Here is a 72,089-nt window from a genome sequence, read left to right as displayed (position 1 = left end):
AAGTTGTATTTATACGTTCTGCAAGATGGTGGTCCACCGCTGTTAGGACGGGAATGGATCAGGAAGATACGTTTAGACTGGCACTCCATCCAGGCACTGACGGTGACCAGTAAGAAAAAAAATGATGATGACGTCATACCTGAACGATTAAAAGACATCTTGGCCAACGCCAAGGAAGTGTTTCAACAGGAACTAGGAACCTTGAAAGGCGTCACCACCTCAATAAAAGTGGAAGATGCGGCAATTCCCAAGTTTTTTAAGGCAAGGCCGGTGCCATACGCAATTTGTCCAGCAGTCGTGGCAGAGCTGGAGAATTTGGAAAAGGCAGGCAAATTACCCAAGATAGATTGGAGTGAGTGGGCAACACCCATCGTCCCGGTCATGAAGAAAACGTTGAATAATGATAAATCTGAAGAACAGAGAAAAATTTGCATCTGTGGGGACTTCAAGGTGACTGTAAACCCGGTCCTTCACACGGTACAGTAGCCTCTTCCGAGGATAGAAGATATTTTCGCCTCCCTATCCGGAGGGAAACGTTTCACCAAAATTGACTTGGCACAGGCATATCTACAGATGGAGGTTGAAGAGGCCTCTAAAAAGTATCTCACGATAAATACACACAAAGGCCTGTACCAGTACAATCGACTGGTTTTCGGAGTAGCATCAGCTCCAGCTATCTGGCAAAGCGCTATGGAGCAAGTCCTCCAAGGGATTCCGGGGACTCAATGCTACCTAGACGACATCCTTGTAACAGGAGAAAATGACAACGAGCACCTTGCCAATTTGGAGCAGGTGCTCACTAGGCTGAGAGAACGGGGCCTACGAGCAAATCGCCCCAAGTGCGAATTTTTCCAGAAACAAATATCATATTGTGGCCACATAATTAACGAGGAAGGGTTGCATAAGTCACCTGAAAAAATTGAAGCGGTCATTGATGTAATAAAAAGTCTCACACATCAAGGAACTTTAAAGTAAGCTTTAAGCAACTTATAATTAAACTATATACAAGAGCGGTCTTCACCATGCCTCTAGGAGAAGCCCTCCTATCATGCTAAGCAGTTCAGTATTTATACTAGTCCAAACACAGGAAGTGACGTATGCACAGGAAGTGATGTATACACAGAGTTCACAGTTCACAGTTCACAGGAAGTGATGTGCACATAACTTCCTCCAGAAGTTATTTATTATTATCACATTCTTCCCTCCTGCGAGATTAGAAGGCTGTGGTCTTCCTTTTATTCCGCAGCCGCCGAACGAGGAAGAGTCGCACCCGTTTGGGTTCCCATCGTAGAGGGTCACTGGTCCGCTTACATGCTGTTGGCCATTGGTCAGAGTCTGTGTGGCTTGGATTACCCTGTGAAGGGTCGGGGAGATCATGGCTTCGTGTATGAGTCCCAATAGGTGCAGAGTCGGTCTGTCTCTGTTCAGAGGGAGGTGCAGAGCTGGTCTGTGGCGGATCAGTACTTTGGTGTGCGGTACTGGGAGGGTCGCAACTTTGAGTACGGGGTTCTACCGGCACCAAGCTAGTTGGTGTCAGATCAGGATCCTGGAGAGGGGTACCCGGTAGGTTCCAAGAGGCTCCTGGTAAAATACCATCACTCGATGTCCCACTAGGTTTTGGTGGGCAGGGAGCCAGATCCCGTAATGATACGGTAGATTCTCGGCCGTCGGGATATCCTATGTATGCATAGGTGGGGTTGGCATCGGTTAGTTCAACCTCGTCTATGAGAGGGTCATTTTTAGATGTCCGAACGTATCTTCGGAGTAGTACAGGTCCAGGAGTAGTTAGCCATGACGGGAGGGATGTCCCATAAGATGAGCGACGCTGGAATCCAAAGAGCCGCTCATGAGGTGTAGTATTTGTGGCTGTAGAAAGAAGGGACCATATAGAGTGCAATGCATCCGGAAGCACTGCTTCCCATTGCTGGTTTGGTAGGCCCCGAGATCTTAAAGCAAGATGTATGGAATTCCAGATGATACCGTTATACCTCTCTACCTGCCCATTTCTGATGGGATGATATGGCGTCGTTTTGCTTGTAGCAATTCCCCATTCTGAGAGGTAGTCCTTGAGTTCCCTTGACATAAAGGATGGACCCCGATCCGAGTGAATGTAAGCCGCCATGCCACAGAGAGAAAATACTTGCTCAAGGCAGCAGATTACTGTGGACGCCAGCATATTGGAGCAGGGGAAGGTAAATGGAAAACGTGAATATTCATCAATCATGGTGAGCAAATACGTGCTCCGAGTAGAAGAGGGCACTGGGCCCTTAAAATCGATGCTAAGTCATTGCATCAGTTGGGTTGCGTGTATGAGCATACCATCTGAGGGGCGGAAGAACTGAGGTTTTAATTCTGCACAAAGCCGGCATTCTGAGCACATTTTCTTTACATCTCCAGTAGAAAAAGGGAGATTCCGTGATCGTACAAAATGTAGCATGCGCATAACGCCAGGATGACACAATCCATTATGGACATCTATGAGAGTAGAGGACGACATAGTGGAGCAGAATGCTCGTGTGAGGGTATCCGGGGCCACATTTTCCTTGCCAGGTCGATAGTGAATGGTGTAACCAAAAGAGGCCAGTTCCATCCTCCAAAGCTGTATTTTATTATTCTTAATTTTGGTTCGTTTTCGATTATCGAGCATGAAGGCGACTGATCGCTGGTCCGTGATTAATGTAAAGTGCTGGCGAGATAGGAAATGGTTCCATTTCCGTACTGCCTCTATGATGGCTGTGGCTTCCTTCTCAACCGGAGGATAATGTAGCTCGGCATCTTGTAAGGTCCTGGACATAAATGCTACAGGACGACCTTCCTGATTTAGAGTAGCCGAGATCGCCACCTCCGAGGCATCACATTCAACTATGAAAGGGAGATTCTCATCGATGGAGTGAAGAGCCGCTTTCTCCAACTGTTTTTTGAGAAGGTTAAAGGCTGCAACAGCCGCTGTTTCCAATGGAAATGATCTAGCATGCAGCAAGGGTTGGGTTTTGTCTGAAAAATGAGGAATCCATTTAGCGTAGTATGCAAACAGACTGAGAGCCCGATGTAAAGAAGCCGGAGTCTTAGGTGACGGGAGCTCTTGGAGCGGGTGAAGTCTTTCTGGGTCTGGCTTAATGATACCGTTGCCTACGCAGTAGCCAAGGATGTTGATGGTCGGTTGCGACTCAACAGATTTAGATTCATTCAAAGTTAAGTTACGGTGATGGAGAGCATCCCGAAATTTTTGGAGGTTGGCGTCGTGTTCCTGTTGATCGTGACCTGCAATAGTAATGTTATCAAGATAGGGAAAAGTGTCCCTTAAGTTTTCCTGCTTAACCAGGCCATCCATTTCCCGTTGGAAGACAGCCACTCCATTAGTATCCCCGAATGGGAGGCGACGAAATTGGTACAGCCGTCCATTAGCCTCAAAGGCCGTGTACTGCTTATCTGAGACCTTCAAGGGTGCCTGATGATAGGCACTTTTCAAATCGTAAGTTGAGAACACTTTGTATTCGGCCAGTTTATTAACCATATCATCAATGCGTGGCAATGGGTAGGCGTCCAAGTCAGTATATTGATTGATGGTTTGCGAATAATCAATGCATAATCGTTGTTTGTGAGGTTTTAGAGGGTTCTTGACAATGACGATTTGAGCCCGCCAGGGCGACGAACATGGTTCGATGATATCCTCTGCTAAAAGTCGAGAGATTTCAGCCTCAATAAAAGATTGGTCTTCCTGACTAAAGCGCCGCGATTTCGTTATTATTGGTTTGCATCGAGGAGGAATACTGGCAAATAATGAGGGTTCATCAAGTGAAGCTGCTGATAATGCACAAAACGGTAATTTAGACAGTATATTAGAAATAGTAAGTCCAGGTTTGGATCCGCCGAACTCAATGGTGATTTCTTATGCTGTTTTTGAAAATCCAGCCCTAAGATGAGATCACTACATAAGTCCTTGAGCACCGAAAGTCGGGTGGAGGGATACATGCGACCATTAAGTGTCATATCAATAATACAAAAGCCGGAGATTCTGGTATTAAGTGATGACTGAGCCATCGCAATTGCCTGGTCCGATGGGAAGATATGTAGTTTCAATTTCGCAAGAATCTGTTCTCTAATGAAACTATCAGTACTTCCTGAGTCAATTAAGGCATCTAAGGTATGCCCATTAATTGAAACTTTTGTAGCTGCATGAAGCAGGTTCTGTGGGCAAGCAGCTGTAATTGGTGTGGTTGCACAGAGAGTGGCTGAAACTCTAGGTGTGCTTCTTCGGGAGAGAGCTCGAGAGGAAGCTTGATAGGTCCTAGCCGGAGCATCTTGATAGGCCCTAATTGGGGCAGTTCGGTAGGCCTTAGCTGGATAGGCCCTCGTAGAGGCTCTTGATTGGCAAACTTTTGCAAAGTGTCCCTTTTTATCGCAATGACTGCAGATCGCATTGCGAGCAGGGCAGAATTTCCTAGGGTGAAAAGAATCTCCACAAAAGAAGCATTCCTTCCTAGATTGCCAAGAGGCTGCTAAAGTGGGGTCATCCTCCTCTTCTTCATCAGAATTATCATCAGGATTAGATTCCTCCATGATAGAGTTCACCTGAGGCCACTTGAATCGTCTGGTTGAAGTTACAGCAGCAGATCGAGATCTGGGCAGCTGATAGAGGTCTGCATTTTTCTTTGCCAAATCCAGAGAACAAGCCAGGTCAAAAGCCTTTTGTAGCTCAAGTGTTTTACTTTCTAGCAGACGCTGGCGTATAAATGGAGAGGCAATCCCGCAGATGAAAGCATCACGAATCATTTCTACACGGTACAGCTCAGCTGAGGCTGCCTGAAAGTTACAATCTACGCTGAGCCTGCGAAGTTCTTGAAGGAATTCGTTAATCGATTCCCCTGGCCCTTGTCGGGCTGTGGCCAGTAGATGTCGAGCATAGACCTCATTTGCGGTCTTGGCATATAGTTTTTTTAAGTGCCCGGATCACCTCATCGTAATTATCCCATTCATCAACATATTCAAACACTGTTGGGGTCACATAGTTGATAAGTATCCTCAGTTTAGTAGAAGCATTCGCTTTACATTCATCAAGAAAATTCTCAAAAGTACGGTACCAATGCTTCCATACCCTGCCAGCTGCTGGTGCATTTGGGTCCAAGTCCAGACGAGTAGGTTTAAGGATGTTTTCCATGATGGGTGGTTCCCTGGATCCTTAACTCCGAGTTTGTCCGAAGGTTTAGTATTTGTGAGTGTAAATATTAAGTTGCTTAAATTGATGTAAGAAAAAGTCTCACACATCAAGGAACTTTAAAGTAAGCTTTAAGCAACTTATAATTAAATTATATACAAGAGCGGTCTTCACCATGCCTCTAGGAGAAGCCCTCCTATCATACTGAGCAGTTCAGTATATATACTAGTCCAAACACAGGAAGTGACGTATGCACAGGAAGTGATGTATACACAGAGTTCACAGTTCACAGTTCACAGGAAGTGATGTGCACATAACTTCCTCCGGAAGTTATTTATTATTATCACAGTCACAAAAGCCCCAGCACCTGAAAATGTATCACAATTAAGGTCGTTCCTGGGATTGATAAATTACTATCATAAATTTTTACCGAACTTGTCAACTCTTCTGCACCCTCTTAATGAACTGCTACAAACGGGAGTAATTTGGAAATGGAGCGAAGACTGTAAACGTGCCTTCCATAAATGCAAAAGCTTGATCACGTCCAAGGAAGTTTTGGCTCATTACAACCCATCACTGCCAATCAGACTGGCGTGCGATGCATCCCCTTATGGCGCAGGAGCGGTATTATCGCATAGATTCCCTGATGGCTCGGAGCGGCCCATAGCTTTTGCGTCACGCTCATTGAACTCAGCTGAGCGTAACTATGCCCAGATCGACAGGGAAGCACTCAGCCTGGTATGGGGAGTGAAGAAATTCAACCATTACCTACACGGACAAAAATTTACCTTGTTGACTGACCATCAACCCCTTGTCTCCATATTCAACCCTAAAAAGTGTGTTCCCATTATGACAACGCAAAGGCAACAGAGGTGGTCCCTTTTCCTAGGGGCACACCAATATGACATAGAATACAAAGGATCAAAACAGCATGGGAATGCTGACAGTTTATCGCGCCTACCATTGCCAACGGTAGAAGAGGCACCTACAGTGGACCCAGTGGAGATGTTCCACTCAACCATAGTGGAATGTCTACCAGTAACAAATTCTGCCATTGAAAAGGAAACGAGAAATGACCCGACTCTCTCATGACTCTACGATTTAACGGTGAAGGGATGGCCAGCACATGGCGAAGCACTGTTGCCAGCATTCTCGCAAAGAAGAGAACAGCTGTCAGTGTGCCGAGGAACCTTGATGTGTGGATCCAGAGTGGTGATTCCACCCAAACTCCAGGATAAAGTGCTAAAGGAGCTTCACGAGGGGCATCTGGGTGGAGTGAAAATGAAGAACCTAGCCAGAGCATTTGTGTGGTGGCCAGGTATCGATGGAGACATCGAAGAAATGACCAAGAGCTGCCTAGGATGCCAGAAGGTCCAAAACGCACCACCACAAGCCCCTCTACATCCATGGGAGTGGCCCTCATCTCCATGGCAAAGGGTACACATCGACTTCGCTGGTCCATTTATGGACTCAATGTTCTTAATCGTGGTTGATGCACACTCCAAGTGGCCGGAGGTAATAAAGGTGTCCTCCACCACCACGGAAAAAACCATCACAGTATTAAGGACCATATTTGCCAGGAATGGGCTGCCTGAACAGATCTGTTCTGATAATGGACCGCAATTTGAGTCCGAAGAATTCAGGAAGTTCTTAAAAAACAATGGGGTTAAGCACTACACGTCTGCCCCATACCATCCCGCCACCAATGGATTGGCTGAGAGTTTTGTCCAGACCTTCAAGAAGGCCATAAAGGCCATGGGTAATGAAGACATAAATCTACAGCATAAGGTAGATAACTTCTTGTTTGCAGACAGGAATGCAACACATGTGGTTACAAAACAAACTCCCGCCATGATGTTCTTCAATAGAAGCCTAAGATGCCGGCTGGATTTGATCAAGCCAAACATCAGAAGGGACGTGGAGAACCGACAATTTCAAGGCATGAATGAAAGGCAAACTAGAATCTTCCAGATAGGTCAACAAGTTTTGGCCCAGGACTACCGTACCAAGAAATGGCAGCCTGGAACTATCTGCACACGACTAGGACCGCTGATGTATACCGTGGACATTGGAGAAAACATAATAAGGCACCATGCTGACCAAATCATAGAGTCATCCAAAAAGGGACAACCTACACCACAACTCTATGCGCCTAATGATGAAGCAGAGATACCCATAGTATCTACCTCCGATCTGGTGATACTGGAACCAGATGAACCCGAAACTGGCATTCAAGCCGAATCGACCTTGCCAAAAGAACCTACTACACCACCGAAAACTACTACACCACCGAGGCATTATCCGGACCGAGTCAGGAAGCCTCCAGAGAGACTCACTTATAATTGATTAACAGCAGCAAATGTGTAGATTATTGTTCTTGTAAACATGTTAATTAATGAGTACTTAAAATGTTATGTACTGGTTGTGTAAAAGGGGAGGAATTGTGGTGTATGTGCCTTTGAGCCCCCTGTGTACTGTAATGCCGGTAATGGCCACTCGGGCTATATAAGCCTGTGTAGTGTCTTGTATCTGTTAGTTCACCTCCAGACTTTGTTCAGTAAACACCTGTGAAACCAACTCCTGCATTCCGTGTCTCCATTAACACATGGATACAACACCCAGGACAAGTACAGAACGGATTAGATACAGAGTAAAGCTCCCTCTACACTGTCCCATCAAACACTCCCAGGGCAGGTACAGCACAGGTTAGCCACAGAGTAAAGCTCCCGCTACACAATCCAATCCAATGTAGTGGTAGGGGATAGTATCGTTAGGGGGATAGATAGAGTTCATGCAGCCGAGAGCGAGAGTCCCGAAGGCTGTGTTGCCTGCCCGGTGCCAGGGTTAAGGACATCTCCTCTGGACTGGAGAGAAACTTGGAGTGGGAGGGGGAGGATCCAGTTGTCGTGGTCCATGTTGGTACCAACGACATAGATAGGACAAGGAAGGAGGTTCTGCTGAGGGAGTTTGAGCAGCTAGGGGCCAAATTAAAAAGCAGAACCACAAGGGTAATATACTCTGGATTATTACCTGAGCCACGAGCAAATTTGGCTAGGACAAATAAAATTAGAGAGTTAAATGCGTGGCTCAAAGACTGGTGTGGGAGAAATGGGTTTTGCTTCCTGGGACACTGGCACCAGTACTGGGGCAGGAGGGAGCTGTTCCATTGGGACGGGCTTCACTTGGCCAGTGCTGGGACTAGAGTCCTGGCGGATCATATAACTAGGGCTGTAGAGAGGGCTTTAAACTAACTAGTCGGGGGGAGGTTCCTGGAGAGCAAATAATAAAAATGACAACAGAGAAGGTCATAGACTTAGGTAGCAGTGGGGAAATTAAGAACCAGAGCGTGTCAGGAAGGGGCAGAAGGTATGGAGTAAAAGGTAAAGTAATAAAAAGGGCAAAAGCAGGAACTAAGTGTCACAAAACATCTTTGAAAGTTCTCTATCTGAATGCACGTAGCATTCGTAACAAAATAGACGAGTTAATGGCACAAATAACTACATATGGGTATGATCTTGTGGCCATTACAGAAACATGGCTGCAGGGTGAAAATGCCTGGGAATTAAACATACCAGGTTATTTAACGATCAGGAAGGACAGGCAGGAAGGAAGGGGAGGTGGGGTGGCTATGTTAATAAAGGAAGGAATCACTGTAATACAGAGAAATGATATTGGGTCAAAAGATCAGGATAATGAAACAGTTTGGGTGGAGGTAAGGAATAATAAGGGGAAAGAACCACTAGTGGGCGTAGTCTATAGGCCTCCGAACAGTGGCAACTCTGTTGGACAGAGTATGAATCAGGAAATAGTTGAGGCTTGTAATAAGGGAACATTTATAATTATGGGGGATTTTAATTATCATATTAATTGGACAAATCAAATTGGGCAGGGCTGCCTTGAGGATGAGTTCATTGAGTGTATTAGGGATGGGTTTCTTGAGCAGTATGTAACTGAACCGACCAGGGGGCAAGCAACCTTAGATCTGGTCCTGTGTAATGAGACAGGATTAATTAAAAATGTCCTAGTAAAGGATCCCCTTGGAATGAGTGACCATAACATGGTTGAATTCCATATTCAATTAGAGGGTGAGAAGGTTGGATCTCAAACAAGTGTGCTAAGCTTGAATAAAGGAGACTATGAAGGTATGAGAGCGGAATTGAGTGGAGTGGATTGGGAACATAGATTAAAGGGTAAGACGATACATGATCAGTGGTGTACATTTAAGGAGTTATTTTACAACTTCCAAAAAATATATATTCCACTGAGAAGAAAAGGGTGTAAAAGAAAAGACAGCCATCCGTGGCTAAGTAAAGAAGTTAAGGATAGTATTCGACTAAAAACAAGGGCAGATAAGGTAGCCAAATCTAGTGGGAGGATAGAGGATTGGGAAAACTTTAAAAGACAGCAAAAAGTAACAAAAAGATTGATTAAGAAAGGGAAGATAGATTATGAAAGTAAATTAGCAAAAAATATAAAAACATATAGTAAGAGTTTTTATAGTTATATAAAAAGAAAAAGGGTGGCTAAAGCAAATGTTGGTCCCTTAGAGGATGAGACCGGGAAATTAATGGTGGGAAATATGGAGATGGCAAAAACACTGAATGAATATTTTACATCAGTCTTTACAGTAGAAGACACTAAGAATATCCCAACACTGGACAAACAGGGGGCTAAAGGGGGGGGATGAGCTAAACACGATCAAAATCACTAAGGAAGTGGTACTCGGTAAAATAATGGGACTCAAGGCGGATAAATCACCTGGACCTGATGGCTTACATCCTAGGGTCTTGAGGGAAGTGGCGGTCGGGATTGTGGATGCATTGGTAATAATTTTCCAAAACTCCCTGGACTCGGCAAAGGTCCCGGCAGACTGGAAAACTGCTAATGTAACACCCTTATTTAAAAAGGGCAGTAGACAGAAGGCTGGAAACTATGGACCGGTTAGCCGAACATCTGTGGAAGGTAAAAAGTTGGAGTCCATTATTAAGGAGACAGTAACAGGACATTTGGATAATCATAATTTAATAGGACAAAGTCAGCATGGTTTTATGAAGGGGAAGTCATGTTTGACAAATTTGCTGGAGTTCTTTGAGGAAGTAACATATAGGGTGGATAAAGGGGAACCAGTGGACGTAGTGTATTTAGACTTCCAAAAGGCATTTGACAAGGTGCCACACAAAAGATCATTGCGTAAGATAAAAAATCACGGGATTGGGGGTAATATTCTGGCATGGATAGAGGATTGGCTATCTAACAGAAGGCAGAGAGTTGGGATAAATGGTTCATTCTCACACTGGCAATCAGTAACTAGTGGTGTTCCGCAGTGGTCAGTGCTGGGTCCCCAACTCTTTACAATCTATATTAACGATTTGGAGGAGGGGACCAAGTGTAACATATCAAAGTTTGCAGATGATACTAAGATGGGAGGGAAAGTAGTGAGTGAGGAGGACATAAAAAACCTGCAAGGGGACATCGACAGGCTAAGTAAGTGGGCAGAGATTTGGCAGATGGAATACAAGACTGGAAAGTGTGAGGTTATGCACTTTGGCAGGAAAAATCGTACAGCAAGTTATTATTTTAATGGCAAGAAACTGGAAAGTACTGAAGTACAAAAGGATCTGGGGGTCCTGGTGCACGAAACACAAAAGGTTGGTATGCAGGTGCAGCAAGTGATTAAGAAGGCCAATGGAATGTTGGCTTTCATTGCTAGGGGGATAGAATATAAAAATACGGAGGTATTGCTTCAGTTGTACAAGGTATTGGTGAGACCGCACCTGGAATACTGCGTACAGTTTTGGTGTCCATACTTAAGAAAGGACATACTTGCTCTCGAGTCAGTACAAAGAAGGTTCACTCGGTTAATCCCGGAGATGAGGGGATGGACATATGAGGAGAGGTTGCGTTGATTGGGACTCTACTCATTGGAGTTCAGAAGAATGAGAGGCGACCTTATTGAAACATATAAGATTGTGAAGGGGTTGGATCGGGTGGATGCGGGGAAGATGTTCCCGATGATGGGTGAAACTAGAACAAGGGGGCATAGTCTTAGAATAAGGGGCTGCTCTTTCAAAACTGAGATGAGGAGGAACTACTTCACTCAGAGGGTGGTAGGTCCATGGAATATGCTGCCCCAGAAAGCTGTAGAAGCTACATCATTACATAAATTTAAAACAGAAATAGACAGTTTCCTAGAAGTAAAGGGAATTAAGGGTTACGGGGAGCGGGCAGGAATTTGGACATGAGTCTAGGTTCGGATCGGTCATGGCCCTGTGGGTAGCGGAGCAGGCCCAGGGGCCATGTAGCCTGATCCTGCTCCTATTTCGTGTGTCTAATTCTGTTAGATTCAGGAGGTGGTTCTGTGATAGTGGATTGGCGGTTAGGATCAGATCAGCCAAGATCTTATTGAATGGTGGAGCAGGCTCGAGGGGCCGATTGGCCTACTCCTGCTCCTATTTCTTATGTTCTTATGTTCTTAATCACACACTCCCAGGACAGGTACAGCATGGGTTAGATACAGAGTAAAGATCCCTCTACACTGTCCCATCAAACACTAACAGGACAGGTACAGCACTGGTTAGATACAGAGTAAATCTCCCTCTACACTGTCCCATCAAACACTCCCAGGACAGTTACACCATGGGTTAGATAGAGAGTAAAGATCTATCTACACTGTCCCATCAAACACACTCAGGACAGGTACAGCACGGATTAGACACAGAGTAAAGCTCCCTCTACACTGTCCCATCAAACAATCCCACGGCAGGTACAGCACGGGTTAGATACAGAGTTAATCTCCCTCTACACTGTCCCATCAAACAATCCCAGGACAGGTACAGCACGGGTTAGATACAGAGTAAAGCTCTCTATACACTGTCCCATCAAACACACGCCGGACAGGTACAGCATGGATTAGATACAGCGTAAAGCTACCTCTACAGTGTCCCATCAAGCACTCCCAGGACAGCTACAGCACGGATTAGATACAGAGTAAAGATACCTTTAAACTGTTACATTAAACACTCCCATGGCATGTACAGCATGGGTTAGATGCAGAGTAAAGCTCCGTCTACACTGTCCCATCAAACACTCCCAGGGCAGGTACAGCACGGGTTAGATACAGGTTAAAGCTCCCTCTACACTCTCCCATCAAACACTCCCAGGGCAGATACAGCACGGGTTAGATACAGAGTAAACCTCCCTCTACACTGTCCCATCTGCACTCCCAGGACAGGTATAGCATGCTTTAGTTACAGTGTAAAGCTCTCTCTACACTGTCCCATCAAACACTCCCAGGACAGGTACAGCACAGATTAGATACAGAGTAAAGCTCCCTCTACACTGTCCCATGAAAGACTCCCAGGGCAGGTACAGCACGGCTTAGATACAGAGTAAAGCTCCCTCTGCACTGTCCCGTCAAACACTCCCAGGACAGGTACAGCATGGGTAAGACACAGAGTAAACCTCCCTCTACACTGTCCCATCAGCACTCCCAGGACAGGTATATCATGGTTTAGTTACAGTGTAAAGCTCTCTCTACACTGTCCCATCAAACACTCACGGGACAGGTACAGAACAGATTAGATACAGAGTAAAGCTCCCTCTACATTGTCCCATCAAACACTCCTAGGGCATGTACAGCACGGGTTAGATACAGAGTAAAGCTCTCTCTACACTGTCCAATCAAACACTCCCAGGGCAGCTACAGCACGGGTTAGATACCGAGTAAAGCTCCTTCTACACTGTCCCATCACACACTTACAGGACAGGTACATCATGGGTTTGATACAGAGTAATGCTCCCTCTACACTGCCCCATCAAACACTCCCAGGACAGGTACCGCACGGGTTAGATACAGAGTAAAGCTCCCTCTACACGGTCCCATCAAACACTCCCAGGGCAGGTACAGCACAGATTAGATACAGAGTGAACCTCCCTCTACACTGTCCCATCAAACACTCCCAGGACAGGTGCAGCATGGGTTAGACACAAAGTAAACCTCTCGCTACACTTTCCCATCAAACACTCCCAGGGCAGGTACAGCACGGGTTAGATACAGAGTAAACCTCCCTCTACACTGTCCCATCAGCACTCCCAGGACAGGTATAGCATGGTTTAGTTACAGTGTAAAGCTCTCTCTACACTGTCCCATCAAACACTCCCAGGACAGGTGCAGCACAGATTAGATACAGAGTAAAGCTCCCTCTACACTGTCCCATCAAACACTCCCAGGGCAGGTACAGCACGGTTTAGATACAGAGTAAAGTTCCAGCGACACTGTCCCATCAAACACTCCCATGGCAGGTACAGCACGGGTTAGATACAGAGTAAAGCACCCTCTACACTGTCCAATCAAACACTCTCAGGGCAGGGACGGCACGGGTTAGGTACAGAGTAAAGCCCTCTCCAGACTGTCCAATCAAACACTCCAAGGACAGGGACAGCACGGATTAGATACAGAGTAATGCTCCCTCTACACTGTCCCATCAAACACTCCCAGGGCAGGCACAGCACGGGTTAGATACAGAGTAAACCTCCGTCTACACTGTCCCATAAAACACCCCCAGGACAGGTACAGCATGGGTTAGATACAGAGTAAAGCTCTCTCTGTACTGTCCCGTCAAACACTCCCAAAACAGGTATAGCACGGATTAGATACAGAGTAAAACTCCCTTTAAACCGTCCCATTAAACACTCCCAGGGCAGGTACAGCACGGTTTAGATACAGAGTAAAGCTCTCTCTACACTGACCCATCAAACACTCCCAGGGCAGGTACAGCATGGGTTAGAAACAGAGTAAAGTTCCCTCTACACTGTCCCATCAAACCCTCCCAGGGCAGGTACAGCACGGGGTAGATACAGAGTAAAGCTCCCTCTACACTGTCCCATCACACACTCCCAGGACAGGTACAGCATGGATTAGATACAGAGTAAAGCTCATTCTACACTGTCCCATCAAACACACCCAGGACAGGTACAGCATGGTTTAGATACAGAGTAAAGCTCCCTCTACATTCCCCATCAAACACTCCCATGGCAGGTACAGCACGGGTTAGGTACAGAGTATCGCTCTCTCTATACTGTCCCATCAAACACTCCCAAGGCAGCTACAGCATGGGTTAGATACAGAGTAAAGCTCTCTCTACACTGTCTCATCACACACTTACAGGACAGGTACATCATGGGTTAGATACAGAGTAATGCTCCCTCTACACTGCCCCATCAAACACTCCCAGGACAGGTAGTGCACGGGTTAGATACAGAGTAAAGCTCCCTCTACACGGTCCCATCAAACACTCCCATGGCAGGTACAGCACGGGTTAGATACAGAGTTAATCTCCCTCTACACTGTCCCATCAAACAATCCCAGGACAGGTACATCAGGGGTTAGATACAGAGTAAAGCTCTCTCTACACTGTCCCATCAAACACACGCAGGACAGGTACAGCACGGATTAGATACAGCGTAAAGCTCCCTCTACACTGTCCGATCAAACACTCACAAAGCAGGTGCAGCACGGGTTAGATACAGAGTAAACCTCCTTCTACAGTGTCCCATCAAGCACTCCCAGGACAGGTACGGCACGGATTAGATACAGAGTAAAGCTGCCTTTTAACTGTCCCATTGAACACTCCCATGGCATGTACAGCATGGGTTAGATACAGAGTAAAGCTCCGTCTACATTGTCCCATCAAACACTCCCATTGCAGGTACAGCACGGGTTAGATACAGAGTAAAGCTCGCTCTACACTGACCCATCAAACAATCTCAGGGCAGGTACAGCACGGGTTAGATACAGAGTAAAGCTCGCTCTACACTGACCCATCAAACAATCTCAGGGCAGGTACAGCACGGGTTAGATTCAGAGTAAAGCTCCCTCTACACTGCCCCATCAAACAATCCCAGGACAGTACAGCACGGGGCGGATGCAGAGTAAAGCTCTCTCTACACAGTCCCATCAAACACTCTCAGGGCAGGTACAGCACGGGTTAGATACAGAGTAAAGATCTCTCTACACTGTCCCATTAAACACGCCCAGGGCAGGTACAGCTAGGGTTAGATACAGAGTTAAGCTCTCTCTACCCTGTCCCATCAAACACTCCCAGGACAGGTACAGCACGGATTAGATACAGAGTAAAGCGCCCTCTACACTGTCCCATCAAACACTCCCAGGGCAGGTACAGCACAGAGTAGCTACAGAGTAAAGCTCTCTCTACACTGTCCCAAACACTCCCAGGACAGGTACAGCACGGATTAGATACAGATTAAAGCTCCCTCTACACTGCCCCATCAAACACTCACAGGACAGGTACAGCACGGGTTAGATATAGAGTAAAGCTCCTTCTGCACTGTCCCATCAAACAGTCCCAGGGCAGGTACAACACGGGTTAGATACAGAGTAAAGCTCCCTCTACACTATCCCATCACACACTCCCAGGACAGGTACAGCATGGGTTAGGTACAGAGTAAACCTCTCTCTACACTTTCCCATCAAACACTCCCAGGGCTTGTACAGCACGGGTTAGATACGGAGTAAACCTTCCTCTACACTGTCCCATCAGCACTCCCAGGACAGGTGTAGCATGGTTTAGTTACAGTGTAAAGCTCTCTCTACACTGTCCCATCAAACACTCCCAGGACAGGTACAGCACAGATTAGGTACAGAGTAAACCTCCCTCGACACTGTCCCATCAAACACTCACAGCGCAGGTACTGCACGGGTTAGATACAGAGTAAAGCTCCCTCTGCACTGTCCCATCAAACACTCCCAGGACAGGTACAGCACGGGTTAGATACAGAGTAAAGCTCCCTCTGCACTAACCCATTACACACTCCCAGCACAGGTACCGCATGGGTTAGATACAGAGGAAAGCTCCCTCTACGCTCTCCCATCAAACACTCCCATGGCAGGTACAGCACGGGTTAGATACAGAGTAAAGCTCCCTCTACACTGTCCCATCAAACACTCTCAGGGCAGGTACAGCACGGGTTAGATACAGAGTAAACCTCCCTCTACACTGTCCCATCAAACACTCCCAGGACAGGTACAGCATGGGTTAGATACAGAGTAAAGCTCTCTCTACACTGTCCCATCAAACACTCCCAAAACAGGTATAGCACAGATAAGATACAGAGTAAAGCTCCCTTTTATCTGTCCCATTATCACTCCCATGGCATGTACAGCATGGGTTAGATACAGAGTAAAGCTCCATCTACACTGTCCCATCAAACACTCCCAGGTACAGCGCGGGTTAGATACAGAGTAAAGATCCCTCTACACTGTCCCATCAAACACTCCCAGGACAGGTACAGCATGGGTTAGATACAGAGTAAACCTCTCTCTGCACTGTCCCATCAAACACTCCCAGGGCAGGTACAGCACGGGTTAGATACAGAGTACACCTCACTCTACACTGTCCCATCAAACAATCCCAGGGCAGGTACAGCACGGGTTAGATACAGAGTAAAGCACCCTCTGCACTGTCCCACCACACACTCCCCGGACAGGTACAGCATCGGTTAGATGCAGAGTAAAGCTCTCTCTACACTGACACATCAAACACTCCCATGGCAGGTACAGCACGGGTTAGATACAGAGTAAAGCTCCCTCTGCACTGCCCCATCAAACACTCTCAGGGCAGGGACAGCATGGGTTAGATACAGAGTAACGCTCCCTCTACACTGTCCCATCAAACACTCCCAGGGCAGCTACAGCATGGGTTAGATACAGAGTAAAGCTCTCTCTACACTGTCCCATCAAACACTCCCAGGGCAGGTGCAGCATGGGTTAGGTACAGAGTAACGCTCTCTCTACACTCTCCCATCAAACACTCCCAGGGCAGCTACAGCATGGGTTAGATACAGAGTAAAGCTCTCTCTACACTGTCTCATCTAACACTCCCAGGCAGGTACAACACGGGTTAGCTACAGAGTAAAGCTCCCACTACACTGTCCCATCACACACTTCCAGGACAGGTACATCATGGGTTAGATACAGAGTAAAGCTCCCTCTACACTGTCGCATCAAACAATCCCAGGACATGTACAGCACAGGTTAGATGCAGAGTAAAGCTCTCTCTACACTATCCCATCAAACACTCCCAGGGCATGTCCAGCACGGATTAGATACAGAGGAAATCTCCCTCTACACTGTCTCATCAAACACTCCCAGGACAAGTATAGCATGAGTCAGATACAGCGGAAATCTCTCTCCACACTGTCCCATCAAACACTCCCAGGACAGGTACAGCACGCATTAGATGCAGAGTAAAGCTCCCTCTACACTGTCCCATCACACAATCCTAGCGCAGGTACAGCACGGGTTAGATGCAGAGTAATGCTCCCTCTATACTGTCCCATCAAACAGTCCCAGGGCAGGTACAGCACGGGTTAGATACAGAGTAAAGTTCTCTCTGCACTGTCCCATCAAACACTCCCAGGGCAGGTACAGCACGGGTTAGATAAGGAGTCAAGCTCTCTCTACACTGTCCCATCAAACACTCCCAGGGCAGGTACAGCACGGGTTAGATACAGAGTACACCTCACTCTACACTGTCCCATCAAACAATCCCAGGGCAGGTACAGCACGGGTTAGATACAGAGTAAAGCACCCTCTGCACTGTCCCACCACACACTCCCCGGACAGGTACAGCATCGGTTAGATACAGAGTAAAGCTCTCTCTACACTGACACATCAAACACTCCCATGGCAGGTACAGCACGGGTTAGATACAGAGTAAAGCTCCCTCTACACTGCCCCATCAAACACTCTCAGGGCAGGTACAGCATGGGTTAGATACAGAGTAACGCTCCCTCTACACTGTCCCATCAAACACTCCCAGGGCAGGTGCAGCATGGGTTAGGTACAGAGTAACGCTCTCTCTACGCTCTCCCATCAAACACTCCCAGGGCAGCTACAGCATGGGTTAGATACAGAGTAAAGCTCTCTCTACACTGTCCCATCAAACACTCCCAGGGCAGGTGCAGCATGGGTTAGGTACAGAGTAACGCTCTCTCTACACTCTCCCATCAAACACTCCCAGGGCAGCTACAGCATGGGTTAGATACAGAGTAAAGCTCTCTCTACACTGTCTCATCTAACACTCCCAGGCAGGTACAACACGGGTTAGCTACAGAGTAAAGCTCCCGCTACACTGTCCCATCACACACTTCCAGGACAGGTACATCATGGGTTAGATACAGAGTAAAGCTCCCTCTACACTGTCGCATCAAACAATCCCAGGACATGTACAGCACAGGTTAGATGCAGAGTAAAGCTCTCTCTACACTATCCCATCAAACACTCCCAGGGCATGTCCAGCACGGATTAGATACAGAGGAAATCTCCCTCTACACTGTCTCATCAAACACTCCCAGGACAAGTATAGCATGGGTCAGATACAGCGTAAATCTCTCTCCACACTGTCCCATCAAACACTCCCAGGACAGGTACAGCACGCATTAGATGCAGAGTAAAGCTCCCTCTACACTGTCCCATCACACAATCCTAGCGCAGGTACAGCACGGGTTAGATGCAGAGTAATGCTCCCTCTATACTGTCCCATCAAACAGTCCCAGGGCAGGTACAGCACGGGTTAGATACAGAGTAAAGTTCTCTCTGCACTGTCCCATCAAACACTCCCAGGGCAGGTACAGCACGGGTTAGATAAGGAGTCAAGCTCTCTCTACACTGTCCCATCAAACACTCCCAGGGCAGGTACAGCACGGGTTAGATACAGAATAAGGATCCCTCTACACTGTCCCATCACACACTCCTAGCTCAGGTACAGCACGGGTTAGATACAGAGTAAAGCTCCCTCTACACTGTCCCATCAAACACTCCCAGGACATGTACAGCACGGGTTAGATACAGAGTAAAGCTCCCTCTACACTGTCCCATCAAACACTCCCAGGGCAGGTGCAGCACGGGTTGGATACAGAGTAAAGCTCCCTCTACACTGTCCCATCAAACACTCCCAGGCCAGCTACAGCACAGGTTATGTGGTGTATGTAACCGTTCCACCTTTAAGAGAACTATTTTAAGAGATGCACTACTTTATCTTGGCTGCTGTATACTGTAATACCGGTGGTGACCACACTGGTATATAAGTGCTGTGTAATGACATTTTGGGTAGTTCAGCCCTGACCTTCGACTAGTAAAGACCTGTTAAAATTTATTCTTGTGGTCTGTGTAGTAATTCTCACTATAACACACAGACTTAACAGTGACGACGAGTACGATCTTACCCTGCGGCAGAGATACATCCAAGGCAGTTTGACGGGCGTTGAGAGGAGGCATCCGCCCTCATCATCCTGCTGAGAAAAGACGCGGGTCTGAAGAGCAAAGGAAGAATCCTGACACGAAGCCTTCCATCAGCAACAGGCAGTGATCATCCCTTCTATCACGGTGGTGGGTAAGCCGATCAGCGACGAGCAGCAAGTCGGCCACGTTGGCTGTGAAGTAGGGGAGGGAAAAACGGAGGATATAAGGGCGGAGAACTCGACCACGGCCAGGGAAAAGAGCCGGTCAGAAGTCGGGGCCAGAGGCGCTCAGACTGGGGCAGCGTAAGGCATGGGAGCCGCGGTGAATGCAAACGCAGCCGGTGTAAAAGACCGGGCTGCAAGCGGGCTGGGAGACGCAACAGCGTCGAGAGAGAGCTCGACCGCGACCGGTGAAAAAGGCCGGGCAGCTACCAAGGCTGCGAGGCGCAGCGACCGGGACAGCGTAAGGTGCGGGAGAAAATTTAAAAAAACGCGGAGAACTCAGCCGCAGCCGGGGGAAAGGACCGGACTGCAAGAGGGGCTGGGAGGCACGATTTGAGAACTGCTGGGGAGGGCGAACGCAGCAATACGGCAATCACCATTACAGCCAGCGGGGGAGAAAATCAAACGCGGGAAGCCGCCATTTTCGTAGGCGGGGGAAGAAGACAAGCGCGGGAAACCGCCATTTTGAAAAAAAAATAAAAGAAAAATTTATTTTTGTTTCTCAAGAAGATTGCGAGGATGCCTAAGCATGGTAACATCAACGATTTCGATTCCGATGTTGAAGATTGGGCCACGTATGTAGAACACATAGAGATTTATTGTAAGGCAAATAAAATATCAGATGAAGATAAAGCACTAACCTTACTAAAATCAATGGGTGCGAAGACATACGGGCTATTGAAGCATCTTCTATCACCAGCTAAACCGGCGGATCAGGCTTTCGCTAAGATTGTTGCTGTCCTGAGAAATCATTTGAACCCCACACCGCTGATGTTAGCGGAACGATTTAAATTTTATGCGAGAACGCAACTGAAAGAGGAAAGCAACGCGGAGTATTTAATTGAACTGCGTAAGCTAGCAAAATACTGTCAGTTTGGGGAAGGACTGACAGAGGCACTGAGAGACAAATTCGTGTGTGGATTGTCGAAAGAAGGAACACAAAAGCGGCTGCTTGAAGAGAATGATCTTACACTTGATAAGGCTGTCACTATTGCAGCATCGCATGAAGCCGCAGCGAGAGGCACTGCGGAAATGCAGCTGAAGGCAGCGGTACTCAGCGTAGATCAAATGGCTTTGGGTACAACGAAATGTTATCGTTGTGGAAAGACAACACACGATCAGAACCAATGCTGGTTTAAAAACCAGGAATGTAGAAAATGTGGCAAGCTTGGTCACAGAGCTAAAGTATGCCGGTCAGGAAAGAAGACCAGCAACAAAAAGTCACCGCAGGAAAAGTGCAGAAAGGTACATAAGGTGGCTGAGAAGAGTTCGGATGAACAGAATTCGGATTCAGACTCCAACAGCAAGGAACTGGGTAGTCTGAGAATTCACAATGTGAGTAAGGAAGCTGACCTACAAACTATCTGGGTCACACTGCAGATAGCAGGAGTCCAAGTGAAGATGGAATTGGACACCGGATCGGCGTTGACGGTCATGAATAAGCAAGATTACAAAAGGTTATTCACACATATTCCCCTACGGGATACGGAGATAGTATTGCAGACATACACGGGGCAAAGAGTATACCCCATCGGAAAGATAAAAGTCAAGGTGATACACAAGGGCAAAGAACACCAAGGAATGGTCTTATATGTACTACCTGAGGGAGGTCCACCACTTCTGGGACGGGAGTGGATCAGGAAAATAAATATGGACTGGCACTCCCTAAAAGCAATAACGGTAGATTCCGGAAAAAAAGATGACAAACCTGAACGATTGTCCAGAATATTGGATGAGGCTAAAGAGGTGTTCCAACAGGGACTGGGAACACTGAGAGGAATTAAGGCAAAAATCAAGATTGCAGAACATGCAAACCCAAAATTTTTCAAAGCCAGACCGGTACCTTATGCAATACGACCTGCTGTGGAAGCTGAGCTGGAAGGGCTTGAACATTCAGGAGTACTGTCTAAGGTGGACTGGAGTGAGTGGGCCACACCCATTGTTCCCGTCATGAAGCGTTCATCGAGTAACAAGCCAGGGGAACCGGGGAAGGTCCGCATCTGTGGAGACTTCAAGATCACAGTTAATCCGGTGCTTCACACGGTGCAATATCGGCTTCCGCGGATTGAGGATATCTTTGCTTCATTGTCTGGCGGGAAACACTTCACCAAGATAGACCTGGCGCAAGTGTACTTACAGATGGAAGTTGAGGAAGAGTCGCGCCAATATCTCACAATCAACACGCACAGAGGCTTGTATCGATATAATAGACTGGTTTTTGGAGTGGCTTCGGCTCCAGCAATTTGGCAGAGGGCCATGGAGCAGGTATTACAGGGAATTCCAAGCACTCAATGTTACTTGGACGATATCCTGATTACAGGAGATGACGATGAGGAACACCTTGCAAATTTGAAACTGGTGCTCACCAGGTTGAAGGAATATGGCCTTCGAGTTAATCGCCAGAAATGTGAGTTCTTTCAGAAACGGATCTCGTACTGTGGTCATGTTATTGACCAGGAGGGGCTGCACAAGTCACCTGACAAGATCGAAGCTGTTGTGAAGGCTCCCGCTCCGGAAAATGTATCCCAGTTGAGGTCGTTCCTAGGGTTGATTAACTATTACCATAAGTTTCTGCCAAATCTATCCACGGTGCTGCACCCACTGAATGCTCTTTTGCAGAAAGAAGTACCATGGAAGTGGAGTGAGGACTGTAAGAAGGCCTTTCACAAAAGCAAGGCATTGATCACCTCAGAGGAAGTGTTGGCTCACTTCAACCCAACGCTACCTATTCATTTAGCTTGTGATGCTTCTCCTTATGGTATTGGAGCAGTACTCTCACACAAGTTGCCAAATGGCTCGGAAAGGCCAGTCGCATTTGCATCCAGATCATTGGCCTCCGCTGAGCGCAACTATGCTCAGATAGATAGGGAGGCTCTCAGCCTTGTGTGGGGAGTAAAGAAGTTTAATCATTACCTGCAGGGCAAGAAGTTTACACTGCTGACAGACCACCAGCCGTTGGTATCCATATTCAACCCTAAAAAGGGCGTTTCCATTATGACAGCGCAAAGGCTACAGAGGTGGTCCCTTTTCCTAGGGGCACACCAATATGAAATAGAATACAAAGGATCAAAACAGCATGGGAATGCTGACGGTTTATCGCGCCTACCGTTGCCAACGGTAGAAGAGGCGCATACAGTGGACCCAGTGGAGATGTTCCACTCAACCATAGTGGAATGTCTACCAGTAACAAATTCTACCATTGAAAAGGAAACAAGAAATGACCTGACTCTCTCACGAGTCTACGATTTAACGGTGAAGGGATGGCCAGCACATGGCGAACCACTGTTGCCAGCATTCTCGCAAAGAAGAGAACAGCTGTCAGTGTGCCGAGGAACCTTGATGTGTGGATCCAGAGTGGTGATTCCACCCAAACTCCAGTATAAAGTGCTAAAGGAGCTTCACGAGGGGCATCTGGGTGGAGTGAAAATGAAGAACCTAGCCAGAGCGTTTGTGTGGTGGCCGGGTATCGATGGAGACATCGAAGAAATGACCAAGAGCTGTCTAGGATGCCAGAAGGTCCAAAACGCCCCACCACAAGCCCCTCTACATCCATGGGAGTGGCCCACATCTCCATGGCAAAGGGTACATATCGACTTTGCTGGTCCATTTATGGACTCAATGTTCTTAATCGCGGTGGATGCACACTCCAAGTGGCCGGAGGTAATAAAGATGTCCTCCACCACCACGGAAAAAACCATCACAGTATTAAGGACCATATTTGCCAGGAATGGGCTGCCGGAACAGATCCGTTCTGATAATGGACCGCAATTTGTGTCCGAAGAAATCAGGAAGTTCTTAAAAAACAATGGGGTTAAGCACTACACGTCCGCCCCATACCATCCCGCCACTAATGGATTAGCTGAAAGGTTTGTCCAGACCTTCAAGAAGGCCATAAAGGCCATGGGTAATGAAGACATAAATCTACAACATAAGGTAGATAACTTCTTGTTTGCGTACAGGAATGCAACACATGCGGTCACAAACCAAACTCCCGCCATGATGTTTTTCAATAGAAGACTAAGATGCCGGCTGGATTTGATCAAGCCAAACATCAGAAGGGACGTAGAGAACTGGCAATTTCAAGGCATGAATGAAAGGCCAACTAGAACCTTCCAGATAGGTCAACAAGTTTAGGCCCGGGACTACCATACCGAGAAATGGCAGCCTGGAACTATTTGCACATGACTAGGACCGCTGATGTATACCGTGGACATTGGTGAAAGCATAATAAGGCGCCATGCTGACCACATCATAGAGTCATCCGAAAAGGGACAACCTACACCACAACTCTATACGCCTAATGATGAAGCAGAGATACACATAGTATCTACCTCCGATCCGGTGATGCTGGAACCAGATGAACCCGACACTGGCCTTCAAGCCAAATCGACCTTGCCAAAAGAACCTACTACACCACCGAAAACTACTGCACCACCGAGGCGTTATCCGGACCGAGTCAGGAAGCCTCCAGAGAGACTGAATCTGTGAAATGTTTTTACATGAAGTTGTGTATATATGTTATTATGTTATGTTTAATGGGGAATATATACTGTTAAGCTAAAAAGGGAGGATTGTGGTGTATGTAACCGTTCCACCTTTAAGAGAACTATTTTAAGAGATGCACGACTTTATCTTGGCTGCTGTATACTGTAATACCAGTGGTGACCACACCGGTATATAAGTGCTGTGTAATGATTTATTGGGTAGTTCAGCTCTGACCTTCGACTAGTAAAGACCTGTTAAAATTTACTCTTGCGGTCTGTGTAGTAATTCTCACTATAACACACAGACTTAACAGGTTAGATACAGAGTAAAGCCCCCTCTACACTGCCCCATCAAACACTCCCAGGGCAGGTACAGCACGGGTTAGATGCAGAATAAAGCTCCCTCAACACTGTCCCATCAAACCCTCCCAGGGCAGGTACAGCACGGGGTAGATACAGAGTAAAGCTCCCTCTACACTGTCCCATCAAACCCTCCCAGGGCAGGTACAGCACGGGGTAGATACAGAGTAAAGCTCCCTCTACACTGTCCCATCAAACCCTCCCAGGGCAGGTACAGCACGGGGTAGATACAGAGTAAAGCTCCCTGTACACTGTCCCATCAAACACTCCCAGGACAGGTACAGCACGGGTTAGATACAGAGTAAAGCTCCCTCTACACTGTCCCATCAAACACTCCCAGGGCAGGTACAGCACAGGGTAGCTACAGAGTAAAGCTCCCGCTATACTGTCCCATCAAACACTCCCAGGACAGGTGTAGCATGGATTAGTTATAGTGTAAAGCTCTCGCTACACTGTCCCATCAAACACTCCCAGGACAGGTACAGCACAGATTAGATACAGAGTAAAGCTCCCTCTACACTGTCGCATCAAACACTCACAGGGCAGGTGCAGCACAGGTTAGATACAGAGTAAAGCTCCCTCTGCACTGTCCCATCAAACACTCCCAGGACAGGTACAGCACGGGTTAGATAGAGAGTAAATCTCCCACTGCACTATCCCATTACACACTCCCAGCACAGGTACGGCATGGGTTAGATACAGAGTAAATCTCCCTCTACACTGTCCCATCACACACTCCCAGGACATGTACAGCACGGCTTAGATACAGAGTAAAGCTCCCTCTACACTCTCCCATCAAACACTCCCATGGCAGGTACAGCACAGGTTAGATACAGAGTAAAGCTCCCTCTACACTGTCCCATCAAACACTCTCAGGGCAGGTACAGCACGGGTTAGGTAGAGAGTAAAGCTCTCTCTACACTTTCCCATCAAACACTCCAAGGACAGGTACAGCATGGATTAGATACAGAGTAATGCTCCCTCTACACTGTCCCATCAAACACTCCCATGGCAGGTACAGCACGGGTTAGATACAGAGTAAAGCTCCCTCTACACTGTCCCATCAAACACTCTCAGGGCAGGTACAGCACGGGTTAGGTAGAGAGTAAAGCTCTCTCTACACTTTCCCATCAAACACTCCAAGGACAGGTACAGCACGGATTAGATACAGAGTAATGCTCCCTCTACACTGTCCCATCAAACACTCCCAAAACAGGTATAGCACGGATAAGATACAGAATAAAGCTCCCTTTTATCTGTCCCATTAAACACTCCCAGGGCAGGTACAGCATGGGTTAGATACAGAGTAAAGCTCCATCTACACTGTCCCATCAAGCACTCCCAGGGCAGGTACAGCATGGGTTAGATACAGAGTAAACCTCTCTCTACACTGTCCCATCAAACACTCCCAGGGCAGGTACAGCACGGGTTAGATACAGAGTACACCTCACTCTACACTGTCCCATCAAACACTCCCAGGGCAGGTACAGCACGGGTTAGATACAGAGTAATGCACCCTCTACACTGTCCCACCATACACTCCCAGGACAGGTACAGCATCGGTTAGATACAGAGTAAAGCTCTCTCTACACTGTCCCATCAAACACTCCCAGGACGGGTACAGCATGGTTTAGATACAAAGTAAAACTCCCTCTACACTCTCCCATCAAACACTCCCATGGCAGGTACAGCACGGGTTAGATACAGAGTAAAGCTCCCTCGACACTGCCCCATCAAACACTCTCAGGGCAGGTACAGCATGGGTTAGATACAGAGTAACGCTCCCTCTACACTGTCCCATCAAACACTCCCAGGGCAGGTGCAGCATGGGTTAGGTACAGAGTAACGCTCTCTCTACACTGTCCCATCAAACACTCCCAGGGCAGCAACAGCATGGGTTAGATACAGAGTAAAGCTCCCTCTACACTGTCCCATCAAACACTCTCAGGCAGGTACAGCACGGGTTAGCTACAGAGTAAAGCTCCTGCTGCACTGTCCCATCACACACTTCCAGGACAGGTACATCATGGGTTAGATACAGAATAATGCTCCCTCTACACTGTCCCATCAAACACTCCCAGGACAGGTACAGCACAGGTTAGATGCAGAGTAAAGCTCTCTCTACACTGTCCCATCAAACACTCCCAGGGCAAGTAAAGCATGGGTCAGATACAGCATAAATCTCTCTCCACACTGTCCCATCAAACACTCCCAGGACAAGTACAGCACGGATTAGATACAGAGTAAATCTCACTCTACACTGTCCCATCACACTCTCCTAGTGCAGGTACAGCACGGGTTAGATGCAGAGTAATGCTCCCTCTATACTGTCCCATCAAACAGTCCCAGGGCAGGTACAGCACGGGTTAGATACAGAGTAAAGTTCTCTCTACACTGTCCCATCAAACACTCCCAGGGCAGGTACAGCACGGGTTAGATAAGGAGTAAAGCTCTCTCTGCACTGTCCCATCAAACACTCCCAGGGCAGGTACAGCACGGGTTAGATACAGAATAAGGATCCCTCTACACTGTCCCATCACACACTCCTAGCTCAGGTACAGCACAGGTTAGATACAGAGTAAAGCTCCCTCCACACTGTCCCATCAAACACTCCCAGGACATGTACAGCACGGGTTGGATACAGAGTAAAGCTCCCTCTACACTGTCCCATCAAACACTCCCAGGCCAGCTACAGCACAGGTTAGATGCAGAGTAAAGCCCCCTCTACACTGTCCCATCAAACACTCCCAGGGCAGGTACAGCACGGGTTAGATACAGAATAAAGCTCCCTCTACACTGTTCCATCAAATCCTCCCAGGGCAGGTACAGCACGGGGTAGATACAGAGTAAAGCTCCCTCTACACTGTCCCATCAAACACTCCCGGGGCAGGTACAGCACGGGGTAGATACAGAGTAAAGCTCCCTGTACACTGTCCCATCAAACACTCCCAGGACAGGTACAGCACGAGTTAGATACAGAGTAAAGCTCCCTCTGCACTGTCCCATCAAACACTCCCAGGACAGGTACAGCACGGATTCGATACAGAGTAAAGCTCCCTCTACACTGTCCCAACAAGCTCTCCCAGGGCAGGTACAGCACGGATTAGATATAGTGTAAAGCTCCCTCGACACTGTCCCATCAAACACTCCCAGGTCAGGTACAGCACGGGTTAGATACAGAGTAAAGCTCCCTCTACACTGTCCCATCAAACACTCCCAGGTCAGGTACAGCACGGGTTAGATACAGAGCAAAGCTCCCTCTGCACTGTCCCATCAAACACTCCCAGTGCAGGTACAGCACGGGTTAGATACAGAGTAAAGCTCCCTCGACACTGTCCCATCAAACCCTCCCAGGGCAGGTACAGCACGGGGTAGATACAGAGTAAAGCTCCCTGTACACTGTCCCATCAAACACTCCCAGGACATGTACAGCACGGGTTAGATACAGAGTAAAGCTCCCTCTACACTGTCCCATCAAACACTCCCAGGGCAGGTACAGCACAGGGTAGCTACAGAGTAAAGCTCCCGCTATACTGTCCCATCAAACACTCCCAGGACAGGTGTAGCATGGATTAGTTACAGTGTAAAGCTCTCGCTACACTGTCCCATCAAACACTCCCAGGACAGGTACAGCACAGATTAGATACAGAGTAAAGCTCCCTCTACACTGTCCCATCAAACACTCCCAGGACAGGTACAGCACGGGTTAGATAGAGAGTAAATCTCCCACTGCACTATCCCATTACACACTCCCAGCACAGGTACGGCATGGGTTAGATACAGAGTAAATCTCCCTCTACACTGTCCCATCACACACTCCCAGGACATGTACAGCACGGCTTAGATACAGAGTAAAGCTCCCTCTGCACTCTCCCATCAAACACTCCCATGGCAGGTACAGCACAGGTTAGATACAGAGTAAAGCTCCCTCTACACTGTCCCATCAAACACTCTCAGGGCAGGTACAGCACGGGTTAGGTAGAGAGTAAAGCTCTCTCTACACTTTCCCATCAAACACTCCAAGGACAGGTACAGCACGGATTAGATACAGAGTAATGCTCCCTCTACACTGTCCCATCAAACACTCCCATGGCAGGTACAGCACGGGTTAGATACAGAGTAAAGCTCCCTCTACACTGTCCCATCAAACACTCTCAGGGCAGGTACAGCACGGGTTAGGTAGAGAGTAAAGCTCTCTCTACACTTTCCCATCAAACACTCCAAGGACAGGTACAGCACGGATTAGATACAGAGTAATGCTCCCTCTACACTGTCCCATCAAACACTCCCAAAACAGGTATAGCACGGATAAGATACAGAATAAAGCTCCCTTTTATCTGTCCCATTAAACACTCCCAGGGCAGGTACAGCATGGGTTAGATACAGAGTAAAGCTCCATCTACACTGTCCCATCAAGCACTCCCAGGGCAGGTACAGCATGGGTTAGATACAGAGTAAACCTCTCTCTACACTGTCCCATCAAACACTCCCAGGGCAGGTACAGCACGGGTTAGATACAGAGTACACCTCACTCTACACTGTCCCATCAAACACTCCCAGGGCAGGTACAGCACGGGTTAGATACAGAGTAATGCACCCTCTACACTGTCCCACCATACACTCCCAGGACAGGTACAGCATCGGTTAGATACAGAGTAAAGCTCTCTCTACACTGTCCCATCAAACACTCCCAGGACGGGTACAGCATGGTTTAGATACAAAGTAAAACTCCCTCTACACTCTCCCATCAAACACTCCCATGGCAGCTACAGCACGGGTTAGATACAGAGTAAAGCTCCCTCGACACTGCCCCATCAAACACTCTCAGGGCAGGTACAGCATGGGTTAGATACAGAGTAACGCTCCCTCTACACTGTCCCATCAAACACTCCCAGGGCAGGTGCAGCATGGGTTAGGTACAGAGTAACGCTCTCTCTACACTGTCCCATCAAACACTCCCAGGGCAGCAACAGCATGGGTTAGATACAGAGTAAAGCTCCCTCTACACTGTCCCATCAAACACTCTCAGGCAGGTACAGCACGGGTTAGCTACAGAGTAAAGCTCCTGCTGCACTGTCCCATCACACACTTCCAGGACAGGTACATCATGGGTTAGATACAGAATAATGCTCCCTCTACACTGTCCCATCAAACACTCCCAGGACAGGTACAGCACAGGTTAGATGCAGAGTAAAGCTCTCTCTACACTGTCCCATCAAACACTCCCAGGGCAAGTAAAGCATGGGTCAGATACAGCATAAATCTCTCTCCACACTGTCCCATCAAACACTCCCAGGACAAGTACAGCACGGATTAGATACAGAGTAAAGCTCCCTCTACACTGTCCCATCACACTCTCCTAGCGCAGGTACAGCACGGGTTAGATGCAGAGTAATGCTCCCTCTATACTGTCCCATCAAACAGTCCCAGGGCAGGTACAGCACGGGTTAGATACAGAGTAAAGTTCTCTCTACACTGTCCCATCAAACACTCCCAGGGCAGGTACAGCACGGGTTAGATAAGGAGTAAAGCTCTCTCTGCACTGTCCCATCAAACACTCCCAGGGCAGGTACAGCACGGGTTAGATACAGAATAAGGATCCCTCTACACTGTCCCATCACACACTCCTAGCTCAGGTACAGCACAGGTTAGATACAGAGTAAAGCTCCCTCCACACTGTCCCATCAAACACTCCCAGGACATGTACAGCACGGGTTGGATACAGAGTAAAGCTCCCTCTACACTGTCCCATCAAACACTCCCAGGCCAGCTACAGCACAGGTTAGATGCAGAGTAAAGCCCCCTCTACACTGTCCCATCAAACACTCCCAGGGCAGGTACAGCACGGGTTAGATACAGAATAAAGCTCCCTCTACACTGTTCCATCAAATCCTCCCAGGGCAGGTACAGCACGGGGTAGATACAGAGTAAAGCTCCCTCTACACTGTCCCATCAAACACTCCCGGGGCAGGTACAGCACGGGGTAGATACAGAGTAAAGCTCCCTGTACACTGTCCCATCAAACACTCCCAGGACAGGTACAGCACGAGTTAGATACAGAGTAAAGCTCCCTCTGCACTGTCCCATCAAACACTCCCAGGACAGGTACAGCACGGATTCGATACAGAGTAAAGCTCCCTCTACACTGTCCCAACAAGCTCTCCCAGGGCAGGTACAGCACGGATTAGATACAGTGTAAAGCTCCCTCGACACTGTCCCATCAAACACTCCCAGGTCAGGTACAGCACGGGTTAGATACAGAGTAAAGCTCCCTCTACACTGTCCCATCAAACACTCCCAGGTCAGGTACAGCACGGGTTAGATACAGAGCAAAGCTCCCTCTGCACTGTCCCATCAAACACTCCCAGTGCAGGTACAGCACGGGTTAGATACAGAGTAAAGCTCCCTCGACACTGTCCCATCAAACCCTCCCAGGGCAGGTACAGCACGGAGTAGATACAGAGTAAAGCTCCCTGTACACTGTCCCATCAAACACTCCCAGGACAGGTACAGCACGGGTTAGATACAGAGTAAAGCTCCCTCTACACTGTCCCATCAAACACTCCCAGGGCAGGTACAGCACAGGGTAGCTACAGAGTAAAGCTCCCGCTATACTGTCCCATCAAACACTCCCAGGACAGGTGTAGCATGGATTAGTTACAGTGTAAAGCTCTCGCTACACTGTCCCATCAAACACTCCCAGGACAGGTACAGCACAGATTAGATACAGAGTAAAGCTCCCTCTACACTGTCGCATCAAACACTCACAGGGCAGGTGCAGCACAGGTTAGATACAGAGTAAAGCTCCCTCTGCACTGTCCCATCAAACACTCCCAGGACAGGTACAGCACGGGTTAGATAGAGAGTAAATCTCCCACTGCACTATCCCATTACACACTCCCAGCACAGGTACGGCATGGGTTAGATACAGAGTAAATCTCCCTCTACACTGTCCCATCACACACTCCCAGGACATGTACAGCACGGCTTAGATACAGAGTAAAGCTCCCTCTGCACTCTCCCATCAAACACTCCCATGGCAGGTACAGCACAGGTTAGATACAGAGTAAAGCTCCCTCTACACTGTCCCATCAAACACTCTCAGGGCAGGTACAGCACGGGTTAGGTAGAGAGTAAAGCTCTCTCTACACTTTCCCATCAAACACTCCAAGGACAGGTACAGCACGGATTAGATACAGAGTAATGCTCCCTCTACACTGTCCCATCAAACACTCCCATGGCAGGTACAGCACGGGTTAGATACAGAGTAAAGCTCCCTCTACACTGTCCCATCAAACACTCTCAGGGCAGGTACAGCACGGGTTAGGTAGAGAGTAAAGCTCTCTCTACACTTTCCCATCAAACACTCCAAGGACAGGTACAGCACGGATTAGATACAGAGTAATGCTCCCTCTACACTGTCCCATCAAACACTCCCAAAACAGGTATAGCACAGATAAGATACAGAATAAAGCTCCCTTTTATCTGTCCCATTAAACACTCCCAGGGCAGGTACAGCATGGGTTAGATACAGAGTAAAGCTCCATCTACACTGTCCCATCAAGCACTCCCAGGGCAGGTACAGCATGGGTTAGATACAGAGTAAACCTCTCTCTACACTGTCCCATCAAACACTCCCAGGGCAGGTACAGCAAGGGTTAGATACAGAGTACACCTCACTCTACACTGTCCCATCAAACACTCCCAGGGCAGGTACAGCACGGGTTAGATACAGAGTAATGCACCCTCTACACTGTCCCACCATACACTCCCAGGACAGGTACAGCATCGGTTAGATACAGAGTAAAGCTCTCTCTACACTGTCCCATCAAACACTCCCAGGACGGGTACAGCATGGTTTAGATACAAAGTAAAACTCCCTCTACACTCTCCCATCAAACACTCCCATGGCAGGTACAGCACGGGTTAGATACAGAGTAAAGCTCCCTCGACACTGCCCCATCAAACACTCTCAGGGCAGGTACAGCATGGGTTAGATACAGAGTAACGCTCCCTCTACACTGTCCCATCAAACACTCCCAGGGCAGGTGCAGCATGGGTTAGGTACAGAGTAACGCTCTCTCTACACTGTCCCATCAAACACTCCCAGGGCAGCTACAGCATGGGTTAGATACAGAGTAAAGCTCCCTCTACACTGTCCCATCAAACACTCTCAGGCAGGTACAGCACGGGTTAGCTACAGAGTAAAGCTCCTGCTGCACTGTCCCATCACACACTTCCAGGACAGGTACATCATGGGTTAGATACAGAATAATGCTCCCTCTACACTGTCCCATCAAACACTCCCAGGACAGCTACAGCACGGGTTAGATACAGAGTAAAGCTCCCTCTACACTGTCCCATCAAACAATCCCAGGACAGGTACAGCACAGGTTAGATGCAGAGTAAAGCTCTCTCTGCACTGTCCCATCAAACACTCCCAGGGCAAGTATAGCATGGGTCAGATACAGCGTAAATCTCTCCACACTGTCCCATCAAACACTCCCAGGACAAGTACAGCACGGATTAGATACAGAGTAAAGCTCCCTCTACACTGTCCCATCACACTGTCCCAGGGCAGGTACAGCACGGGTTAGATACAGAGTAAAGTTCTCTCTACACTGTCCCATCAAACACTCCCAGGGCAGGTACAGCACGGGTTAGATAAGGAGTAAAGCTCTCTCTGCACTGTCCCATCAAACACTCCCAGGGCAGGTACAGCACGGGTTAGATACAGAATAAGGATCCCTCTACACTGTCCCATCACACACTCCTAGCTCAGGTACAGCACAGGTTAGATACAGAGCAAAGCTCCCTCTACACTGTCCCATCAAACACTCCCAGTGCAGGTACAGCATGGGTTAGATACAGAGTAAAGCTCCCTCTACACTGTCCCATCAAACACTCTCGGGCAGGTACCTGGACATGTTACTGAGACCTTCCCTGGACACCCAGGCTAGGAGAAGTACTTTGGCCGGTCTGGAGTTCTGCGGCTGGTCCATGAAAGTAACTGTAGGTATCAGACCTGAAATAATCGGGAGTAATAATCAGTTGTCAGCTGTGGCTCAGTGGGTAGCACTTTTGCTTCTGAGTCAGAAGGTTGTGGGTTCAAGTCTCAGTCCAGACACCTCAGCACACAAAGCTAGGCTGACACTGCAGTGCAATGCTGAGGGAGTGTGGCACTGTCAGAGGTGCCGTCTTTCAGATGAGACGTTACACCGAGGCAGAAAGGTCCCATGATGCTATTATCAAAGAAGAACAGGGGCGTTATCCCTGGTCAATATTTATCCCTCAATCAACATCACTAAAACTGAATGGCCCTGAAATTCGGGTCCCAACGCGTGAGTACGCACGGGGTACTCACGCGTGGACCCGATGGAAGTGCCGGTTTCTTGCATGCACGGCAAACTGGCACTTCCGATCCTCTGAACGAAGGGGTTCAGAGTTTGCGCGCGGGAGTCTGTGCGTGCGCTTTGAACTTAGGTTTTTTTTTTTTTTTTTTTTTAAACAGGTTTTTCCATGAGGGTAAGTATTTAGATTTTAGAAATGTAAAAACCAGATGTAAGGACTGCATTTTAAAAGGTAAGTGGTCAATTAATTAAAATTAAAACATTTTTTCCACAGGGTATTATTTTTAAATACTTTAAAGCAAGGTAAGTTTATTTTTAGCCCCGTTTTTTTATAAAATTACTTTTTTCAAAAATTTTAATTGTTTAATAGTTATTTAATGTAATTTTATAGTTTATTTAAAAAGTGTGGGGTTTTTTTCAATTTATTTGAAGGTTAACTACTGTTTTGGGCCCTCAGCATTCATACGTTTTGACAGGTCTTTCTGTCAATCTTATGAATGGGCTTTTCCCTCCTCCGATTGGCTGCCCATGGCTCACGTGATCCCAGGGGACGCATCGCACTAACTACGCCCCTGGGGCACGCAAGCACAGCGCGCCGGCCTCTGGGCCAGGCCCCGGAGAGGAATTCCACGCAGGCCCAGAGCTCAACTGCCGGCGCGCTAGGTCAGTGTAGGTCGGGGGCTTGCACCCGCGGGAAGCCCCCGACATGAATTTCTGGGCCAATATCTGGTCGTTATCACAGTGCTGTCTGTGGGACCTTGCTCCGAGCAAATTGGCTGCCGCGTTTCCTACATTACAACAGTGACTCCACTTCAGAAGTACCTGATTGGCTGTAAAGCGCTTTGAGACATCCGGTGGTCATGAAAGGTGCTATATAAATGCAAGTCTTCTTCTTCTCGAGTCAAAAGGTTGTGGGTTCAAGTCCCACTCCAGAGACCTGAGCACACAAAGCTAGGCTGACACTACAGTGCAGTGCTGAGGGTGTGCGGCACTGTCGGAGGAGCTGCCTTTCGGATCAGTTGTTGAACTGAGGCGCCATCAGCCCTCAACCAACATCACTAAAACAGATTGCCTGGCCATTATCACATTGCTGTTCATGGCAGCTTGCTGTGCGCAAATTGGCTGCTGCATTTCCTACAACAGTGAATGTACTTTGATGTTGTTGTACTTCATTGGCTGTAAGGCACTTTGGGCCATCCTGAGGTCAAGTGAGGTGCTACATAAACACAAGTCTTTAATTAACAAAGGAGAAATGGCCCAAAAAAGGAACAGTCGGTAACAGGACAACAATTAGTCTCCTCTTATTATGTGAGAAATCAAGGTCTCGACACACTGCGTGTTTGAAACAAAACTGATTTATTTGTCAGCTATTAAACTCCAGCCCAGTTACAGAGGAAACAAAGCCCAATTGTCAGAATGAACATGGTTCAGTCCTGGATGTGATTAACAGCAGCAATAACAGCAGAATCCAACCCCTGCAGTCACTTGTGAACTTGCTGGTGTGTCAGCAGGCTGGCTGAACGAATGAATCCCTTCCCACACACGGAGCAGGTGAACAGCTTCTCCCCAGTGTGAACTCGCTGGTGTGTTAGCAGGCTGGATGACTGAGTGAATCCCTTCCCACACACGGAGCAGGTGAACGGCCTCTCCCCAGTGTGAACTCGCTGGTGTGTCGGCAGGCTGGATGACTGAGTGAATCCCTTCCCACACACGGAGCAGGTGAATGGCCTCTCCCCAGTGTGAATTCGCTGGTGTCTCAGCAGGCAGGATGACTGAGTAAATCCCTTCCCACACACGGAGCAGGTGAATGGCCTCTCCCCAGTGTGAATTCGCTGGTGTGTCAGCAGGCTGGATGAATTTGTGAATCTCTTCCCACACACGGAGCAGGTAAACGGCCTCTCCCCAGTGTGAATTCGCTGGTGTGTCAGCAGGGTGGCTGAACAAATGAATCCCTTCCCACACACGGAGCAGGTGAACGACTTCTCCCCAGTGTGAATGCGTTGGTGTTTCCTCAGATCTCTTCTGCTTTTAAAGCTCTTCTCACAGACAGAGCATTTAAACGGTCTCCTGTTGGTGTGAACAAGTTGGTGTTCAGTGAGGTGGGATGAGCAAGTGAATCCCTTCCCACACACGGAGCAGGTGAACGGCCTCTCCCTGGTGTGACTGCGTTGATGAGTTTCCAGCTCGGACGGGCACCTGAATCCCTTCCCACATTCCCCACATTTCCACGGTTTCTCCGTGGTGCAGGTGTCCTTGTGTCTTTCCAGGTTGGATGATCAGTTGAAGCCTCGTCCACACACAGAACACGTGTACGGTTTCTCCCCGCTGTGAACGGTGCGATGTTTTTTCAGGCTGTGTAACTGGTTAAAGCTCTTTCCACAGTCAATGCACTGGAACACTCTCACTCGGTTGTGTGTGTCTCGATGCTTTTCCAGTCACACTGATGTTTGAAATCTTTTCCCACAGACAGAACAGAGAAAGATTTCTCCTTCCACAATCAAAGGCCGATGATATCCAGGTCCTGATGAATCGAGTGACTCTGTCAGATCTTGACGTGATGTTTGGTTTGAGTTTCCCGTCTGCAAATCCTCCCCTTCTAATATCCTGTAAAAGGAGTTTACAAAGTAATCACTGTAAATACAGGATAGAAATTCAGAACAGACAATTCTAGTTTCCATGCAACATTCTTTCATAAGAACATAAGAAATAGGAACAAACAGTATAAAAAGACCAGGCTAGTGCGAGCAAGCACTGAGTGTGAGTCAGCAGAGAGTGCTGTGAGTTTGTGTAAGTGTGAGAGTTCTTTAATTGTTATTTCTCTTTAAATCATTCTTGATAAGATTACTTAAGCAGTTTAAGTAAAGCGGAAAAGTTAAATATTTGGGATTCTGTTGGTTTAAGAAGAGTAAAACAAGGTTACACTGCAGGAGGAGTAAATTGGCACAGCAGGCAGTGGAAACCAGTTTTCTAACCAATCAGCAGGGGTGACTCATTTGGCTGTAAACAAACAGTATAAAAAGACCAGTGCTGGTGCGAGCAAGCACCTAGTGCGAGTCATCAGAGAGTGCTGTGAGTTTGGGTAAGTGTGAGTTAGGGTAAGTGGGGTGTTAGGTGCTCTTTTCAAACTTTAACTCTGTGGGTTGTAGTTAATAAGGCCTTTCAGGTGCAGAGTGACTGTTGGTAAACCATTTAACTGGTGTAATTAGAGGGATTGATTTAATTTAAATCCAATTAATTAAAGGGGATACTAGCATCTAAAATCGGGCAGCGGGTGTCCATAACTAACAATAAAAAAATGTAATTAATTACATAGAATGGAGCAGGTGATGTGTTACTGTTGCGAGATGTGGGAGCCGGTGGACCCCATTGAGGCTCACGGTGATTACGTCTGTGACAAGTGTCTGCTGCTGCAGGAACTCCAGCTCCGTGTTGATGAACTGGCGTCTGAGCTTCAGACACTGCGACACATCAGGGAGGGGGAGAAGTACCTGGACTCTGTGTATCAGGAGGTGGTCACACCTATGAAGTTAATTAATTCAGATGTAGCCCATGGTCAGGGACAGGACGGTGTGACTATGAGTGAGGCAGGTACGGGTTCCAGGAGGTAGAGCTGGAGGAGCCGCAGCCCTTGCTCTTGACCAACAGGTTCGAGGTTCTTACTCCCTGTGGGGACAGGAGCAGGGACTGCAGGGAGGATGAGCAACCTGGCCACAGCACCGTGGAACGGGGGGCCATTCAAGAGGGGGGAGTAAATAGAAATGTTGTAGTGGTAGTGGATAGTATTATTAGGGGGATAGATCGAGTTCTCTGCAGCCGAGAGCGAGAGTCCCGAAGGCTGTGTTGCCTACCTAGTGCCAGGATTAAGGACATCTCCTCTGGGCTGGAAAGAAACTTGCAGTTGGAGGGGGTGGATCCAGTTGTCGTGGTCCATGTTGGTACAAACGACGTAGATAGGACTAGGAAGCCGGTTCTGTTAAAGGAGTATGAGCAGCTAGGGGTCAAATAAAAAACAGAACCTCAAGGGTAATAATCTCTTACCTGAGCCACGAGCGAATTTGGCTAGGACAAATAAAATTAGAGAGTTAAATGCGTGGCTCAAAGACTGGTGTGGGAGAAATGGGTTTTGCTTCCTGGGACACTGGCACCAGTACTGGGGCAGGAGGGAGCTGTTCCGTTGGGACGGGCTTCACTTGGCCAGTGCTGGGACTAGAGTCCTGGCGGATCATATAACTAGGGCTGTAGAGAGGGCTTTAAACTAACTAGTGGGAGGGAGGTTCCTAGAGTGCAAATAATAAAAATGACAACAGAGAAGGTCATAGACTTAGGTAGCAGTGGGGAAATTAAAAACCAGAGCGTATCAGGAAGGGGCAGAACGTATGGAGTAAAAGGTAAAGTAATAAAAAGGGCAAAAGCAGGAACTAAGTGTCACAAAACATATTTGAAAGTTCTCTATCTGAATGCACGTAGCATTCGTAACAAAATAGACGAGTTAATGGCACAAATAACTACATATGGGTATGATCTTGTGGCCATTACAGAAACATGGCTGCAGGGTGACAATGCCTGGGAATAAAACATACCAGGTTATTTAACGATCAGGAAGGACAGGCAGGAAGGAAGGGGAGGTGGGATGGCTATGTTAATAAAGGAAGGAATCACTGTAATACAGAGAAATGATATTGGGTCAAAAGATCAGGATAATGAAACAGTTTGGGTGGAGATAAGGAATAATAAGGGGAAAAAAACACTAGTGGGCGTAGTCTATAGGCCTCCGAACAGTTGCAACTCTGTTGGACGGAGTATCAATCAGGAAATAGTTGAGGCTTGTAATAAGGGAGCATCTATAATTATGGGGGATTTTAACTATCATATTAATTGGACAAATCAAATTGGGCAGGGCTGCCTTGAGGATAAGTTCATTGAGTTTATTAGGGATGGGTTTCTTGAGCAGTATGTAACTGAACCGACCGGGGGCAAGCAACCTTAGATCTGGTCCTGTGTAACGAGACAGGATTAATTAAAAATGTCCTAGTAAAGGATCCCCTTGGAATGAGTGACCATAACATGGTTGAATTCCATATTCAATTAGAGGGTGAGAAGGTTGGATCTCAAACAAGCGTGCTAAGCTTGAATAAAGGAGACTATGAAGGTATGAGAGTGGAATTGTGTAGAGTGGATTGGGAAAATAGATGAAAGGGTAAGACGATACATGATCAGTGGTGTACATTTAAGGAGTTATTTTACAACTTCCAAAAAATATATATTCCACTGAGAAGAAAAGGGTGTAAAAGAAAAGACAGCCATCCGTGGCTAAGTAAAGAAATTAAGGATAGTATTCCACTAAAAACAAGGGCATATAAGGTAGCCAAATCTAGTGGGAGGACAGAGGATTGGGAAAACTTTAAAAGACAGCAAAAAATAACAAAAAGATTGATTAAGAAAGGGAAGATAGATTATGAAAGTAAATTAGCAAAAAAATATAAAAACAGATAGTAAGAGTTTTTATAGTTATATAAAAAGAAAAAGGGTGGCTAAAGTAAATGTTGGTCCCTTAGAGGATGAGACTGGGAAATTAATGGTGGGAAATATGGAGATGGCAAAAACACTGAATGAATATTTTGTATCAGTCTTTACAGTTGAAGACACTAAGAATATCCCAACACTGGACAAACAGGGGGCTATAGGGGGGGAGGAGCTAAACACGATCAAAATCACTAAGGAAGTGGTACTCGGTAAAATAATGGGACTCAAGGCGGATAAATCACCTGGACCTGATGGCTTACATCCTAGAGTCTAGAGGGAAGTGGCGGTAGGGATTGTGGATGCATTAGTAATAATTTTCCAAAATTCCCTGGACTCAGCAAAGGTCCCGGCAGACTGGAAAACTGCTAATGTAACACCCTTATTTAAAAAGGGCAGTAGACAGAAGGCTGGAAACTATAGACCGGTTAGCCTAACATCTGTGGTAGGTAAAATTTTGGAGTCCATTATTAAGGAGACATTAACAGGACATTTGGATAATCATAATTTAATAGGACAAAGTCAGCATGGTTTTATGAAGGGGAAGTCATGTTTGACAAATTTGCTGGAGTTCTTTGAGGAAGTAACATATAGGGTGGATAAAGGGCAACCAGTGGACGTAGTGTATTTAGACTTCCAAAAGGCTTTTGACAAGGTGCCACACAAAAGATTATTGCTTAAGATAAAAAATCACAGGATTGGGGGTAATATTCTGGCATGGATAGAGGATTGGCTATCTAACAGAAGGCAGAGAGTTGGGATAAATGGTTCATTCTCAGACTGGCAATCAGTAACTAGTGGTGTTCCGCAGGGGTCAGTGCTGGGTCCCCAACTCTTTACAATCTATATTAACGATTTGGAGGAGGGGACCGAGTGTAACATATCAAAGTTTGCAGATGATACTAAGATGGGAGGGAAAGTAGTGAGTGAGGAGGACATAAAAAACCTGCAAGGGGACATAGACAGGCTAAGTAAGTGGGCAGAGATTTGGCAGATGGAATACAATACTGGAAAGTGTGAGGTTATGCACTTTGGCAGGAAAAATCATAGAGCAAGTTATTATCTTAATGGCAAGAAACTGGATTGTACTGAAGTACAAAGGGATCTGGGGGTCCTGGTGCACGAAACTCAAAAGGTTAGTATGCAGGTGCAGCAAGTGATTAAGAAGGCCAATGGAATGTTGGCTTTCATTGCTAGGGGGATTGAATATAAAAATAGGGAGGTATTGCTTCAGTTGTACAAGGTATTGGTGAGACTGCACCTGGAATACTGCATACAGTTTTGGTGTCCATACTTAAGAAAAGACATACTTGCTCTCGAGTCAGTACAAAGAAGGTTCACTCGGTTAATCCCGGGGATGAGGGGATGGACATATGAGGAGAGATTGGGACTCTACTCATTGGAGTTCAGAAGGATGAGAGGCGATCTTATTGAAACATATAAGATTGTGAAGGGGTTGGATCGGGTGGATGCGGGGAGGATGTTCCCGATGATGGGTGAAACTAGAACTAGGGGGCATAGTCTTAGAATAAGGGGCTGCTCTTTCAAAACTGAGATGAGGAGGAACTACTTCACTCAGAGGGTGGTAGGTCCATGGAATATGCTGCCCCAAAAAGCTGTAGAAGCTACATCGTTACATAAATTTAAAACAGAAATAGACAGTTTCCTAGAAGTAAAGGGAATTAAGGGTTACGGGGAGCAGGCAGGAATTTGGACATGAGTCTAGGTTCGGATCGGACATGGCCCTGTGGGTAGCGGAGTGGGCCCAGGTGCCGTGTAGCCTGATCCTGCTCCTATTTCGTGTGTCTAATTCTGTTAGATTCAGGAGATGGTTCTGTGATAGTAAATTGGCGGTTAGGACCAGATCAGCCATGATCTTATTGAATGGCAGAGCAGGCTCGAGGGGCCGATTGGCCTACTCCTGCTCCTATTTCTTATGTTCTTATGAGTGGGCCATTTGAGCCTGCTCCGACATTCAATAAGATCAGGGCTGATCTTCTACCTCATCTCCACTTTCCTGCACTATCCCCATATCCCTTGAATCCCTTAATATTCAAAAATCTATTGATCTCTAATTTCAATATACTCAATGACTGAGCCTCCACAGGCCTCTGGGATAGAGAATTTCCAAAGATTCTCCAGCCTCTGAGTGAAGGAAATTCTCCTCATCTCAGTCCTAAATGGCCGACCCCTTATTCTGAGATTCTGACCCCTGGTTCTAGACTCCCCAGCCAGGGGAAACATCCTCCCTGCATCTACCCTGTCAAGTCCTTAAGAATTTTGTATGTTTTAATAAGATCACTTCTCATTCTTCTAAACTCTAGAGAATATAGGCCTAGTCTACTCAATCTCTCCTCATAGGACAATATCCCCCCATCCCAGGAACCAGTCCTGGTGAACCTTCGTTGCACTCCCTCTATGGCAAGTATATCGTTCCTTAGGTAAGGAGACCAAAACTGTGCATAATACTCCATGTGTGGTCTCCCCAGGGCCCCAGTAAGACGTCTTTACTCTTATACTCAAATCCTCTTGTAACAAAGGCCAACATACCATTTGCCTTCCTAATTGCTTGCTGTACCTGCATGTTATCTTTCAGTGACTCATGGACAAGGACAAACAGGTCCCTCTGAACACCAACATTTCCCAATCTCTCACCATTTAAAAAATACTCTGCTTTTCTATTCTCCGACCAAAGTGGATAATTTCACATTTCTCCACATTATATTCCATTTGCCATGTTCTTGCCCACTCACTTAGCCTGTCTATATCCCCTTGAAGCCTCCTTGCATCCTCCTCACAGCTTACATTCCCACCCAGTTTTGTATCATCAGCAAACTTGGAGATATTACATTTAGTCCCCTCATCCAAATCATTGATGTAGATTGTGAATAGTTGAGGCCCAAGCACTGAACCTTACAGTAGCCCACTAGCTACAGCCTGCCAACCTGAAAATGACCTGCTTATTCCTTCTCTCTGTTTTCTGTCCGTTAACCAATCCTCAATCCATGCTAGGATATTACCCCCAATCCCATGAGCCCTAATTTTGTTTAACAACCTCTTGTGTGGGACTTTATCAAAGGCCTTCTGAAAATCCAAATACACCACATCCACTGGTTCCCCCTTATCTATTGTTAGTTACAACCTCAAAAAATTCTAACAGATTTGTCAAACACGATTTCCCTTCCATAAATCCATGTTGACTCTGCCCAATCCTGTCATTATTTTCTAAGTGCCCTGTTACCATGTTCTTAATAATAGATTCTAGCATTTTCCCTACTACTGATGTCAGGCTAACTGGTCTGTAGTTCCCCGGTTTCTCTCTCCCTCCTTTCTTAAACAGTGAGGTTACATTTGCTAACTTCCAATCTGCGGGAACCGTTCTAGAATCTATGGAATTTTGAAAAATGACAACCAATGCATCCACTATCTCTATAGCCACCTCTTTCAAAACCCTAGGGTGTAGGCCATCAGGTCCAGGGGATTTATCGGCTTTCAGTCCCATTAATTTCTCCAGTACTACTTTTTTATTAATACTAATTTCTTTCTGTTCCTCATTCTCGTTAGACCCTTGGAACTTCATTATTTCTGGGAAGTTTTTTGTGTCTTCTTCTGTGAAGACAGACACAAAGTATTTGTTTAATTTCTCTGCCATTTCCTTTTTCCCCATTATAATTTCTCCTGTCTCAGCCTGTAAGGGACCCACATTTTTGCTAATCTTTTCCTTTTTACATATCTATAGCAGCTTTTACACTCTGTTTTAATGTCTCTCGCTAGTTTACTCTCATTCTATTTTCCCTTTCTTTATCAATTTCTTGGTCCTCCTTTGCTGAATTCTAGAATCCTCCCAATCCTCAGGCTTACAACTCCTTTTGGCAACATTATACGCCTCTTCCTTTGATCTAATACTATCTTTAACTGCTATTGTTAGCCACGGTTGGACCTCTTTCCTATGGGGTTTTTGTGCCTTAAAGGCCTGTGTCCCTGACAACTACGTGTGCAGGAAGTGCACCCAGCTGCAGCTACTGACAGACCGCATTGCAGCGCTGGAGCTGCGATTGGATGCATACTGGAGCATTCACGATGCTCGGGACATCGTGAATAGCATGTTTGGGGAGTTGGACACACCACAGGTAGAGGTTGGACAGGAAGAAAGGGAACGGGTGACCAACAGGCAGAGTACTAGGCGCAGGCAGGTAGTGCAGGGGTCCCCTGTGGCCATCCCCCTCTCCAACAGATACACCACTTCGAGTACTGTTGGGGGGGATGGCTTATCAGAGGAAGGCAGCAGCAGCCAACTTCCTGGCACCAGGGGTGGCTCTGCTGCACAGAATGGGAGGAAAAAGAGTGGTAGAGCTATAATAATAGGGGATTCAATTGCAAGGGGAATAGATAGGCGTTTCTGCGGCCGCAAACGAGACTCCAGGATGGTGTGTTGCCTCCCTGGTGCAAGGGTCAAGGATGTCTCCGAGCGGCTGCAGAACATCTTGGAAGGGGAGGATGAACAGCCAGTTGTTGTGGTGCATATAGGCACCAACGATGTAGGTAAAAAGTGGGATGAGGTCCTAAAAGCAGAATATAGGGAGTTAGGAGATAAATTAAAAAACAGGACCTCAAAAGGTAGTAATCTCAGGATTGCTACCAGTGCCACGTGCTAGTCAGAGTAGAAATAGAAGGATACTGCAGATGAATACGTGGCTAGAGGAATGGTGCCAGGGGGAGGGATTCAAGTTCCTGGGACATTGGAACCGGTTCTGGGGGAGGTGGGACCAGTTCAAACCGGACGGTCTGCACCTGGGCAGGGCTGGAACCGATGTCCTAGGAGGTTTGTTTGCTAGTGCTGTGGAGGAGGGTTTAAACTAAAATGGCACGGGGTTGGGAACCTGAGCAGGGAGACAAAGGAAAGGGAAACAAGGATAAAAGCAAAAGATAGGAAGGAGAAAAACAAAAGTGGCAGTCAGAGAAACCAACGGTTTAAATCAAACGTGGCCACAGTAAATAATAATTCTAATAGGTCTAAGAGCGTTAAAAAAAACAAGCCTGAAGGCTTTGTGTCTTAATGTGAGGAGCATTTGTAATAAGGTGGATGAATTGGCTGCGCAAATAGAGGTAAACGAATATGATTTGGTTGGGATTACGGAAACGTGGCTCAAGGATGGCCAAGACTGGGAACTCAACATCCAGGGGTATTCGATATTCAGGAAAGATAGGCAAAAAGGAAAGGGAGGTGGGGTAGCATTGCTGGTTAAAGAAGGGATTAACACAATTGTAATGAAGGAAATTAGCTCTGATGATGTGGAATCTGTATGGGTAGAATTGATTAATACTAAGGGGAAAAAAACTTTAGTGGGAGTGGTATATAGACCACCAAACAGTAAGGCGGAGGTTGGGGATGGCATTAAAAGGGAAATTAAAGAAGCGTGCAATAAGGGCACAGCAGTCATCATGGGTGACTTTAATCTACATATAGATTAGGCCAAACAAATTAGTAACAATACTGTGGAGGAGGAATTCCTGGACCAATATGTCGAGGAACCAACCAGAGATCAGGCCATCTTAGACTGGGAATTATGTAACGAGAAAGGATTAATTAGCAATCTTGTTGTACGAGGCCCCTTGGGTCAGAGCGATCATAATATGATCGAATTCTTCATTAATCACAGAAATCACAGAAACCCCACAGTGCAGATAGAGGCCATTTCGGCCCATCGAGCCTGCACCGACACATATCCCACCCGATCCCCGTAACCCCTACACCAACACATATCCCACCCTATCCCCGTAACCCCATGTATTTAATCCCCCTAACACTAAGGGTCACATTTTATCATAGCCAATCAACCTAACCCGCACATCTTTGGAGAATGAAGTAGTTGACTCGGAGACTAGGGTCCTCAATTTAAATAAAGGAAACTGCAATGGTCTGAGGAGCGAGTTGGGTAGGATTGATTGGGGAATGGCACTCAAAGGGTTGACGGTGGATAGGCAATGGCAAACATTCAAAGACCGAATGGATGAACTACAGAAGTTGTTCATCCCAGTTTGGCGTAAAAATAAAACAAAAAGGTGACTCAACCGTGGCTAACAAGGGAAATTAGGGATAGCATAAGATCCAAGGAGAGGACATACAAATTGGCCAGAAAAAGCAATAATCCTGAGGATTGGGAGCAGTTCAGGATTCAACAAAGGAGGACAAAGGGATTAATTAATAAAGGGAAAATAGAATATGAGAGTAAGCTTGCAGGGAACATAAAAACTGACTGTAAAAGCTTTTATAGATATGTGAAGGGAAAAAGATTGGTGAAGTCAAGTGTAGGTCCCTTGCAGTCAGAATCGGGGGAATTTATAATGGGGAACTGATGGGCCTTCAATAACCACAAAACTAGAAGTTATAGACTTAAACAAGTTGGCTTTTAATCACTAAGATCAGAGCTAACATCTCAACACGCCGCCTGGTTCACAGGAATGAGTCATACAGATCCTGGGATCTTTATGTAAGAGAAGTCAGGGGCGGAGCCAAGAGCCAAGACCTGAAACCTCCCAGGTTAGTCGGGAAAGAGGAAGTGAAACTAAACACAGTGGGGGAGGGTAATATACATGAGTGCAAAACGAATACAGGATCAAGACAAACAGATTTCATTACATTCACCCCTTCTATAGATTTAGTCCATCGGGGTGATGTTTCTTAAAAGTTGGTATAAGTGAGTCTGTCAGGAGGTTTTGCGGTTCTCAGTGATCGGCGCAAAGCCGGTTGGGGTGCCTCTAGGGGAGTGGATTCTGGTTCCTCCGCTGTCCGGGCCTCCGCAGTGTCTTCCAGGTTATCTGCAGTGTCCTCCAGGTTAAAGTTGGGTATTGATACCTCTGGGCGTCCTGTCTTTGTAGTGTAGGTCTTCATCGGGTAGTCTCCCATCGTTCTCTCCGCTCCCCGAGGGAGCGAGGTCTTTTATGGAAACAGTGTCCTCTCGCCTGTCAGAGTATTCGATATAGGCGTACTGAGGGTTTGCATGGAGGAGCTGTACCTTTTCCACAAGGGGGTCCGTTTTATGGCCTCTCACGTGCTTCCGCAATAGTACTGTCCCCGGAGACGTCAGCCACGCGGGTAGAGATATGCCCGAGGTGGATTTCCGCGGGGAAAACGAACATCTTTTCGTGAGGGGTAGCGTTAGTGGCAGTACATAACAGAGACCTTATGGAGTGGAGCACGTCTGGGAGGACTTCCTGCCAGCGGGAGGTCGGAAGGCCTTTTGACTTTAAGGCTAACGTGACAGCCTTCCAAACAGTAGCATTCTCCCTTTCCACTTGCCCATTACCCCGGGGGTTGTAGCTAGTGGTTCTGCTAGTGGCTATCCTCTTCGAGAGCAAGAACTGGTGCAGCTCGTCACTCATGAATGACGTCCCCCTATCGCTGTGTATGCCAAACATGCAGAATAGATTACAGAGACACTTGATGACCGTGGCACTGGTCATGTCTGGGCAGGGAATGGCGAAGGGGAAGCGGGAATATTCATCAATGATATTGAGGAAGTATACGTTACGGTCGGCAGAGGGAAGGGGTCCCTTGAAGTCCAGACTTAGGCGCTCAAATGGCCGTGTGGCTTTGATAAGGTGTGCACGGTCAGGCCTGTAGAAACGAGGCTTGCATTCCGCACAGATGCGGCAGGCTCTGGTCATTGCCCTGACCTCCTCGATGGAGTGGGGCAGATTGCGGGACTTTATAAAATGGTATAGTCGGGTGGCCCCTGGGTGACAGAGGTCGTTGTGGAGACCCTGTAATTTGTCCGTATGAATGCTGGCACACATTCCATAGGGCGTCTGGGGGTTCATTAAGGGCTCCCGGCCTGTACATAATATCATAGTCGAACGTGGATAGTTCGATCCTCCACCTGAGTATTTTGTCATTCTTGATTTTCCCCCTTTGTTTGTTATTAAACATGAAAGCCACCGACCGCTGGTCGGTGAGCAGGGTGAAACGTTTGCCGGCTAGGTAGTGTCTCCAGTGCCGCACTGCCTCCACTATAGCCTGTGCCTCCTTCTCGACAGAAGAGTGCCTGATTTCAGGTCCCTGAAGGGTTCGGGAGAAGAAGGCCACAGGTCTCCCAGCCTGATTGAGGGTCGCAGCTAAGGCAAAGTCTGACGCATCGCTTTCGACTTGAAAGGGAATGCATTCGTCCACTGCACACACAGCAGCCCTTTCAATGTCCTGTTTCATACTGGTGAAAGCCTCCCGAGCTTCAGCTGATAGTGGGAAGGACGTCGATTTAATGAGGGGTCGGGCCTTATCAGAGTAATTGGGCACCCATTGGGCATAATACGAAAAAAATCCCAGGCACCTTTTTAAAGCTTTGGGATTGTGTGGCAGGGGCAGTTCCTTTAGGGGGCGTAATCGGTCAGGGTCCGGTCCAATTACCCCATCTTCCACCACACAGCCGAGGATACAGAGACGGGTTGTGTTGAAGACACATTTGTCTTCGTTGTAGGTTAGATTCAGCTTTAGGGCAGTTTTTAAAAATCTCGCAAGATTTAGATCGTGGTCTTGCTGGTTGTGCCCGCAGATAGTGACATTGTCCAGATAGGGGTAGGTAGCTTGTAGTTTATTCTCGTCAACCATGCGGTCCATCTCACGTTGGAAGACCGAGACCCCATTTGTTACCCCGAAGGGCACTCTGAGAAAATGGTAGAGGCGCCTGTTCGCCTCAAAGGCGGTGTATGGGCGGTCCTCCGTTCTAATGGGGAGCTGGTGATACACGGATTTGAGGTCAATAGTCGAGAAGACACGGTATTGCGCAATCTGGTTGACCATTTCTGATATGCGGGGTAAAGGGTAGGCGTCCAGCTGGGTATAAATATTAACAGTCTGGCTGTAGTCAATTAGCATCCGTTTCTTTTCGCTATTTTTAACTATGACTACTTGGGCACGCCACGGGCTGGTACTGCATTCAATAATGCCTTCCCGCAGGAGTCTGTCCACTTCCGCCTTGATAAAGTGTCTGTCTTCCAGACTGTACCGTCTACTTTTGGTTGCTATGGGCCTACAGTTCGGAGCGAGATTAGCGAATAAAGAGGGCGGGCTGATTTTTAAGGTTGATAGGCCACAGACTGTGAGTGGCGGCTGGGACCCGCCATATGCTAGCGTGACACTTTCGTGGTGGCACTGGAAGTCCAGGCCCAAGATTACATTAACACAGAGTTCTGGCATCACGAGGAGTTTAAAATCCTTGTAGTCCGTGCCTTTTACAGTCAGTGTTACCACACAGTAGCCCAAAATGTCCAAAGTGTGGGGCTCAGCAGCCATAGCAATCCTGCTCTGTGTAGGGGTTACCGTTAATGAGTGCCGCCGTACCAGGCTAGGGTGGATAAAACTCTCGGTACTCCCACAGTCAATTAAACATTTTGTTAAATTCCCGTTTACCTGTATGTCCATCATGGATTTTGTCAACGGGTGTGCCCTGGATTGATCCACCGTGATCGAAGCCACTGTTGGGCCCTGGGCGGCCGTTGAGTTGGGAAAAGATGGCGGATCCCAAGATGGCAGCCCGCACGGTACGCACGAGGCGGTGACGGAGTTGGAAATCGGATTCCCCCTGCAGACTTTGCTAAAATGCCCCTTTTTCTTACATTTGAAGCATGTAGCGTCCTTCGCTGGGCATCGTTGTCTGGGGTGCTTGGCCTGGCCGCAGAAGTAGCATTTCGGGCCTCGAGACATTGCCGCTGTAGTAGGACTCCTGGGCGAACTTCTGTGTGGGGACTCCGGCGGCGTAGAGCTGGTCTGAGACCTGGATGGGGAAGATGGCTGATTCCAAGATGGCGGCCCCCTCGGCATGCACGAGGCGGTGAGGGCCGCATGGCCGGAAGAATAAGAGTCAGAGTTTTTCTGGGCCACATCCAGCGATTGCGCAGTGGCCACTGCCTTTTTTAAGTCCAGGACCTCCTTCTCCAGCAGTCTCTGCTGGATATAATTCGATTTGAGGCCCGTGATGAAGGAATCGCGGACCAATTCGTCACAGTACGCGTTGGCCGTCACGGCCTTGCAGTTACAGTCCCGGACCAGGTCCTTTAGGCCCTGTAAGAAATCGTCCATTGATTCCTCTGGTCGCTGCCTGCGTGTAGCCAGCAGATGTCTGGCGTACACTTCGTTTACCGGCCTCTGGTATTGGGCCTTCAGGATAGTGATGGCCTCCGTGTAAGAGGTGGCGTCCCAGATGAACAAATAAATCTGATGACTTAGGCGAGTAGTCAGTAGGCTCAGTTTATCTACCTCGCTAGCGGATGAGGCCCCCGCGAAGAGTTTGAAGCATTTGAGCCAGTGTCCAAATTGATTTGATGCTTCAGCAGAATGTGGATCCACGTCCAGACGCTCTGGTTTTAGGAGTCGATCCATCCTAGTATTCTTTAGTGATTAAAATTGATGGGCCTTCAATAACCACAAAACTAGAAGTTATAGACTTTAACAAGTTGGCTTTTAATCACTAAGATCAGAGCTAACATCTCAACACGCCGACTGGTTCACAGGAATGAGTCATACAGATCCTGGGATCTTTATGTAAGAGAAGTCAGGGGCGGAGCCAAGAGCCAAGACCTGGAACCTCCCAGGTTAGTCGGGAAAGAGGAAGTGAAATTATACACAGTGGGGGAGGGTAATATACATGAGTGCAAAACGAATACAGGATCAAGGCAAACAGATTTCATTACAGGAACAAAGAAATGGCAGACCAACTAAATACATATTTTGGTTCTGTCTTCACAAAGGAGGACACAAATAACCTCCAAGAAATACCGGGGAACATAGGGTCTGATGAAAGAGTGGAACTGAAAGAATTCAGTATTTGTAGGGAAATGGTGTTAGGAAAATTGATGGGACTGAAGGCCGATAAATCCCCAGGGCCTGATAATCTACATCCCAGGGTACTTAAGGAAGTGGCCCTAGAAATAGTAGATGCATTGCTGGTCATCTTCCAAAACTCAATAGACTCTGGAACAGTACCCATGGATTGGAGGGTAGCTAATGTTACCCCACTATTCAAAAAAGGTGGCAGAGAAAAAGTGGGGAATTATAGACCGGTAAGCCTGACATCGGTAGTGGGGAAAATGCTAGAGTCCATTATAAAAGATGTAATAGCAGAGCACTTGGAAAGCAGTGACAGGATCGGACAAAGTCAACATGGATTTACAAAAGGTAAATCATGCTTGACTAATCTACTGGAATTTTTTGAGGATGTAACTGGTAAAATAGATAAGGGAGAACCAGTGGATGTGGTGTATTTGGACTTTCAGAAGGCTTTCGATAAGGTCCCGCATAAGAGATTAGTGTGCAAAATCAAGGCACATGGGATTGGGGGAAAGGTACTGACTTGGATAGAGAACTGGTTGGCGGACAGAAAGCAAAGAGTTGGAATAAACGGGTCGTTTTCCGAGTGGCAGGCAGTGACTAGTGGGGTATCGCAAGGATCGGTCCTAGGACCCCAGCTGTTCACAATATATATTAATGATCTGGACGAGGGAATTGGGTGTGATATCTCCAAATTTGCAGACGACACAAAGCTGGGTGGGAGGGTATGCTGTGAGGAGGATGTCATGAAACTCCAGTACGATTTGGACAGGTTAGGTGATTGGGCAGAAACATGGCAAATGCACTATAATGTGGATAAATGTGAGGTTATCAACTTTGGTGGCAAAAACAGGAAGGCAGATTATTATTTGAATGGTAATAGATTGGGAGAAGGGGAAGTGCAAAGAGACCTGGGTGTTCTTGTGCACCAGTCGCTGAAGGTAAGCATGCAGGTGCAGCAGGCGGTTAAGAAGGCAAATGGTATGTTGGCCTTCATAGCAAGAGGGTTCGAGTACAGGAACAAGGATGTCTTGCTACAGTTGTACAGGGCCTTGGTGAGACCGCACCTTGAGTATTGTGTGCAGTTTTGGTCGCCTTAACTGAGGAAGGACGTTCTTGCCATGGAAGGAGTGCAGCGAAGATTCACCAGGCTGATACCTGGGATAGCAGGAATGACATATGAGGAGAGATTGTGTCGATTGGGCTTATACTCACTGGAGTTTAGAAGATTGAGAGGGGATCTCATCGAAACCTATAAAATTCTGTCAGGCCTGGACAGACTAGATGCTGGAAGGATGTTCCCGATGGTCGGGGAGTCCAGAACCAGGTGTCAAAGTCTAAGGATAAAGGGTAGGACATTTAGGACTGAAATGAGGAGTAATTTCTTCACCCAAAGAGTGGTGAACCTGTGGAATTCTCTGCCACAGAGGGTGGTGGAGGCCAGTTCATTAAATATATTCAAGAAAGAGTTGGATATATTTCTTAAGGCTAAAGGGATCAAGGGATATGGGGAGAAGGCAGGGACAGGGTACTGAATTTGAATGATCAGCCATGATCTCATTGAATGGCAGAGCAGGCTCCAAGGGCCGAATGGCCTACTCCTGCTCCTATCTTCTATGTTTCTATGTAATCTACATCCTAGGGTAATTAAGGAAGTGGCCCTAGAAATAGTAGATGCATTGCTGATCATCTTCCAACATTCGATGGAATCTGGAACAGTACCCATGGATTGGAGGGTAGCTAATGTTACCCCACTATTCAAAAAAGGTGGTAGAGAGAAAACGGAGAATTACAGACCGGTAACGCTGACTTCGGTAGTGGGGAAAATGCTAGAGTCCATTATAAAAGATGTAATAGCAGAGCACTTGGAAAACAGTGACAGGATCGGACAAAGTCAACACGGATTTACAAAGGGTAAATCGTGCTTCACTGATCTACTGGAATTTTTTGAGGATGTAACTGGTAAAATAGATAAGGGAGAACCAGTGGATGTGGTGTATTTGGACTTTCAGAAGACATTCGATAAGGTCCCGCATAAGAGATTGGCGTGTAAAGTTAAGGCACATGGGATTGGGGGCAAGGTACTGACTTGGATAGAGAACTGGTTGGCAAACAGAAAGCAAAGAGTTGGAATAAACGGGTCTTTTTCCGAGTGGCAGACAGTGACTAGTGGGGTACCGCAGGGATCGGTCCTTGAACCCCAGCTATTCACAATATATCTTAATGATCTAGACAAGGGAACTAGATGTAATATCTCCAAATTTGCAGACGACATAAAGCTGGGTGGGCGTGTGTGCTGTGAGGAGGATGCCGAGAAACTACAGGATGATTTGAATAGGTTGGGTGATTGGGCAGAAACATGGCAGATGCAGTATAACATGGATAAATGTGAGGTTATCCACTTTGGTGTCAAAAACAGGAAGGCAGATTATCTGAATGGCAATAGATTGGGAGAAGGGGAAGTGCAACGAGACCTGGGTGTCCTTGTGCACCAGTCGCTGAAGGTAAGCATGCAGGTGCAGCAGGTGGTTAAGAAGGCAAATGGTATGTTGGGCTTCGTAGCGAGAGGATTTGAGTACAGGAACAAGGATGTCTTGCTGCAGTTAAACAGGCCCTTGGTGAGACCACATCTTGAGTATTGTGCGCAGTTTTGGTCGTCTTATCTGAGGAAGGATGTTCTTACCATGGAAGGAGTTCAGCGAAGATTCACCAGGCTAATACCTGGGATGGCAGGAATGACGTATGACGAGAGATTGAATCGATTGGGCTTGTACTCGCTGGAGTTTAGAAGAATGAGAGGGGATCTCATTGAAACTTATAAAATTCTGACAGGACTGGACAGACTAGATGCAGAAAAAATGTTCCCAATGGTCGGGGAGTCCAGAACCAGGGGGTCACAGTCTAAGGATAAGGGGTAGGCCATTTAGGACAGAAATGAGGAGGAATTTCTTCACCCAGAGAGTGGTGAACCTGTGGAATTCTCTACCACAGAAGGCAGTAGAGGCCAATTCATTAAATATATTCAAGAAGGAGTTGGGTATATTTCTCAAGGCTAAAGGGATCAAGGGGTATGGGGAGAAGGCAGGGACAGGGTACTGAATTTGGATGATCAGCCATGATCGCATTGAATGGCAGAGCAGGCTCAAGGGGCCGAATGGCCCACTCCTGCTCCTATCTTCTATGTTTCTATGTATATTTGTTGTAACTTATGTATTAATTCTCTAACGCTAGCCATTGCTCGTCCACTGTCATACCTTTTAATGTAGTTTCCCAATCTACCTTAGCGAACTCGCCCCCCATACCTACGTAGTTTGATTTGTTTAGATTTCAGACCCTAGTTTCGGATTTAACTAAGTCACTTTCAAACGCAATATAAAATTCTATCATATTATGGTCACTCTTCCCTAAAGGCCCCTTTACTGCAAGGTTATTAATTAACCCTTTATCATTGCACAATACTAGATCTAAAATAGCCTGTTCCCTCGTTGGTTCCGCAACATACTGATCTAGAAATCTATCTTGCATACATTCCATGAATTCGTTCTCCACACTATTACTGCAAATTTGGTTTGCCCGGTCTATATGTAGATTAAAGTCCTCCATGATTACTGTATTACCCTTGTTACGTGCGCCTCTAATTTCCTGATTTATATTTCGGAGCTCAGATCCTTTCTCTCTCCTGTCTTTATCCCATCCTTTATCAGGGTTACCCCTCCTCCTTTTCCATTTTGCCTATCCCTTCGAAAAGTTATGTCTCCTGGAATATTTAGTTCCCAACCTTGGCCACTTTGCAATCACATCTCCTATTAGATCAATCCTGTTAATTTCTAGCTGCGTTATTAATTCATCTATTTTGTTGGGAATGCTTCGCGCAGTCAGATCGAGTGCCTTTAGCTTTGACTTATTTCTATTTTTTCCTGATGTCACCTTAATCACTGATGCTGTATTACTTTGGTTACTCTCTCTGTCCCTCTTTGCTTACTTTTACCCAAAACTCTACACTGCTCTAGAGCCATTACATTTCTCTTGTTGCTTTTAAATTTACTCTTTCCTGAATCCTCCCACCCCCGCCTTCATTAGTTTAAAGCCCTGTCTATTGTCCTAGTTATTCGGTTCACCAGGACTCTGGTCCCAGCCCGTGGAGCCCGTCCCAACGGAACAGCTCCCTCTTTCCCCAGTACTGGTGCCAGTGTCCCATGAACTGAAACCCCTTCCTCCCACACCACTCTTTGAGCCACGCATTTAAACCTCTAATCGGTTTGTCCCTACGCCAATTTGCACGTGGCTCAGGTAACAATCCAGAGATGATTACCTTTGGAGGTTCTGCTTTTTAATTTGGATCCTAGCTCCTCAAACTCCCTCAGCAGAACCTCATTCCTAGTTCTACCTATGCCATTGAACATAAGAACATAAGAAATAGGAGCAGGAGTAGGCCAATCGGCCCCTCGAGCCTGCTCCGCCATTCAATAAGATCATGGCTGATCTGATCCTAACCGCCAATCCACTATCACAGAACCATCTCCTGAATCTAACAGAATTAGACACACGAAATAGGAGCAGGATCAGGCTACACGGCCCCTGGGCCCGCTCCGCTAACCACAGGGCCATGTCCGAGCCGAACCGAGACTCATGTCCAAATTCCTGCCTGCTCCCCGTAACCCTTAATTCCCTTTACTTCTAGGAAACTGTCTATTTCTGTTTTAAATTTATGTAATGATGTAGCTTCTACAGCTTTTTGGGGCAGCATATTCCATGGACCTACCACCCTCTGAGTGAAGTAGTTCCTCCTCATCTCAGTTTTGAAAGAGCAGCCCTTTATTTTAAGATTATGCCCCCTAGTTCTAGTTTCACCCATCATTGGGAACATCCTCACAGGCATCCACCCGATCAAGCCCCTTCACAATCTTATATGTTTCAATAAGATCGCCTCTCATTCTTCTGAACTCCAATGAGTAGAGTCCCAATCTACTCAACCTCTCCTCATATGTCCACCCCCTCATCCCCGGGATTAACCGAGTGAACCTTCTTTGTACTGACTCGAGAGCAAGTATGTCTTTTCTTAAGTATGGACACCAAAACTGTACGCAGTATTCCAGGTGCGGTCTCACCAATACCTTGTACAACTGAAGCAATACCTCCCTATTTTTATATTCTATCCCCCTAGCAATGAAAGCCAACATTCCATTGCCCTTCTTAATCACTTCCTACACCTGCATACTAACCTTTTGAGTTTCGTGCACCAGGACCCCCAGATCCCTTTGTACTTCAGTACAATCCAGTTTCTTGCCATTAAGATACTAACTTGCTCTACGATTTTTCCTGCCAAAGTGCACAACCTCACACTTTCCAGTATTGTATTCCATCTGCCAAATCTCTGCCCACTTACTTAGCCTGTCTATGTCCCCTTGCAGGTTTTTTATGTCCTCCTCACTCACTACTTTCCCTCCCATCTTAGTATCATCTGCAAACTTTGATATGTTACACTCGGTCCCCTCCTCCAAATCGTTAATATAGATTGTAAAGAGTTGGGGACCCAGCACTGACCCCTGCAGAACACCACTAGTTACTGATTGCCAGTCTGAGAATGAACCATATATCCCAACTGTCTGCCTTCTGTTAGATAGCCAATCCTCTATCCATGCCAGAATATTACCCCCAATCCCGTGATTTTTTATCTTAAGCAATAATCTTTTGTGTTGCACCTTGTCAAATGCCTTTTGGAAGTCTAAATACACTACGTCCACTGGTTCCCCTTTATCCACCCTATATGTTACTTCCTCAAAGAACTCCAGCAAATTTGTCAAACGTGACTTCCCCTTCATAAAACCATGCTGACTTTGTCCTATTAAATGATGATTATCCAAATGTCCTGTTACTGTCTCCTTAATAATGGACTCCAAAATTTTACCTACCACAGATGTTAGGCTAACCGGTCTATAGTTTCCAGCCTTCTGTCTACTGCCCTTTTTAAATAAGGGTGTTACATTAGCAGTTTTCCAGTCTGCCGGGACCTTTGCTGAGTCCAGGGAGTTTTGGAAAATTATTACCAATGCATCCACAATCCCTACCGCCACTTCCCTCAAGACCCTAGGATGTAAGCCATCAGGTCCAGGTGATTTATCCGCCTTGAGTCCCATTATTTTACCGAGTACCACTTCCTTAGTGATTTTGATCGTGTTTAGCTCCTCCCCCCCCATAGCCCCCTGTTTGTTCAGTGTTGGGATATTCTTAGTGTCCTCTACTGTAAAGACTGATACAAAATATTCATTCAGTGTTTTTGCCATCTCCATATTTCCCACCATTAATTTCCCGGTCTCATCCTCTAAGGGACCAACATTTGCTTTAGCCACCCTTTTTCTTTTTATATAACTATAGAAACTCTTACTATCTGTTTTTATATTTTTTGCTAATTTACTTTCATAATCTATCTTCCCTTTCTTAATCAATCTTTTTGTTATTTTTTGCTGTCTTTTAAAGTTTTCCCAATCCTCTATCCTCCCACTAGATTTGGCTACCTTATATGCCCTTGTTTTTAGTCGAATACTATCCTTAATTTCTTTACTTAGCCACGGATGGCTGTCTTTTCTTTTACACCCTTTTCTTCTCAGTGGAATATATTTTTTTTGGAAGTTGTAAAATAATTCCTTAAATGTACACCACTGATCATGTATCGTCTTACCCTTTAATCTATTTTCCCAATCCACTCTACTCAATTCCGCTCTCATACCTTCATAGTCTCCTTTATTCAAGCTTAGCACGCTTGTTTGAGATCCAACCTTCTCACCCTCTAATTGAATATGGAATTCAACCATGTTATGGTCACTCATTCCAAGGGGATACTTTACTAGGACATTTTCAATTAATCCTGTCTCGTTACACAGGACCAGATCTAAGGTTGCTTGCCCCCTGGTCAGTTCAGTTACATACTGCTCAAGAAACCCATCCCTAATACATTCAATGAACTCATCCTCAAGGCAGCTCTGCCCAATTTGATTTGTCCAATTAATGAGATAGTTAAAATCCCCCGTAATTATAGATGTTCCCTGATTACAAGCCTCAACTATTTCCTGATTGATACTCCGTCCAACAGAGTTGCAACTGTTCGGAGGCCTATAGACTACGCCCACCAGTGTTTTTTTCCCCTTATTATTCCTTATCTCCACCCAAACTGTTTCATTATCCTGATCTTTTGACCCAAGATCATTTCTCTGTATTACAGTGATTCCTTCCTTTATTAACATAGCCACCCCACCTCCCCTTCCTTCCTGCCTGTCCTTCCTGATCATTAAATAACCTGGTATGTTTAATTCCCAGGCATTGTCACCCTGCAGCCATGTTTCTGTAATGGCCACAAGATCATACCCATATGTAGTTATTTGTGCCATTAACTCGTCTATTTTGTTACGAATGCTACGTGCATTCAGATAGAGAACTTTCAAATATGTTTTGTGACACTTAGTTCCTGCTTTTGCCCTTTTTATTACTTTACCTTTTACTCCATACGTTCTGCCCCTTCCTGACACGCTCTGGTTTTTAATTTCCCCACTGCTACCTAAGTCTATGACCTTCTCTGTTGTCATTTTTATTATTTGCTCTCTAGGAACCTCCCTCCCACTAGTTAGTTTAAAGCCCTCTCTACAGCCCTAGTTATATGATCCGCCAGGACTCTAGTCCCAGCACTGGCCAAGTGAAGCCCGTCCCAACGGAACAGCTCCCTCCTGCCCCAGTACTGGTGCCAGTGTCCCAGGAAGCAAAACCCATTTCTCCCACACCAGTCTTTGAGCTACGCATTTAACTCTCTAATTTTGTTTGTCCTAGCCAAATTCGCTCGTGGCTCAGGTAAGAATCCAGAGATTATTACCCTTGAGGTTCTGTTTTTTAATTTGACCCCTAGCTGCTCATACTCCTTTAACAGAACCGGCTTCCTAGTCCTATCTACGTCATTTGTACCAACATGGACCACGACAACTGGATCCAGCCCCTCCCACTGCAAGTTTCTTTCCAGCCCAGAGGAGATCTCCTTAACCCTGGCAACACAGCCTTCGGGACTCTCACTCTCGGCTGCAGAGAACTCGATCTATCCCCCTAATAATACTATCCCCTACCACTACAACATTTCTATTTACTCCCCCCTCTTGAATGGCCCCCTGTTCCACGGTGCTGTGGCCAGGTTGCTCATCCTCCCTGCAGTCCCTGCTCCTGTCACCACAGGGAGTAAGAACCTCAAACCTGTTGGACAAGAGCAAGGGCTGCGGCTCCTCCAGCTCTACCTCCTGGATCCCCGTACCTGCCTCACTCGTAGTCACACCGTCCTGTCCCTGACCATGGGCTACATCTGAATTAATTAACTTCATAGGTGTGATCACCTCCTGATACACAGAGTCCAGGTACTTCTCCCCCTCCCTGATGTGTCGCAGTGTCTGAAGCTCAGACTCCAGCTCATCAACACGGAGCTGGAGTTCCTGTAGCAGCAGACACTTGTCATAGATGTAATCACCGTGAGCCTCAATGGGGTTCACCGGCTCCCACATCTCGCAACAGTAACACATCACCTGTTCCATTCTATGTAATTAATTAAAATTTTTATTGTTAGTTATGGACACCCTCTCCCCGATTTTAGATGCTAGTATCCCCTTTAATTAATTGGATTTAAATTAAATCAATCCCTCTAGTTACACCAGTTAAATGGTTTACCAACAGTCACTCTGCACCAGAAAGGCCTTATTAACTACAACCCACAGAGTTAAAGTTTGAATAGAGCACCTAACACCCCACTTACCCTAACTCACACTTACCCAAACTCACAGCACTCTTTGATGACTCACACTAGGACTGGTCTTTTTATACTGTTTGTTTGTTTACAGCCAAATGAGTCACCCCTGCTGATTGGTTAGAAAACTGGTTTCCACTGCCTGCTGTGCCAATTTACTCCTACTGCAGTGTAACCTTGTTTTACTCTTCTTAAACCAACAGAATCCCAAATATTTGACTTTTCCCCTTTACTAAAACTGCTTAAGTAATCTTATCCAGAATGATTTAAAGAGAAATAACAATTAAAGAACTCTCACACTTACCCAAACTCACAGCACTCTTCGATGACTCGCACTCCCTTGGTTTCTACGTGGGCCACGACAACTGGATCCTCCCCCTCCCACTTCTTCTCCAGCCACGAGGAGATGTCATTAACCCTGGCACCAGGCAGGCAAAGGCTGAGACTCCTCCAGCACTGCACCGGGGGTCCCCTTACATGGCTGAGTTGCAGTCACACCCTCTTGTCCCTGACCACTAACCAGACCTGTATCACTACCTAACCTAAGGGGTGTGACTGCCTCCTGGATCAAAGGTAACTCTCCCCATCCCTGATGCCTCACAATGTCTGCACCTCAGACTCCAGCTCAAAAACTCTGAGCTGAAGTTCCTCAAGATGCAGGCACTTACTGCAAGCGTGGTTGTCCGGGATCACAATGCTCTCCACAAGCTCCCACGTGCTGCAGTTGCGGCACACCACCAGCACTATATGACCTTGATTTATTTTATTTAATTTGTAATTAGGTAACTTAGTTTAGTGTAGTTTCCTGACTACTTACTTGATCTAGATTAATTAAATATCTACATGTAACACAAAGCACTGCAAGTAGTTTAGGCAAAAAGCAACAACTCCTTCCCACTCTTTTCAAAATCCCAAACAAAGCACTCTGTTCAAGTCCACTGCGTTTAATCCCACGCAGAGACTGTGCTTTCCTCTCTTGTTCCCCCAAAGTTTTAAATCCCCGTCCCACACACTCTCCTTCCTCCCTGTGCTGAAATCCAAACCCATCGCACCATCTCCAACATTTCTTTCCTCCACTCCCAGTTTTCTCCCTCCCTCTACTCTGTTTGGGTTCAGTTCTCCACTCGCTGTGTGCAGAGTGAGAATAAAATCAATGATTGTCTCTCCTGGTCAATGGGACCCTGAAGCCCCGCCCACTCTCTGTTCCTGTACCAAGATGGCCGCGCATGCGCCATGCTGCAGATGGAACCGCTCTCTTTCCTCCACCAAGATAGCGGCGCGTAACGCGGGCCTTTCACCGAGAAAAAGCCTCACCGCTGGTGTCCGGCAGAACACAGACCGGGCCGCGGGATCTCATTCGGGCCTGAGGCCGTTCTCCAACTTTATAAACCCTGCCGGGCGGCTTGGCCTGTCAACGCGGGGCAAACACGGGGCCTGTGGGCTCCTATTCGGGGCCTGAGGCCTACACCGGGTGTTTATAAAGATTCCCAGCCCAGCCGCGGGTCCAATTTCTCCCCAGCTCTCAATCTCCTCCCGCCACCCGTGAGCGTCTCTTCCGCTTCACTCCGCCCCTACCACTCGCACTGCGCATGCTCAGAGCATAGCTCCGGCTTGCGCCTGCGCACCGCTCCTGTAGTCATTGATAGAGCACAGTCTGCCTCGCGAGGGATTCTGGGTTACTCGACCGCCATTGAAAGCCCCAGATTGAGATGGGCATTTTTTGACTACCGGTAGAGGCGATACTAAGCAGTCCCACTGTCACCAGACAGGAACAAAACCGTTTAGGCAAGAGCCCTAGTGCACCACAAATATGAGACAAACAATAATAACTATGTAGTATACAACGACACACAAAAATACGATGGAAAAATAGCTACAAACTTCCCTTAACTCCAACCCTCTGGCTTCTGTTTTGTAACCATCTTTCCATCCATTCTGCTGCCTGGCCCTTCATTGCACAAGGCCTGACTTTGGTCATCTTCTAGATCTTACATACTGTTATGGATAGCAAGCTGGTTACAAAACAGAAAACAGAGCGTCTAGGTCAGGAGTAGCTACTCAGGCTGGGAAAATGTGGAAAGTGGTGTTCCACAGGGATCGGTGCTGGGACCATTGTTTACATAAACGATTTGGACTCGGGAATCAGAAGTACAAATTCAAAATTTGTAGTTTGCACCACGTGGCATAGAATACAAGAGCAGGGGGTTTATGCTTCAACTGTATAAAACACTACTTAGGCCTCAGCTAGAATACTGCATGCAGTTCTGATCACCACATTACAGGAAAGATGTGATTGCACTAGCGAGAGTACAGAGGAGATTTACAAGGATGTTGCCGGGAGTAGAGAATCTTAGCTATGAGGAAAGACTGGATAGGCCGGGTCTGTTTTCCTTGGAACAGAGGAGGCTGAGGGGAGACCTTATTGAGGTGTATAAAATTATGAGGGGCATAGATAAAGTGGATAGAAAGGACCTATTTCCCTTAGCAGAGGGGGCAAAAACCAGGGGGCACAGGTTTAAAGTAATTGGTGGAAGATTTAAAGGGGATTTGAAGGGAATTTCTTCACCCAGAGGGTTGTGGGGGTCTGGAACTCACTGCCTGAAAGGGTGGTAGAGGCAGAAACCCTAACCACATTTAAAAAGTCTTGGATGTGCACGTGGAATGCTCTAACCTACAGGGCTATGGACGAAGAGCTGGGAAGTGGGATTAGTCTGGATAGCTCTTTGTTGACCGGCGCAGACACAATGGGCTGAAATGGCCTCCTTCTGTGCTGTAACTTTCTATGATTCAATGAATTGGAGGGTTATCACTGAGGAACACTGCAACAAAATACAAGAAGATATTAATACCTTTGCAAAATGGACAAATGAATATCAATATAGATAAGTGTGAGGTGGTGTATTTTGGAAGGAGGAATAAGGAGGCCACATACTATTTGGAGAGTCAGAGTCTAAATAGGGTAGAGGAGCAAAGGGAACTCGGGGTCCAGATACACAAATCACTAAAAGTAGCAACGCAGGTTAATAAGGCCATAAAATAAACCAACCAAGCACTGGGGTTCTTCTCTGGAGGGATAGAATTGAACAGCAAAGAAGTTATTTTAAACTTGTATTGAACCTCAGTTAGAACACACTTGGAGTATTGTGCCCAGTTTTGGTCTCCATATTATAAAAAGTAGAGGCACTGGAGAAGGTGTAACAAAGATTTGCAAGGATGATCGTAGACCTGAGAGGATATACTTAGCAGGAAAGGCTGAACAGGAATGGCCTCGCCTCTCCCTAACTCTGTCATCTCCTCCAGCCCCACAACCATCTGAGTTATCTGCACTTCTCTAATTCAGGCCTTTTGAGCACCCGTGATTTTAATCGCTCCACCATTGGTGGCCGTGCCTTCAGCTGCCAAGGCCCTAATCTCTGGAATTCCCTCGCCAAACCTCTCCGCCTCGCTACCTTTCTTTAGAAGCTCCTTAAATCCTACCTCTTTGGCCAAGCTTTTGGTCAGCTGCCCTAATATCTCGTTATGTGGCACGGTGTCAAATTTAGTTTCATAACTCTCGTGTAAAGTGCCTTGGGTGGCTTTACTATGTTAAATGTGCTATATAAATACAAGTTGTTGTTGTTGTTGTAACACTATGTGACGATGCCTTCTGCCTGATGACGAAGCTGGAAAAGCTCTGCTATTATTACCACAATTGTGCAGCATTATCTTTTCCAAAAATCTCTTAGCTTTACTAATGGCTGCTTTTGTCTCCCTCAACTGGGGGTATATTTGTCCCTATTCTCCTGAATTCATGTTGTTCCAATACAAAATGAAAATACTGCAGATGCTGCAAATCTGAAATAAAAACAGAAAATGCTGGAGATACTCAGCAGGTAAGGCAGCATCTGTGAAGAGAGAAACAGAGTTAACGTTTCAGGTCGATGACCTTTCATCAGACGATGTTGTTACAAACTGGGTTCAAGTCAGGAATCATTCACCCCAAGACCTACGTTGGCTGGTAAAACACCAGACGGTTCCTCAGTAAGGATTCCTCTGGTTCCTCAGCATATATTTGTCAGGATAACGAAACCCAGCTTTCTTACCGTCCACTCCTGGAGGCCCCACTCCCTGAGCCTACAACCTTCAGCAGGGTCAGTGGTGGAGTTCCACAGCGGCAGTGATCCCAGAGTAACTGTCGGGATCGCACCCCCGTGGATGTTCCGGATCGTGTATTTTTAGTTATCCTGGTGTCTAACACACACACATCAATAAAACAGGGAATTCCTGGAAACACGCTGCAGGTCCTTCTTTATCTGGAGATCAAATGTCTGTTGTATAATTGTACCAGCAGTTAACAGGCTCCTGTGAGCTCCTCCCTCTGCTATTTTAATGCAGACTTTAACCAATTTATTTTAAACGGGTTTATTTTAAATGGATTAATGCCTGCCTTAAAATGGTAGACTCAGGACTGTCCCACAAACACGTTAAATCTACATAGAATAATTACCACAGTCATTTTTAGACTGGAAAGTTAAACCTGCCGTTTCACTTTAAGTCAGGAACAGATTGCAGTTTGACACCAATCTCTGATTTGACAGCATGTTCCCAGCATTCACTGTTGTTCTTCCTGACTCTAAACACAGTTGTAAAGGAGCCTTCTGTTCCGTGCCTAGGTGCTCTGAACCATGGAAGAGAGCGGCTGGGTCACATTTCTTACAGGCCTCAAGATTAACCCTCACGGGGACTTTGCTCTCAGTGAAGAGAGATGAGAAAGACCAAAGTGCCGTTTGCCCCTCTCAGTGTGGCCCTGAAGGACTGTGTCCAGGCTGAAGTTCTGTTCCCGCCGTATGATCCTCCCCCAGATTGTCCTTTCTGAGCTCCAGCCAGGTGATGCTAAACATCCAGGTGGGAAAGACAATAATCTACAACAATGTGTTCAAAGCAAAGATTTTTTTGACATTTATCCAGAATATTAAACTCCAGCCCTGTTATAGGAGTTATTAACATGAGCAGAGAGAAACCCCAACTGTCATAATGAAGGTGGATCAGTATGGATGTGATTAACAGCAGCAATAACAGCAGAATCCAACCCCTGCAATCACTTGTGAACTCGCTGATGTCTCAGCAGGTTGTTTGACTGAGTGAATCTCTTCCCACACATGGAGCAGGTGAACGGCCTTGCCCCAGTGTGAACTCGCTGGTGTGTGAGCAGATCCTTTCTGCTTTTAAATATCTTCTCACAGTCAGAACATTTAAAAGGGCTCTCATCAGTGTGAACAAATTGATGATAAGTGAGGTGGGATGACTGAGTGAATCCCTTCCCACATATGGAGCAGGTGAACGCCCCTCTCCAGTGTGAACTCCCTGGTGTCTCAGCAGGTGGCATGAACGGGTGAATCCTTTCCCACACACATAGCAGGTGAACAGTCTCTCCCTGGTGTGAGTGTTTTGGTGTATCAGTAAATCCTTTTTACTATTAAAGCTCTTCTTACAGTTAAAACACTTAAAAGGTCTCTTATCAGTGTGAACAAGTTGATGTTCTGTAAGGCGGGATGACTGAGTGAATCCCTTCCCACACTCAGAGCAAGTGAACAGGCTCTCCCCAGTGTGAACTTATTGGTGTGTCAGAAGGTGAGATGAACAAGTGAATCCCTTCCCACACAAGTAGGTGAACGGCCTCTCCCCAGTGTGGGTGCGTCAGTGTGTCAGTAAACCTGTTTTACTTTTAAAGCTCTTCTCACAGTCAGAACACTTAAAATGTCTGTTATCAGAGTGAACAAGTTGATGTGTCATAAGGTGGGATGACTGAGTGAATCCCTTCCCCCACACGGAGCAGGTGAACGGTCTCTCCCCAGTGTGAACTCGCTGGTGTATCAGAACATGCTTTGTGCTTTTAAAGCTCTTCTCACAGTCAGAACATTTAAAAGGTCTCTCCTCAGTGTGAACTCGCTGGTGTGTCAGGAAGTTTGATGAAGCTTTAAATCCCTTCCCACATTCAATGCAGGTGAATGGCCTCTCTCCAGTGTGAACTTGGTGGTGTGTATGAAGGCTGGATAACTGAGTGAATCCCTTCCCACACACAGAGCAGGTGAATGGCCTCTCCACAGTGTGGCTGCGTCAATGAGTTTCCAGCTCAGACGGGTAATTGAATCCCTTCCCACAGTCCTCACATTTCCACGGTTTCTCCGTGGTGCGGGTGTCCTTATGTCTCTCCAGGTTGGACAATCAGTTGAAGCCTCGTCCCCACACAGAACATGTGTACAGTTTCTCCCCACTGTGGCTAACAAGGGAAATTAGGGATAGCATAAGGTCCAAGGAGAGGACATTTAAATTGGCCAGAAAAAGCAGTAAACCTGAGGATTGGGAGCAGTTTAGGATTCAACAAAGGAGGACAAAGGGATTAATTAAAAGGGGGAAAATAGAGTATGAGAGTAAGCTTGCAGGGAACATATAAACTGACTGTAAAAGCTTTTATAGATATGTGAAGAGAAAAAGATTGGTGAAGTCAAGCATAGGTCCCTTGCAGTCAGAATCAGGGGAATTTATAATGGGGAACAAAGAAATGGCTGACCAATTAAATACATATTTTGGTTCTGTCTTCACAAAGGAGGACAAAAATAACCTCCGAGAGATGTCAGGGAACATAGGATCTGATGAACGGGAGGAACTGAAAGAAATCAGTATTTGTAGGGAAAATGGTGTTAGGGAAATTGATGGGATTGAAGGCCAATAAATCCCCAGGGCCTGGTAATCTACATCCTAGGGTACTTAAGGAAGTGGCCCTAGAAATAGTAGATGCATTGCTGGTCATCTTCCAACATTCGATAGAATCTGGAACAGTACCCATGGATTGGAGGGTAGCTAATGTTACCCCACTATTCAAAAAAGGTGGGAGAGAGAAAATGGGGAATTACATCGGTAGTGGGGAAAATGCTAGAGTCCATTATAAAAGATGTAATAGCAGAGCACTTGGGAAACAGTGACAGGATCGGAAAAAGTCAACATGGAATTACGAAAGGTAAATTGTGCTTGAGAATGTAACTGGTAAAATAGATAAGGGAGAACAGTGGATGTGGTGTATTTGGACTTTCAAAAGGCTTTCGATAAGGTCCCGCATAAGAGATTAGCATGTAAATTTAAGGCACATGTGATTAGGGGCAAGGTATTGACTTGGATAGAGAACTGGTTGGCAGACAGAAAGCAAAGAGTTCGAATAAAATGGTCTTTTTCCGAGTGGCAGGCAATGACTAGTGGGGTACCGCAGGGATCGGTCCTTGGACCCCAGCTATTCACAATATATATTAATGATCTAGACGAGGGAACTAGATGTAATATCTCCAAGTTTGCAGACGACACAAAGCTGGGTGGGCGTGTGTGCAGTGAGGAGGATGCAGAGAAACTCCAGGATGATTTGGACAGGTTGGGTGATTGGGCAGAAGCATGGCAGATGCAATATAACGTGGAAAAATGCGAGGTTATCCACTTTGTCGTAAAAAACAGGAAGGCAGATTATTATCTGAATGGCAATAGATTGGGAGAAGGGGAAGTGCAACGAGACCTGGGTGTCCTCGTGTACCAGTCACTGAAGGTAAGCATGCAGGTGCAGCAGGCGGTTAAGAAGGCAAATGGTATGTTGGCCTTCGTAGCGATAGGGTTTGAGTACAGGAACAAGGATGTCTTGCTGCAGTTGTACAGGGCCTTGGTGAGACCACACCTTGAGTATTGTGTGCAGTTTTGGTCGCCTTATCTGAGGAAGGATGTTCTTGTCATGGAGGGAGTGCAGCGAAGATTCACCAGGCTGATACCTGGGATGGCAGGAATGATGTATGAGGAGAGATTGGGTCGATTGGGCTTATACTCGCTGGTGTTTAGAAGAATGAGAGGGGATCTCATTGAAACTTATAAAATTCAAACAGGACTAGACAGACTAGATGCTGGAAGGATGTTCCCGATGGTCGGGGCGTCCACAACCAGGGTTCACAGTCTAAGGTTAAGGGGTAAGCCATTTAGGATAGAGATGAGGAGGAATTTCTTCACCCAGAGAGTGGTGAACCTGTGGAATTCTCTACCACAGAAGGCAGTAGAGGCCAATTCGTTAAATATATTCAAGAAGGAGTTGGATATATTTCTTAAGGCTAAAGGGATCAACGGATATGGGGAGAAAGCAGGGACTGGGTACTGAAGTTGGATGATCAGCCATGATCTCATTGAATGGCGGAGCAGGCTCGAGGGCCCAAATGGCCTGCTCCTGCTCCTATCTTCTATGTTTCTATGTGAATGGGGTGATGTTTTTTCAGGCTGTGTAACTGGTTAAAGCTCTTTCCACAGTCAGTGCACTGGAACACTCTCGCTCGGGGGTGTGTGTCTCGGTGCTTTTCCAGTCACACTGATGTTTGAAATCTTTTCCCACAGACAGAACAGACAAACATTTCTCCTTCCACATTCAAAGGCCGATGATATTCAGGTCCTGATGAATCGAGTGTCTCTGTCAGATTTTGAGGTGATGTTTGGTTTGAGTTTCCTGTCTGCAGATCCTCCCCTTCTAATATCCTGTAAAAGGACTTTACAAAATACATCACTGTAAGTGCAGGATAGAAATTCAGAACAGACAATTCTAGTTTCTTAGGAACATTTTTCCTCTCTTGTTCCCCCAAAGCTGTAAATCCCCGTCCCACACACTCTCCTTCCTCCCTGTGCTGAAATCCAAACCCATCGCACCGTCTCCAACATTTCTTTCCTCCACTCCCAGTTTTCTCCCTCCCTCTACTCTGTTTGGGTTCAGTTCTCCACTCGCTGTGGGCAGAGTGAGGATAAAATCAATGAGTCAATGATTGTCTCTCCTGGTCACTGGGACCCTGAAGCCCTGCCCACTCCCTGTTCCTGTACCAAGATGGCCGCGCATGTGCCATGCTGCAGATGGAACTGCTCTCTTTCCTCCACGAAGATGGCGGCGCGTAACCCGGGCCTGTCACCAAGAAAAAGTCTCACCGCTGGTGTCCGGCGGAACACAGACCGGGCCGCTGGATCTCATTCGAGCCTGAGGCCATTCTCTACCTTTATAAACACTGCAGCGTGGCCTACCTGAAGTTTATTCATCTCCTGACCCCGCTCCCGCCGACCTGCAGCTCCGCCCGGCGACCGCGCAGAGCCTGTCCCACGCTTGCACGCTGGGCTCCTGACATCCTCCCCAGAAAACCTGAAAGAGGAATCTGGATTGTCCCCATCACTCATTCTTAAAGGGACAGCACCCTGTGTCTGGGCAGCTGCCATTAAAGGAACAGACACAGCTTCACCCTTCTCTATTGTAAATAAAAACAGGAAATACTCAGCATGTCAGGCAGCATCTGTGGAGCGAGAATCAGAGTTAATAGATAGATCTTCCCTAACCAACTTCTTAGACTTTTTTGAAAGAGATGACGTCCCGAATTAAATGCGGCGTATCCCAAATTAAATGGTGTAGTGTACCTGGACATCCAAAAGGCCTTTGATAAAGTATTGCATGAGAGACTTCTTTACAAACTAAGGTCAGTAGGTTTCAAGGTGAAACATGCATATTGATTGACTACTGTCGAGGTGAAGCTAGGTTGCAAAGGGAGGATACTGAGTGGGTTACCCCAGGGGTCCGTGCTGGGAATCCCTCCTGGTCTTGGTCTACAAAGGTGACCTGGAATCATAATCATAATATAAAACAGTTACATTTGGAGATGACACCAAGCTAGGAAAGAATGTGAATTCAGAGGAGGCAACTAGGATCTTACAAAGGGAGCTTTCAAAGAATGACCATTGGCAGATGAAACTCAAGATAGAAAAAGGCAAGATACTGTTTATATGGGAAAAATAGAAATGGGTGGGATAGACCTTGTCAAGTGGGAAGTTGAGTCAAACCTTAGGGTGTTAGATGAGTCATCACTCATCGTTCCTAAAAGGTGTGGCTCATCAATAAACAAAGGAAATAGCATGCTGGATCATATTGTCCAATCAGTTCAGTTCAAATACCTAGAGCTAATGCCGAAGCTGCCCTGGTCTGCTGCATATAGTCCTGGTCACCATGATATTATGGGAGTCATCCAGGTCTTACTGGCAATCCAGAAGAAAGCAACAAACCCTGATCCGTGGTGTTAGAGGGAAGAGTTATGATGTACAACTTGATCAGCAAGTCCTCTTCTTCAACCTCAAGAAGACAGGTCTTAGAAGCAACATTAATAGAGGTATATAAATACTTACCTGGATAGAGAAAGTAAATCTGGAACAATACTTTAAAACTGTATGAAACGCTAGTTAGGACACAGCTAGAATACTGAGTACAGTTCTGATCACCACATTACACGAAGATGTGATTGCACTAGAGAGGATACAGAGGAGATTTATGAAGCTGTTGCCTGGGCTGGGGAATTTTAGCTATGAGGAAATATTGGATAGGCTGGGGTTGTTTTCTTTGGAACAGAGGAGGCTGAATGTAAAATTAATTGAAGTGTTTAAAATTATGATGGGCCTAGATAGAGTGGATAGGAAGGACCTATTCCCCTTAGCAGAGAGGTCAATAACCAGGGAGTGGGAGGAATCGACCAATATCCACTATAAGCCCACTGACTCCCACAGCCACCTGGACGACACTTCCTCCCACCCCGCTTCCTGTAAGGACTCTCTTCCATTCTCCCAATTTCTCTGTCTCTGCCGTATCTGTTCTGACGATGCCACCTTCCATACTAGTGCTTCCGACATGTCTTCCTTTATCCTCAACTGAGGATTCCCCTCTACCGTGGTTGACACGGCCCTTGACTGTGTCGGTTCTATTTCCTGCACTTCTGCTCTCACCCCTTCCCCTCCCTCCCAGAACCATGATAGGGTTCCCCTTGTCCTCACCTTCCACCCCGCCAGCCTCCACATTCAATGGATCATCCTCTGCCATTTCCACCACCTCCAGCGTGATCCCACCACCAAACACATCTTCTCCTCACCTCCCCTTTCAGCATTCTGAAGGGACCGCTCCCTCCGCGACACCCTGATCCACTCCTCAATCACCCCTAACAGCCCTTCCTCTTGCACCTTCCCGGGCAAGCGCAGGAGATGCAACACATGCCCTTTTACCTCCTCCCTTCCCACCGTCCGGGGCCTCAAACACCCCTTCCAGGTGAAACAACGATACAATTTAGTATACTGTATTCACTGCTCACGATGCAGTCTCCTCTACGTTGGGGAGACCAAACACAGATTGGGTGACCGCTTTGCGGAACACCTCCGTTCAGGCTGCAAGCGTGACCCCGAGCTTCCGGTCGCCTGTCACTTTAATTCTTCCTGTCACTCCCACTCTGATCTCTCCGTCCTCGGCCTCTTAAACTGTTCCAACGAAGCACAATGGAAGCTCGAGGAACAGCACCTCATCTTTCTATTAGGCACTTTACAACCTTCTGGACTCAACATCAAGTTCAACAATTTCAGACTATAACCTCGGCCCCCCGCATTTCTTTACATATATATTTTTTCTCCTTTTCTCACATGGTAGCTGTTAAGGATGATGCCATCATCATTCACATCTCATCTAGAGTCATCTTTTGTTCCTTTACTTGTCCCATTACCTCTCCTTTTGCCTCGCACCATCCTCCCTTTTGTCAGTCACTCTCTCCTGCCTTCCATCCTATCACAGACCTTCCCTTTGTTCTTCCATCCTATCACAGACCTTCCCTTTGTTCTTCCATCCTATCACAGACCTTCCCTTTGTTCTTCCATCCTATCACAGACCTTCCCTTTGTTCTTTCCTCCCCTCCTCCCTACCCCTGCTTAAACATCTCTCTTCTCCAACCTTTTTCAGTTCTGACGAAGGGTCTCCGACTCGAAACGTTAACTCTGTTTCTCTCTCCTCGATGCTGCCCGACCTGCTGAGTATTTCCAGCATTTTCTGTTGTTATTTCAGATTTCCAGCATCCGCAGTATTTTGCTATTGTATTAGTCCTAATATCTCGCCCACATCCATTACAATTTTTGAAATGTTAGATTCTGAAATTGGGAGCTGTTAATGATTTCTGTTTTTCACATAACTATATAGTGATGTGATCAGTCAAAGCAAATTAAAAGATGCTGCAATTTACTGAACACAACTGAATAATTCTACAAGGATGTTATCGCAGTCTTCCTCAGTATTAACTACATCCCCCAATTTTGTGTCATCTGCAAATTTTGAAATTGTACTTCTGATTCCCGAGTCCAAATCATTCATGTAAATGGTGAACAACAGTGGTCCCAGCACCGATCCCCGTGGAACACCACTTCCCACCTTCCGTCCGTCTGAGTAAATACCTTAAACTCATCCCGTCACTATAACTGGACTTGACTCCATTCCCGTGCCGAGAGGATTGCTGTACCAGATGGGAGGAGCAACATTTGGAGACTCTCGATTCTCCACCAATTCCCATTCCCCTTCTTTCTGGTGGATAATGGAGGTGCCACTGTGTGTAATGTGCAAGTCCGTAAGAATTGTCCGCGAGGATTAATCAGCAATTTCTAATTGGAGATGTTAATCAGTGGAAACTTTCAGACATTGAATTGTAGATTTTGTACCAAAGATCAATTTAGGATTGAAGTAAAAGTTCATAATTTTATTGTAAAATAATTCAGGGACTCTCATCAGAAATTAAGGGGAAAGATCAGACAGTGATTCTTAAATGAACACTGCAGCCCCGACAAGTCAATCAGCTATATATCCAGAATATTAAACTCCAGCCCAGTTATAGGGGTTATTAACATCAGCAGAAAGAAACCCCAACTGTCAGAATCAATATAAAAACATAGAAAAATAGGAGCAGGAGTTGGCTATTTGGCCCTTTGAGCCTGCTCCGCCATTCAATATGATCATGGCTGATCCTCTATCTCAATACTATATTCCCACTCTCTCCCCATACCTCTTGATGCCTTTTGTGTCTAGGAATCTATCTATCTCTTTCTTAAATATATTCAGTGACTTGGCCTTCACAGCCTTCTCTGGTAGAGAATTCACAGGTTTACTGTAGTGTATGTGCCTTTAAGAGCCCCAGGTGTGCTGTAATGCCGGTAATTGCCACTCGGGCTATATAAGCCTGTATATTGTGTATATCCGTTACGAACCCCCCCCCCCCAGACTTCGCTTAGTAAACACCTATGAACCAACTCCTGTCTTCAGTGTCTTTATCAACAC

General features: G+C 46.7%; 1 pseudogene; it reads right to left on the bottom strand.

Moving 5' to 3' along the window:
• Positions 1-35,174: 35,174 nt before the first annotated feature.
• Positions 35,175-68,152, bottom strand: LOC147118424 (uncharacterized; annotated as a pseudogene).
• Positions 68,153-72,089: the final 3,937 nt, after the last annotated feature.

This window comes from Somniosus microcephalus, chromosome 4 (assembly GCF_052327205.1).
Source record: "Somniosus microcephalus isolate GS21.2 chromosome 4, FLI_Smic_1.0, whole genome shotgun sequence".
NCBI lineage: Eukaryota > Metazoa > Chordata > Chondrichthyes > Squaliformes > Somniosidae > Somniosus > Somniosus microcephalus.
Note: the sequence above shows the minus strand (reverse complement) of the source record. Positions and strands in the feature narration are given on the sequence as shown.